A 72,089-nucleotide genomic window follows, 5' to 3' on the forward strand; every position below is an offset into this window, starting at 1 on the left:
TATAATGCCAAATTGTGGAGATCTATAACAAAGGATATATCTATCAAATGCATCCTATAGCTAAAGCTTTGGGAATCACTGCAAAAAATGGATGGATAAATTGTTAGAGACAGAGGATCAGGGATTTTGTTTTGAGACTGTTTCTTATAGGGATATGAAGAATATCCATGAAGTCTCAAATTCATATCTGCTTAATAATGAACTGAATAAAAACAGCTGCAATAGACATGTTACCATGAAAGAGGAGTCAATAAAAAAACACAAAAATTACAGGCAACTGTGAGATGCTAAGTATTGCAGAGATGGTCTTCTCCAGGGAACTGTAAACCATTTTGTAATCTCATACTATTCAGACCTAAAAATATGCATAGAAAGATCTTCATACTGTGTTAATATGTTTAGAATATAAATGCATAAGCATACATACATAAAGGTGTACAATAGTTAAGGAAAAAGCAGTCAATCAATTGAGTTGTGTGTAAGAAGATGTAAAGAGAAAAAGAGAAAAGGTAAACAATGTAATTGTACCCAAAAAGCTAAGAGATAATTTAAAATGGTTTTTAAAATTTTAAGTTTGAAAACTGTATATCTATAAACTAGGTCATAGAGAATTACATCCACAAAAGAGAAAAATCCATATTTTCTGTGAATAATTGTTTATTATGGAAATGTGATTAGGTGTTGGCAGTTAAGAACTACTGGCATAATTTCAAAATTATTTCAACAATTAAAATGCACATCCTCCTTTATTTTTCCTTCTGCCTTTATATATGTTGCATAATGAGATACATGACAACATTTACGGCAATCAAATATCCAAGAAGGCATTTATGCTTCAATGTTTGGCTCCCAATACATTTTATATATCATTTGTAAGATAACACTATATTCTTGGTAGGAAAAAGTGGGGGAATCTATTTATGTTCACTCTCAAATTCTTTACAGATATTGTCTGGTACAATTTAAGAAATTGGATAGCTGTGTATATAAAGAATGTCCAATAAGCTTCTATCTCTATCAGTATATCAGATATGTTAATTTTTATGAATACGTACAAACACACAGAAAAACAATTTTTAAAGAAAGGCAATTTTTAAATGACAAAATGAAATTAAAATTTATATTTTAGCAAATTTTTTGAAGTACCTGGATAAAAAAGCATGACTATATTTTTTAATGTACTAGTTGGTTCTGTTCAATTTGGAAAATGATGTACAATACCTTTCATCTTTTAAAATGAGTTTATTAATTCTACAGCAAACCCAAATGATGTATATACAAATATAGATATAGATAGATAGATATAGATATAGGTATAGATATGTAGATATGTAGATATAGATATATAGATAGATAGATAGAGATAGAGATAAGCAGATAGAAAACTGAATCAAATATGGTGCTGAAAGCATCCATCAAAAATTGACTGTTGAAGTCCCATATGGCAGTAGTGTATAATGATGTTTCCCATAGATAAGAAATATAAAGGAAAAAATGACTCTTTGAGTGAGGGTCCCAAACATACCATAATATAACAACATATAATAAATAGTAACAGATGTCATAATCAAATTGGGTGGTAATTTTATTATCAGAAGCCAATTTGAGAAAATCAATATTCAGCCATAGTTCACAAGTGAGTTTTCTCTTATACATGTGCTTCCTTTGGATGCCTCCAACTATAGCCATTTTTATACCATGATGTAAAAACTGCAACATGTATTGTAAATAATATATCTCATGATCACAATACCTTTACTGTTGAATTAATTTTTTTTTACTTTTTAAATTTTCTATCACAGAACAAGTGGAAATAAGCCACTCAACAAACAAGAGACATTGAGGACACTTTAAGACAAAAATAATTGGTGAGATAGTCCTATTCATCAGCAAAATTTATCAACCAAAATTAGGCAAAAGTTTACACTATTTAATACGTTTCTTATTAGACTGAAGAAATTGTCAGTGTTCAGTTGAAAGTTACAGATATCTAACAATCACTGAGAGTTTCTAATGGTGAAAATTTCATAAACAAATGCACTGCATGTAATGAGTAGACTTACTGTAAAATAAAGAGTGCTTATCAATAAGTATTGAAATCAGTGATCCTCAGCCTATTCCTGTCTAACGCTTCAAACATTCAACTAATTCTCTTCATACAGTTAGTACTTTTAATCTATCCTCTAGATATAGTACTTATTTATTCCATGCCTTTCTAAATGGCCAGTCTTACATTCTTCTGAAAATTGAGCAGAGAATATTTATTAAATTAGAATTGTCACTGCAATCTATGAATTTGTCTAACAGCAATATGGTCACACATTTTTACTTGTAAGGAGTGCATATTCTTTTACTTTCCCAAAAGTTCTTCATTTATGTCAACGATCACAGAGCTGAACCTAAGATATCCAACCGATGAATTTCCCAAATGATTTTCTCATGTCTCTATTCCTTAGACTATAGATAAAGGGGTTTAGCATCTGAGGGACTACAGTGTACATCACTGATGCCACTGCTGAATATCTCGTAAACTCAGTTACTGAGGAGCTGAAATACACACCAAGACCTGTCCCATAGAACAAGAATACAACAGATATATGAGATGTGCAGGTGGAAAAGGCTTTTTTCTTTCCTGTTTGTGATGTCATTCTCAAGACTGACAAAATAATGTAAATATATGAAAAGATGACTCCACAGAACGCACCACCTGCAAATACGAATACAGCAACCAATATAAGCAAGTTATTAACAAAGGCATCAGAACAGGCAAGTTTTAGAACCTGAGCAAGTTCACAGAAGAAGTTTTGGATTTCCAGGTTTGTGCAGAAAGACAGTTGCAGAACCATCAGACTGTGGAGTAGTGCATCCATAATGCTAAATAAAAGACAGAGCAGAACAAGGAGGACACAACAGCCAGGGTTCATGGTGATTGTATACCTCAGGGGTTTACAAATGGCCACATAACGGTCATAGGCCATTACTGCAAGGAGAAAATTTTCCATACCACTAAAAATTGAGACAAAGCAGAGTTGAGAGATGCATTGTATATAATTGATAGTGTTATTCTGTGCTTGAATGTTCACCAACATTTTGGGAATAGTGCTTGTGCTTAAACACATGTCATTAATAGACAAAATGGATAAAAAGAAATACATGGGAGTGTGGAGGCGAGAATCTGAGCAAATTGCCAGGAAGATAATTATGTTTCCCAGAATTGTTATAAGATATATGCACAGAAATATACCATAAATAAGCATTTCTAGCTCAGGATCATTTGTCAATCCAAGGAGATGAAATTCTAAAATGGTTGTTTGGTTTATCAGTTCCATGGTGCCAGTAAGAGCACTGAAAAGACAAAGTGAAATACAGTTAAAATCAGATTGTGTAAACTTATCACATGAAAGTGTAGTTAAAACATACATATAGACACCAAAATAATTCATTGGTACTCTCCTGAATTTTAAGAAAAAAAAACTTACTTTTAATCCACTCACTACGCAGTGCTTAGTGAGAATACTTTTAGCCCATAATGGACTCTCAAAACTGCTTTTAAATATATGTAAGAAACATACAGACAGACAGACAGACAGACAGGCACACACACACACACACACACACACACGTGTGTACATGTGCATGTGTTTGTGTGTAATTATTGAGGCAAGAAACAGCATAGTGTGTCAGAAAAACAACATACAGGTATGACAGAGCACAAGAAACCCGATATTCAACAACTTTTTTGTTTTACTTTTCATAAATGTCTCATTTTTATGATAAAAGCAAGCAAAATATATTTCATTAATCTTAACTCTCACTTAAACAATGAGTGAAAATACAATGCATACTGAGCAAATAATTGATATATTGAAAAATCATTTCTGAAAACTTATGTGTAGATGACACCTCCTCAGTAGAACACTGTATTTAGGTGAGTACTAGGTGAGGACCTTTTGGGGCTGAAGAAAAAAACTCATTGTTCCAGTTAGTTCCTTCACTATTATTCAGGTATCAGATGTATGTTCATTTAATGAACCGTGGATGTAAAAAGTCCAAATTCAGAATGATTAATTTAATGACCCTGAACCAGGTATACAATATCAAATCCCCATTATTTAATCTACCATTTAAAAGACTTGTTTTTTAATGAATTAGAATACTTTTGAATTTAAAATCAATGTTTCAAAACAATTTCTAGTATTCTTAAATATGATATCCATATAGTTCTTATGTGTAGAGTGAGTAGTAAGAATATGGAAGAAAATAAAGACAATTCAATGTACAAAACTTAGAGTATATCTTTTATGTATCATTTTCATGAACTTAAGTTTTATATTATACTTTTTATAGACTTTTATAAGTTATGTTTGTTATCAATTGTGCCAACCTAGATAAAATTAGGAACATAGTGTCCGGTTAGTGTTGTTATTTTTTTTAATTATTATCACAAAATAATGAATATTTTCATTCAGATATTATGGAAATATTGGTTCATAACATTTTTAAAATTTCTGACTCAAATAGTACAATGCTGTTAAAATATCCCCAGTCAATACTTCTAACCTCTCCCCTTAGCCAGACTCTATACATCCTTCTTCAGATTTATTTGAGGCACATCTGCCCTCTCTAATTCATCACACAGACACTCTCTCTAATATATCAATCTAATATAGTTCACACATACATTGCTCCATCCTATTGTGCCACCTTATGCCAGCTATGCAACCAATTCTAGGCTATTGTCAGGAAGCTCTCTGCCTATGTCCTAAAAGAGAAACCCCTTCTATATCATACAAAATCTTTACACCCAGCTACATCTCTCCCAATGCCTCAGGCATAGCCAAAAATATAAATTTTGTACATTAGCTGTTTCCTATCTACTCATCTGAATTCCTTCATCCTCTAAACCAAAACTGCCTAATATTCTCTCTGCGAAAAAGCTTGCATGTTAAAATTTTATTGAAAAATTACATAGAATATCAAGCCAGTGATTTCTTTCTAAAATGTACCAGGATTTTAGAAATATTTGCAAGTGATAATTATATATAAAGCCCAGGAAATCGAATTTAAAAGGATAATCTTACAATTCAAAAAGTTTTAAAACAATAAAAAGAAGTAGCTCAATGAAATTATGATGAAAGAAATGAAATAAATATATACATTTTCTATGACCAAGAATAGACAAACATAACGCTAATAGATTCAATCGGCAGTCCAGTAGTTGAGAACAGAATTAAACAGATTGAAAAACTTACGAAGATTTAAACTGAAGATAATATTGAAAAACACAATTATATACCAAGAAAACCCTTACAAATAGAGTAGGTCAGAAGTACATACAATCAAAATAGGTCATTGGGGACCCTAGTCCTACACTTGTAAAATTTTAACCATGAGGCTGAGGGAACCTTGAGAAAGAAGATATGGAAAGGTTGTTAGACATAGAAAACTGGGGTATTTCGTAAAAGATTATATCTCTTAGTGTGTCAAATCTTCAACACAGTCTCACTACTGTGACAACCTAAATACAAGCAGAAAGCAGCCAATAGGCATGTTAAAGTGGATTGTGAAAATCCCAAAGGACCTCAACACTAACAAAGGAGTTATAGACAACTAAGAGTGTGCAGAGAACAAGAGAAACAGCCTTGTATATGGTGTAACACATAATTAGCTATCCTATCCAAAATTGTCAGCTCTAAAAAAACACAATCTGATATTAGCTTACAGAATGGGTATATTGAATTTATATTTTTAGGAATATATAGGTGTATATATGTATTTACACACATATGTATGTGGATGTAAAAATCATGATAAATAGGAGGCCATTTTTTTTAAAAAAAAATTGGTGTACATTAGAAGTTTTCAAATACATTAAGAGTAAGAGAATTTTTTTAATTATATTGTAGATGCAGAGAAATGTTTGTTTCAAAAGAAATAAATAGAAAATAGATTCTTTTGATCAATATGTGTTTCCATGACTAAATGAATAAAAATGTGTTGATCATTGCAATACAGGATAAGAACGCTATCAGACAAACTGAATATCTATTAAATATAACATTACTGAAAAAAAGTAGAATCAAATGATCAACAGCAAAGGTAAAAAAAAAAGTATCTATGACAGAATTGTGATCAACATGTTTTTTTTCCCCATCTCTATTAAACTGAGTATTTCATATTTACATTTCAAATGTTATTCCCTTTCCTGGCTTCCAGGCCAACATTCCCCTAACCCCTTCCCTCCCCTTCTATATGCGTGTTCCACTCCCCATTCTTCCCACATTATTGCCCTCCCTCCAAGAATCCAGTTCACTGGGGGTCCAGCTTTGTCAGAACCAAGGGCTTCCCCTTCCACTGGTGCCCTTACTAGGCTATTAAATGAGAGAAAAATGAACTCATTGTCTTCAAACTAAGAAATAATATTACTGAAGGCATTGTTACCATTAACAGTAAAATCATTGAGCTGTTATCAAGAGAAATAAGAAAAAGTAAAGTAATGGGTATCTATAGCAAAACTGAAATTATATTAGTAATTTAGATAAGTGTTATGATTACATTTATATGGTTCAATTGTGTGTGTGTGTGATCTTGTGTGTTCGTGTGTTTATGTTCACACATTGGGAATCTCAAAATCTCATTTTGAATAAAAATGAAAGTGTGATGGGAACAGGTATTGGAAGGGACAGGAGAGAACTACAGGGGATCAGGAAATAAACTAAGAAGAGCATACACTAGCAGCTTCAAAGCACACCTGAAAGCTCTAGAAAAAGCAGAAGCATTTGAAAATTCTTTGTTTGGTTCTATACCCCATTTTAATGGGGGTAATTTGGTTCTCTGGAGTCTATCTTTTTAAATTCTTCATATATATTAGATATTAGGCCTCTATTGCATATAGCATTGGTAAAGATCTTTTTTCTATTGGTTGCCATTTTGTCCTATTGACAGTGTCCTTTGCTGGACAGGAGTTTTACAGGTTCATGAGCTCACATTTTTTGATTCTTTATCTTAGATCATAAGGCATTAGTGTAATTTTCAGGATACATTCCCCTGTGCCTAAGTATTTGAGGCTCTTTCCCACTTTCTCTTAATTTAATTTCAGTGTATCCGGTTTAATGTGGAGGTCGTTGATCCACTTGAACTTCAACTTTGTACAAGCTGTTAAGAATGGGTTGATTTTCATTCTTCTACTTACTGACCAGCAGTTGAACAAGCATCATTTGTTGAAAAAACTGCCTTTTTCCCATTGGATTGTTTTAGTTACTTTGTCAGAGGTTAAGTGAACATAGGTGTATGGGTCCATTTCTGGGTCTTTCTTTGTATTCGACTGATCTACCTACCTGTCTGTACACAAATACCATGCAGGGTTTATCATGATAGCTCTGTAATACAGATAACATCAGGGATATTGCTTCCCACTGAATTTCTTTTATTGTTGAGAATAGCTTTTGCTATCCTGGGTTTTTGTCATTCTAAATGAATTTGCAAATTGCTTTTTCTAACTCTATGAAGAATTGAGTTGGAATTTTGATGGGTATTACATCGAATCTGTAGATTGCTTTTGGCAAAATGGCCATTTTTAATATATTAAACTTCCAGTCTATGAGCATGAAAGATCTTTCCATTTTCTGAGATCTTCTTTGATTTCTTTCTTCAGGGGCGTGAAGTTCCTGTCATATAAATCTTTTGATTGTTTGGTTAAATTCACACACCAAAATGCTTTATATTATTTGGGACTATTGTGAAGGGTGCTGTTTCCCTAATTTCTTTCATAGTCATTTTATCCTTTGAGTATAGGAAGGCTACTGTTTTGCTTAATTTTATATCCAGACACTTTGATGAAGTTTCTTATCAGATTTAAGACTTCTTTGGTAGAATTTTTTTGGTCACTTAAGTATACTATCTTATCATGTGCAAATAGTGATTTTTGATTTCTTCCTTTACACTTTGTATTCTTTGACCTCCTTTTGCTGTCTGACTGCTCTGTTTAGGACTTTGAGTACCATATTGAATAAATAAGGAGAGAGTGGGGAGCCTTGTTTAGTCCCTGATTTTAGTGGGATTGCTTCAAGTTTCTCTCTGTTTAGTTTGATGTTGACTACTGGTTTGCTGTATGTTGTTTTAACTATGTTTAGGCATGAGCCTTAAATTCCTGATCTTTCCAAGGCTTTTATCAGGAAGGGGAGTTGAATTTTGCCAAATGCATTCTCAGCATCTAATGAGATGATCATGTGTTTTTTTTCTTTGAGTTTCTGTACTGGATAATATTGATGTATTTTCATCTACTGAACAGTCTTTGCATCTCTGGGATGAAGCAAACTCCAAAAGAACAACAATTCCAGCCAACAGGGGAAAAATTCCAACTGACAAGAACTCCCAGGATCTAAAACACCCTCCAAAGGGTACACAAAGACAGACCCATGGTTCCTGCTGCAAATGTGGCAGAGGATGACCTTGTTGGAGATCAATGGTTAGAAGAACCCTTTGTCCTGCCAAAACTTAATGTCCCAGAGCAGGGGAATGTACAGGTGTGGAGGGAAAATGGGGTGGGTGGGTGGTTGTGGAAACACCCTATAGAAGCAAGGAGGTGGGATAGGTAGTTTATATAAGGGAACCCGGGAAAGCAGATAAAAGTAAATAATTAAAATCCAATTAAAAAACAAAAAATGAAATTAGACCAATCTTTATGACTTCTCCAAACACTAATTCCAAACAGTTTAAAAATCCTACCATTAATCCTGAAACTTTTTCTGGCAAACATCCACTACCATAAATGTTATAACTGTAGGACTTTCATAAAATGGATTCATAAATAGTAATACTTTTGCCCATGCATAAATGTGATTACTTGCTAATGGCACTTCATAAAACTGAAAGCATCTGAATAGCTATGGAAAAAGTAGAATGATTGAAGAGGAAACCCACAGAATGAAAGATAATGTTTGTCAGCTGTATACACAACATAGTATTGGTATTCAGAGTTCAAAATATAAAACAAACACAAAGAGTTGAAGAATAAAACAAAACAAATGATCTCTTTGACAAATGGGTTCACCAAAATCTCAACATTCTACAGCTACTTCCTCAGCCATGTTCATTGATGACTGATTAAAATTGCTATTGTTTTAGTTACTGTTCTATTTCCGAGAAAATACCCCATTAATATTTCATTGCCCAAATAGGAGTTTAGTTGAACACAAAGAGTAGTTGGATAACATTACAAGTAAAATTTTCAGGGAAATGTGAAGGCAGGGTTTTGTGTTAATTATACTGAGAAGAATTGAGAGGAACCTGAAGAAGAATAAGAGCGTATAATTCATCCTATAGGGGAAATTAGAAGAGGGGTGGTCTTTGGTTATGGGAAAGACAGGTATATAAAGGAGAAATATGGTGATGAGTAAAATAATAATAACAGTATCTGAAAAGGCTGTAATGGAATATTTATAATATATATATATATATATGTGTGTGTGTGTGTGTGTGTGTGTGTGTGTGTGTGTGTGTGTGTGTGTACATTGTGTGTATAATACAATTTGTAAAAGGAACATAGCCAAGCAGGACCATCTGCAATATGGGTGTGTGTACTGTTGATATTTCCTCACCTACACAACATAGAATCTGCTGATCACTGACAAAGGATCAGGCAATGGAGTAAACCAATGACAAGGAGACAGTGATACCTCTGGCTACCCGAGAGACAATGAGATCCTGGGAGGAATTACAAATATTTGCCCAATTCCTATGAAAAGAAGTCTGTGTTTGTCACTTAACTGCTCCTGTGAGTCTGTATCATTGACTCTTCACCTTCTTGTCTCAATCCCTAAGGGTCTTGATTGGAATCATCAGCAACAACAACAACAACAACAATATATATATAATATTTTTAATATATATATAATATAAAATGTATGTAACATATAAATATAAATTATTTATAGAGTATATGTAATATAATATATTGAATATATAATAATATAATATATAATATCTTTATAAAAATAATATGCAATATATTAAGATATAATACAAATACACATATTTATATACAGATAAAATATTTATACACATGAAAAGAACAGTTTTACAAATTAACTTTGTTCTATAATATACATAGAATTTTTATGTACTTTTCAGACATAGCTTTACAATGTTCCCTCTAAAGGAAAAAGACCACTTAACCAAATTCTAAAACACAGACATGAAAAGATCTCTTCTGAGGTATTGGCTAGGTCTGTCCAAAGGAATCTCTAAATATATAGATTTTTGTTGATGCAATTCTTTTCCTCAAAAAGAAAAGGTAAATGTCTGAGGCTAAAGAAACCATGTACTTTGGAAACAGGGCACAGAGGTGTCTGAGCTGGAAGTGACTTGAATGCCTTTTTCTAAGGACTATCTTTCATTGTTAGCTTACTGAGAAGGAAGGCAACTAACAAACTACCCTGTTATGATGCCTGTAAAGTAATCCAGGTTCAGTGTGGTATGACAGCATTTCTTATACATGTTTCATTAGTGCCTTTTACATCTTGGCACAAATAAACAACTCTATAATTAATTTGGGACCTGCTCAACCAGAAGAATAACATGCCTGCTACTGGAAATCTATCAAAACATTCAGTGTAGTGATGCCATGGACATTGATGGACTTTACTAAATCCAAATAATCCCTACGAATATTCTAAAGATTTCTGTTCCTACCCTCCAATAAGTGTACTCCCCAACCCTTATTGATAAAACTATACTTTGTAACAAAGACTGCTACAGAATATACCAACCAATCAAAAGGAAGTTGTAGACCCTATATATTTTTAATATGTTTACAAACCATTTTCACATCTAAGACTTAAAAATATTGTGGATGATGTGACAGAAATAATTTTGTTAGAGGATCTTAGAGATTTCTGTAATATCAAATGCTTTGCATTTAAAACCTCACAAACATGACCGGTGAAGTCCACTAGGACAAAACAAACAGACATGCCAAGACCAATGGGGAAAATTCCACAAGGCATCGAATATTTATAGTCTATTGAAAAATACAGGGAGTAGGAGAAGTAGTCTTCTCCAGGAAAGACAATACTACTTGATTGTTTAAAAACAAATTTTGAGCCTTGAAAATACACAAAATTAACATATAGACTCAGTAGTATATAATTAGAAATAAGTTTGTACATTCATATATATCTATATGTATACATTCATATATATATATATATATATATATACACAAGCAAGAAATAAAAAAGGCTTTAAATATATGGGAGAAAATGGGCTATGTATGAGATATATAATATCAAAAAATTAAAAAGAACATGAAAAAGTCAATCAATAGAGAAGTGAAGTTTTAAAAATTTTTGGGCTTTTCTTGTATGCACCTGAAAATGTGTACAGCAAGACTAGAGTATGGAGAAAGGCCTTCCCAGTGAAAACGAACAGAGCTTATATGAAAAACATGTGGGAAATTTTGATTATCTCACCTAAAGCAGGTAACAAATAATAACAAAATAACCATAAATCATGGGGATTAGAAAGCTATCTCATTTGATAAAATATTTAAGAAAAAAGCAGGGCTCCCAGGGAGTAAACCACCAACCAAAGAGTACACATGGAGGGCCCAATGGCTCCAGCTGCATGTGTAGCAGAGAATGTCACTGTCCAGCACCAACAGTAGGAAAGGCCTTGGTCCTGTGAAGGCTTGTCTCCCCAATGTAGGGGAATGACAGGGTGTTGAAGTTGGAGTGAGTGGATGGGAATGTGAGTATCCTCATAGAAGTAGGGTGGAGGAGGAGGTATCAAAGAGGGAGAAAGGGGAATAACATTTGAAATTCCAATAAATAAAATGGAATGCAGATCGATCCATTCTTACCACCCTGTAAAAAGCTTAAGTCCAAGTGGATCAAGGACCTCCACATCAAATCATAAGAAAAAGTGGAGAAGAATCTCGAACACATGGGCACTGGGGAAAATTTACTAAACAGAACATGAATGGCTTATGCTCTAAGATCAAGAATCAGCAAATGGGATCACATAAAGCTGCAAAGCTTCTGTAAGGCAAAGGACACTGTTGTTTGGACAAAACGACAACCAACAGATTGGGAAAAGATCTTTACCTATCCTACAACTGATACAGGGCTTATATCCAAAATATACAAAGAGCTCAAAAAGTTAGAGTTCAGGGAGACAAATAACCTTATTAAAAAATGGGGTTCAGAGCTAAACAATTAATTCACAGCTGAGGAATAACGAATGGCTGAGAAACACCTAAAGAAATGTTCAACACCTTAAACTATACATGGACTGACCCTGGGCTCCAAACAGCATAGGCAGCAGTAAATAGCCTAGTAAGAACACCAGTGGAAGGGAAAGACCTGGTCCTCTTAGACCGAATTCCCAGTGAATGTGATTTTGGGGGGAGTGCGATAATGGGGGGAGGATTGGGATGGGAACACCCATATAATAGGGGAGGGGGAGGGATTAGGGGCATGTTGGCCCGGAAAGGGAATAACAATTGAAATGTAAATAAGAAATACCCAAGTTCATAAAGATGGAGGAAAAAAATATCCAACAAAAACAAAATTAAAAAAAGAAGCATGTAACCTAAATGTCATTACTAGGATCAATCAGAAGTCAAACAATATCATTTATTATGCCTAGTTAAATATATATGTATATTAATATTAAACATATTAAACTCATGAATTACAAAAGTTCTTGCAAGTTTAAATTGGCAGATTTTTTATTTCATGATTTATTGGAGACAGAAGCTAATTTAAATCCTGGAGCTATATCCTTCAAATCTTAATGTATTATAATTACTAAAATACAGGTTCATTGATGACTTTTAGAGAATTTTTATATTTATTGTTCTAAATTATTTGATCCACATGGTCTATTAGTTTCAGTCTATGCAGAAAAGAGTATATCTTTGAAATTATATATCATTATGTATATTTAAACAACTTTCCAATAGTTGCAATAATTTTTTTGTCACAAATGTTGGCATTTTGTTAAAATTTTACTATATCATTTTACTTGATATGTCATACTCTATATTAAAATAAGTAGTATATATGTCATAAAACATTTTGTGTAGTAACATAATATATAAGCAAAGTGAGAAATCAAGCCACACGATGTTGTAATATGAATGGGTTTTGACAAACTCAGGGCATTTGGTCAGATTCCAGTCATTATTTCGCGGGTAGAAATGTGATCCCATTTGTTTCTATTTAAAATAAATCCCATATTTAAGAACTTTAGTTTTCTTGTGTATTGGTAAATGCAGATGTCATTTTAATATTTTCTTCAACATTAGTTATTAAGTTTAAGTAAAGGCTGTTTAAATTTTTCCAATATCATTAACTGAATTTTTTCGAAAAAGGAATATAAATTATATATAGAAAATAGCACAAATGTAAACATCCATTATTCTTCTTAAAATTACCAAATATACAAATTTTAATATACTATAAAATTACCTATAATGATGGTTGGACTAAATCAGTGGTTCTCATCATTAAAACCAAGAGTTTGAGTCATATAGAAAGATTAATCTAATCTTGCAGTCATTATTTTGCAAGCAGATGAATATTCTTTTATTCTTAATATAACAATCATGTATAAATTTAGTTATATTGGTTCATAATTATTCATCCTCAGTTATAATTCATCCTCAATTATACACTCTGATCACAACCACTGTCTTTGTTTCTCTATTTAATTTGCCGCTGCACTACTTTACGTCTATCCTGATACAGAGTCTTTCTACAAGAACGTAAATTCTCATTAAAAATCATAATATCTCCATTCTTGTTGTGGAATAAATCTTATATTCCTTTCTGTATATCACAATTTCTGTATAGGAGTACATGGAATTACATTTAAAGATCACACGTATAGTCTAGCTTATCTTAAATGTATCTTAGATTTTAGATGCCATTTGTTTTGTACCCAAGTGTAGCACATACTCTCTCTATGGAAATTTCATTCACAATTGATGCTCATTCCAATGGGAGCTATTATTTTCATGGTAAGCATTAACTCAAATAGTTTGACCTTAATGAGAGGTCTCTGGTAAAGAACAAACTAGACAAATTGTTTACACACCTCAGTTTGGGTGTACCATGTCTATATAAAATACCTAGAACCTATATAAAAATTAAGAACAAACAGACAAATCCCCCCAAAACATGAATTGATGTTGAAATTAAAAAAGCCCTAATTCCTGGAACTACGCATTCAAAAACTAAGAAATATTAACAATGATTAAACAGCTTTATATCCTCAATATATGTGATAATATTTCTTTCTCTTTGAGGAATAATAGCAGCTTTAAAAACAAAGAATATAGCACAAAATAATTTGAAGCCACACATATAATATAAAAATGTTAAATTGTAAAATAATAAATATAAAGTATTTGGTAGCATGGCTTCATAAAGATTGCTTTACCTAAAAGTTGTTCATCATTATTTGCAAAATATAAAATTTCTGTCAGCGTGGGTCAAATTTCCCTATGGGTTGCAGGGTTATAATGAAAGTAAACCTAAGTATGGATTCCAGTTTTTACATATATATATGATTTACAAAAGCCTTTTATGTACACATATGCTATTAACTGTTACATTAATCAAATTAATTATGGAACTTCAAAGTAAAAAAAATCACTGTCGAATTTTAGTACCACATAGAAATATATTTAGACAATTTAAAGGACTTAATAATAAAGAAGTTAGTTACTTCAGTTCCCCATGGTTTCTGTCATTCTTACTACTTCTGTAAATTCAACTTATGGAGGTGACAACAGAAAAGAGAAGGTGCCTCATGGCTTGCTTCATTTCTCTGTTCCTCAAACTGTATATGAAAGGGTTCAGCATTTGAGGGACCACAATATACATAATAGAAAAAACTATATTCTTAACAGAAGAGTCAGAAACTGCAGAACTCATATATACTCCAAAAGCTGTTCCGTAGAATAAAGATACTACTGAAAGATGAGATCCACAAGTGGAAAAGGCTTTATTTCGTCCCTGGATAGATGAAATCTTAAGAATGGAGGACACAATTTGAATATAGGAGAAAATAATCCCAGCAAGAGGAACACCAGCAAATACACTAGTCACTGTGTAAATAAGAAGGTTATTGATGAAAGTATCTGAGCAGGCATGTTTAATGACTTGTACAAGTTCACAGAAGAAGTGAAGGATATTCTGATCTGTGCAGAAAGACAGTTTTAATAACATCAGACTATGCAGTAGTGCATTCATGGTACTGATGATCAGAGAGAGTAAAGCCAGCAGTACACAGTGACAAGGATTCATAATAACTGTGTACCTCAGAGGATGAACTATGGCCAAGTAACGATCATAGGCCATCACAGCAAGTAGACAACTTTCTAAGCCACCAAAAATCAATACAAAACACACCTGGGACAGGCAGCCTGTGTAGGTAATGCTCTGATTCTGTGTTTTGATGTTCAACAGCATTTTTGGGATTATTGTTGTGCATATACAGATGTCAGTAAAGGACAGATTGGCAATAAAAAAAGTACATGGGTGTATGGAGGTGATAGTCCAAGATTACAGCCAAGATAATGAGAATGTTTCCAAAAATGGTAACAAAATATATACACAGGAACAAGCCGAAGATAAATGACTGGATGTCAGGAGCATATGTCAGTCCAATAAGGAAAAATTCAGAAATACCTGATTGGTTTGAAAATTCCATGTTCCCACTGAATATTTCCAAAATGAATAGGTTACAAGTACGTAAATTTTGTTGGGTAATGATAAAGTTTCATTAATTCATGTTGAATTTGAAAATTTCTCTAACATCTTGTTCTTAGTTTTCACAAATTCTTTGAAATGACATTATTAATGCATTTTGCAAGTAATGTCACAACGTGATATATTTGAAGCTTGAAAGCTAGTCCTTTAATTTTCCAGGATGCCTTAGTCATAGTGTAAATGACATTAGTAATTAACATTTTTACACATTTATCCTCCAGTCTTCTTTCCCTTATACTTTAAATTTCAGTTCTCTTCAATGAATAATGAACATTTCAAAATATAGTGGCAAATGATACTATTCCAAAGAATGAGGCATGTCATTGATTTGAGAAGTCATCCATATCTAAGAAATATAAAGAGAACAAGAAAACAAAAATAAATCATAAAGAGCATAGTAAATCTGTTTATCTAAAGCAATGGGCACCAGTATTGGCATGCCTACGGATTTTCTGAACTACTCACCAAATTGCAGAACCAGTTCCTGCTATCAATTCTGTTTACTCATTCATTAATTTGATAAACAGAACTTTTGCAGGTTGAAAAATATAATGATTCTAAGTCTCCTTCATTCTGTTTTAAATCTATAACTAGTTTTTACTCCTGCCTTACCCTGGCTCCAAAATTGTAACAAAGGACAAGAAGCTCACATGATTTATTTTTCTCTGGTTATAATAAAACACCCAAACCAAAATGACTTATGAAAGAAAATATTTACTTTGAGCTTAAGGTTACAGAGAAATAAAATTCCATCATAGTTAGAGATGAAGAGACACATGACAGTAAACATCAGGAACGGAGCAGGGATATTTAGGGGTTAGATCACATTTGCAACCACAACCATAAAGCAGACAGAATTAACTGGAAGCAGGAAATAAAAAGAAGTTATTTTTTAGGCATGACCTACAATAATTCCACTACACTATCTCTGAGAATCTTCTTTATGTAGGTAGCAAAATATGCACTATCTACTCACTCCAATATTTAGTTAGTCTGCATATGTGACAGGATGTATAAATATAAAAGTTATTTAAATATTTTATTAAACATATTTTAAGTATAGATCATAAATTTTTCACCCAGGAATTATATTCTATAAAAAACCTACATGATAAGAAATTTTAAAGAATTTTTAAACATGTAAAAGCTAATATTTTTCATATTTGAATATTACTTATAATAAAAATTACAAAATTGTCTACATGAAAATTAATATCAAAAATTCCATATTTTCAATTTTCTTTTATAAGATAGCTTATCTCAAAAAATAATATAGTCAAGTTTGAAGTACCACTTGTCATCAACTTGTAGTAACCTTAATTTTCCTCCTTACTCAGGAAATCCCCTACTGCCATTTTATAAACCTTTTATACAAACTTCATCCTTTTCTAAAAAAAGTAAAGGTCCATTTTTTAAAGAATTATTTATTCATATTCAAGTACATTGTAACTGTCCTCACACACCCCAGTTGATGGAATTTGAACTCATGACCTCTGAAAGAGCAGTCGGTGCTCTTAACCACTGAGCCATCTCTCCAGCTCAAACTTCTCATGCTTAATTGTATTTCTTTTAAATAATTGTAAAATCTGTTGCATTAAGCATTTTATATCACCAGAAACTTACTCTGTATACCAGAATTACAATATTTAATACTTTTATCTCCTTGATAATGATATATTTAGATAGCTTTCATTAAGGTTAAGTAATATCATATTCTCCTACAAAGGCAGAATATAATTACATTTCCTAAATTGTGATGACTACTAACAATACCTACTAACAATTCAAGCAAAGTATTATAGAAGCTATCATATCAAGTTGGTAGGATTTTTGGATGGTGGGACAAAAAATAAACGTGAAGCCTAGTGAGAAAATAAATAAATGTTTGGTATTTTATCCCTTCGTTTAATAATACATGACACATACTAGTGTCAACATTGATAAATGTAAAAATAAATAAGTTTCCATTTATTTGTTACCAGAATTTTTCATTTTTCTTTTTTCAGCTTTTCATTTCAGCTAAATTAGTTCCTATGTGTAAAATAAGAATTTATAACAAAAATGTATAAGGAATTCTCAAGGGATAAGAGTTGAAAATAATGATTTACCATGATGTCAATCTATTTTTGTAGGATTCATAATATTTTACTTTGATTGTTTTCTGCACTCACAACTTTGCAGTGCCATTTCTTGTACAGGTAGTCCAATTGGATTGCCTCTTAAGGGAGAAGAAGATTTGAATTTATTGTTTCAGGAAAAGCCTCCAACAAATGTAATTCTAATTATCTTTCAGTGATTAAAAAAAATATCCTACACAGGGCTAGAGATATAGCACTAAACCTATTTTTTTTTCAACGGGATCCTTTAGGTTTGGATTATAGCTTTCCAAGTGGCTTGTTATCATACAACAGTCTATCCTAGTATCCTAGTTAAATTCAAGACTGCTAAGGAGATACCCAACATACTGCCACTGTTATTTTGAGTTACACTATCAATGATACTCCTGGTCAAAGAGTGATACTTTTAGTAATGAAAAAGGAAGGCTTAATCAGAAATGTAAGACCTTCTGAAAGCCTCCATTTTCCCACAGGATATTCGAAGTATTTCCAATTGGTATTATAAACATTTTATGGAAAGTTTTGTTTAAAACAAGAAAGGACAACAGAAGTTACTCACTGTCATGAACTGCTGTTCTTTTTAGAATCCATATGGTCAATCGATAGCCTTCTAATCCTCAAAATGTCACCGCACTTGAAAGAGTTTCTGGGAAAAGGAATTAATTAAGAATGTGCATTTATATGAAGTTTTGGACTAATTTCCTTGTGATCAGAAAATCATTAGTCATACAGATGTACAGACACATACACACACACACACACACACACACAGAGAGAGAGAGAGAGAGAGAGAGAGAGAGAGAGAGAGAGAGAGGAGAGAGAGTCATGCTAGAACACATCTCTAAATAAAAAAGAAACTACAACATTTGATCTTCTACCTACTTGTAACTATAACAGTAAGGGTTGAAATATTCAATTCTTTAGCCACATAAGCTATAGAAATACTTTTGTGGAAAACCTATTAAACAAATGTGCACCTCAAAAATCTCTTTACTAACAATTATTTATTTTGGAAAAAAACACTTCAGAATAATTTTAAAGTATTAAAAAATCGAAGAAAGGTAGATTTCTTCCCAGCACAAATGGTGTCCTACTCTGGTGAAAATTATAAGCCTATATTAATGAAAGTTAAGTATGTGTCATAACAAACTTATTTTGAGAATTTTTAAGAGATTGTCAGTTAAACAGAGAAGTAATTTTATATGTGCTCTTTCTTCACTTTTTTCATAATATAACTGTATGAAAACACCCATTATCATCACCGAATAATTGACTGAGAAAGTGATGTCCCTGGCTATCTTCACTAACCGCAAAATTGATAGTCATACTTGGGTGTTTCTCAGAGTTTGCTCCCAGCACATAGACCTATCACTTGATTCAACAACCTCCTGAGGAAATGAGGCACTTTTATACACTATGTTCCTGTGCATTCTTATAACGACAAAATTAATGAGGTGGTCATAGTCTAACTCTTATAATTCATGTATCCTATGGGATCAATATCCAAAGCATGTCATTATCCTCATTTTTTTCACTATTACTCTAACCTCAAAAGGGCAATGATACATTAAATGTGTACTCAGAAGTAAGACTATGCCATCATTGATTATCAGACCTCTGATGGTAAAATTACCATACTCACGTTTCTTTATTATATCTTCACATTATAATTATTTATATTTTCAAGATCTGCACTACTAGATTTCACTGAATATCCATTTGTGAATATTAAATTTTAGAAAGAAAGCCTACATATTTTATATTCAGTTTTAAACACAGACAAGACCATAATTAAAATATCTATTATCTAATTTTCACTATTGTCTCAATTTTTTAATCTTTCTTAAATCTTAAAGACAATAATACTTTTTAATGAATGACATAATAATTAATTTTAACCCAATTCATTTTCAAGAAATGTTGAAAGAGATGTAAAAAAGAAATCTTTGTCTCTGTTTCTTCCTCTCTCTCTCTATTATATATATATATATATATATACATATATACATATATATATGTATATAAAATAAAATTTAGTTGCATCTATATTTTTATATGTAGAGATGATGTTTCATACTGTACTTAACTGTGAAACTTTTAGTGTTTATGTATTTTGGTATTTTTATGTTTTTACCAAAATACAAGGATTGAGGAATATATTAACATTTTTCTTTTTATTTTAATGAAAAATATGCATAATTAAGCATTTTAAAAGAAGATATAAATTAATGTTGATGTGTGATGATATGCCCTAGGAAACAGAAAAAGTTTAAGAAGTATCTATTATTAAGATAAATTACATGTATAAATAAAAATTTGAAAGCATAAATACAAATGAAACAATTCTGCATAGTGATCAATTATGATTTCTTCCAGAGACTTGGTGTTTATGCATCATGTACTAATCAGCAAATGTAACACACCATATGAATAAGGAAATAAAACATATCATCAAAATTGAAACAGAGGTGACATTTGAAAAGTTCAAATGTCTTCAAGATAAAATATCTGAATTTATTAGAAATAGAACATTTCTCAAAATGACAAAGATGTACACAATGGAATGGCAGACCAAAGTTTAATAAATAGATTTCCTCGCTATTAAGAAATGATACAAAGATACCTACCCTTAAATTCCTTATTTAATATACAGATTAAAGTCTCACTTTTCTTCACCTTCAATTTAATTTTGCTTCTGTGATGCTGGTTATTGTCGTGGTGGTGGTAGTAGTGGTAATAATGGTGTTGGTGGTGCTTCTTTCTCTTTGCTTCTTTTGTACCCTTCTGAATTTTTTAGTCCTTTAAAAATGAGATCTGCATGCCAACAATCAAGGACATTCAGTCTTTTCTAAAAATAGAGCTCCTATTAAGCCAAGAGTTTCAGTTCAATCTACCTTACCACTATACATTGTAATGAATCTGAATCAACTCCTAAATATTTTGTGAAATTACTATCTATTCTAATGAACTGTACATCAATCGCTACTTCTTTCATATCCAATTTCTCATATGTTGTAACCTAGGCATACTAGAATTCTTATCTTAAATTTGATTTTACTAAATGTAAGGTTTGACATGAAGACAAAACACCCTTAAATACAAAATGAAATAAAATAAATTTTCCTCCATCCTGAGCATCAACTTATACTACAGCTACAAGTCTATATCCTTGTCAGAAAAAGTGACATATCCATGTTTATTGCTTTTCTATCAACAATAGGAGGAAATATAACCATCCTAGATATAAGCAGGATATTATATAATAAAATGACACTAAACATTTGTAAAATATATTGTAAAACATTTGTAAAAATATATACATATAACTATAGTCAGTTTAAAAAATATATTACTACTAATTTTTTAAACTCAAGACCCAGTCATGATCCAATGGTTCCTCATCGCATTCCTCCTCAGCCATTTCCAGCAGGATATCCTCACCTCCTCCCACAACCCACCAGATCTCCCCATTCCCTGGGGCCTCAATTCTCTCCAGGGTGATGTCTTTCTCTCACTAAGCAAGAAGAGTCAGTCCTCTGCAATATATATGATGAGAACCTCATATCAGCTAGTGTTTTCTGCCTGGTTTGTGGTGCATGTTTTTCTTCCATTTTTATTAAATTTGGTATTTCTTATTTACATTTCAAATGCTAGTCCCTTCCCTGGTTTCCAGGCCATCATTCTTCTCCCCTTCTATATGGGTGTTTCCCCTCCCAATCCACCCACCATTACCAACCCCCCAACAATCCCGTACACTGGGGGTCCAGCATTGGCAGGACCAAGGGCTTCCCCTTCCACTGGTGCCCCTAAGAGGCAATTCATTGCTACCTATGAATTTGGAGCCCAGGGTCAGTCCATGCATTGTCTTTGGGTAGTAGCTTAGTCCCTGGAAGCTCTGGTTGATTGGCATTGTTGTTCGTATGGGGTCTCAAGACCGTTCAGCTCTTTCAGTCGTTTCTCTGATTCATTCAACAGTGGTCCCGTTCTGAGTTCAGCGTTTTAATGTCGCCATTTGCCTCTGTATTTGATATATTCTGGCTGTGTCTCTCAGGAGAGATCTACATCCAGTTCCTGTCAGCTTGCACTTCTTAGCTTCATCCATCTTATCTAGTTTGGTGGCGCTGTGTGTGTGTGTGTGTGTGTGTGTTTGTGTGTGTGTGCATATATAATGTAGGCACTATGTGGGACAGGCTCTGAATGACCGTTCATTCAGTCTCTGTTCTAAACTTTGCCTCCCTATCCCCTCCTATGGGTATTTTTATTCCCCTTTTAAAGAAGACGTGAAGCATCTGCATTTTGGTCATCCTTCTTGAGTTTCATGTGGTCTGTTCATCTTGGGTAATTCAAGCATTTGGGCTAATATCCACTTATCAATCAGTGCATACCATATGTGCTTTTCTGTGATTGGGTTTCGCCACTCAGGAGGATATTTTCTAGTTCCATCCATTTGCCTATGAATATTGTGAAGTCATTGTTTTTGATCGCTAAATAGTACACCATTGTGTAAATGTACCACATTTGCTGTATCCACTCCTCTGTTGAAAATTACCTGGGTTCTTTCCAACTTCTGTCTATTATAAATAAGGCTGCTATGAATATAGTGGAGCATGTGTCTTCGGTGTATATTGAAGCATCTTTTGGGTATATTCCCAAGAGAGGTTCAGCTCGGTCCTCAGGTAGCACAATGTCCACTTTTCTGAGGAACGTCCAGACTGATTTCCAGAATGGTTGTACCAGTCTTCAATCCTACCAAAAATGGAGGAGTATTTCTATTTATCCACATCCTCACCAGAATCTGGTATTGCTTGAGTTTTTTACCTAATACATTCTGACTGGTGTGTCGTGGAATCTCAGATTGGTTTTGATTTGCATTTCCCTTATGACTAAAGATGTTGAACATTTCTTTAGGGGCTTCTCAGCCATTTGATATTCCTCAGCTCTGAATTCAAATGTTATTCCCTTTCATGGTTTCCAGGCCATCATCCTCCTAACTCCTTCACCTCCTCTTCTATATGGGTGTTCCACTCCCCATCTACCCCAACTACTACTCCCCCACAACAATCCTATACACTGGGGTTCCAGTCTTTGCCGGACCAAGGGTTACCCCTTCCACTGGTGCCCCCATTTTTAATAGGGTTATTTGTCTCTCTGCAGTCTAACTTTGTGAGTTCTTTGTATATTTTGGATATTAGCCCTCTATCATTTGTAGGTTTGGTAGAGATCTTTTCCCAATCTGTTGGTTGCCATTTTGTAATAACAACAGTGTCCTTTGCCTTACAGAAGCTTTGCAGTTCTATGAGATACCATTTGTCAATTCTTGATCTTAGAGCATAAGCCATTGGTGTTTTGTTCAGGAAATTTTCCCCACTCTTTCTTCTATTCATTTGAATGTATCTGGTTTGATGTGGAGGTCTTTGATCCACTGTACTTAAACTTTGTATAGGGCGATAAGAATGGATCGATTTGCATTCTACATGTTGACCTCCAGTTGAACTGGCACCATTTGCTGAAAATGCTATCTTTTTTCCATTGGATGGTTTTGGCTCCTTTGTTAAAAGTCAAGTGATTGTAGGTGTATGGGTTCATTTCTGGGTCTTCAACTCTATTCCACTGGTCTATCTGCCAGTCTCTGTACTAAACCCATACAGTTTTTATCTATATTGCTCTGTAATATGCTTGAAGTCTGGAATGGTGATTACCCCTGGAAGTCCTTTTATTGTTGAGAATAGTTTTAGCTATCCTAGGTTTTTTTATTCCAAATGAATTTGCAAGTTGTTCTGTCTAAATCTATGAAGAATTGAATTGGAATTATGATGGGGATTGCATTGAATCTGTAGAACTCTTTTGATAAAATGGCTATTTTTACTATATTAATCCTGCCAGTCCATGAGCATGGGAAATCTTTCCATCTTCTAAGATCTTCACTTTCTTTCTTCAGAGACTTGAAGTTCTCATACAGATCTTTTACTTGCTTGGTTAAAATCTGACCGACGTATCTTATATTATTAGGAACTACTATGAAGGGTGTCATTTCCCTAATTTCTCAGTCTATTTATCTTTTGTGTAGAGGAAGACTACTGACTTGTTTGAATTAATTTTACAGCAAGCCACTTTGCTGAAGTTGTTTATCAGTCTTAGTAGTTCTCTGGTGGAACTTTTGGGGTCACTTAAGTATACTCTCATTTGCAAATAGTGATATTTTTAACTTCTTCCTTTCCAATTTGTATCCCCTTGACCTCATTTTGTTGTCTGATTGCTCTGATTAGGACTTTGAGAACTATATTGAAAAAGTAGGGAGAGAGTGGACAGCCTTGTCTAGTCCCTAATTTTAGTGGGATTGCTTCATGTTTCTTTCCATTTATTTTAATGTTAGCTACTCGTTTGCTGTATATGGCTTATGTTTACTATGTTTATTTATGGGCCTTGAATTACTGTTCTTTCCAGGACTTTTATCGTGAAGGGGTTGAATTTTGTCAAATGCTTTCCCAGCATATAATGAAATGATCATGTGGTTTTTATCTTTGAGTTTGTTTATATAGTGGATTACATTGATGGATTTCCATATATTAAACCATCTCTTCATGCATTTTCTGAGAGATCTTGGGAGTTCAAGTTATTGGATACTGCTAGTCTTCTGAAAGGATTGCTCTACTTCTCAGCTTCTTCCAACATTTCCTTAAGTCAACTTCAGAGGTTCCTGTCTTCTGTCCATTGGTTGGGTGTAAAAGCTCCTTCAGCTGCATTTTGGGCCTCTTGGAAGGCACCAAGCTAGGCTTTATCACACAATAGGATCAATAATAGTGTCAGGCCTTAGAGACTGATGGTGGTTACCAGTTTGGGACTGTTACTAGACATGCTTTCATTTATCCTTTTCTTATTTTTTGTTCCTGCATTTCTTTTACACAGGAGCAATTCTGGAACAGAGTTTTTGACAATCAGATGCCAACACCATTTCTCAACTGGATGCCCTGTCTTTCTCCTAGAGGTGTACAAGTTCTGTCTCCCCACTATTGGACATTTCATCTATGGTCACTCACTCTGAGTCCTGGTAGTCTCAGATCTCCCAGGTCTCTGGTACATTCTAGAGGGTTCCCACACCTCCTACCTCCCAAGTTTACCTGTTTCCATTCTTTAGACTGGCCCTCAGGGCTTCATTTTTTATTTTACCTCCCAATTACTGACCATGCTCTTAATAGATGAATAGTATTCCATTGTGTAGATGAGCTACATTTTCTGTATCCATTCTTCAACATCTGGGTTCTTTCCAGTTTCTTGTTATCAAAATAAGACATGGTGTGGAATCTTCTGATTTTATAGCCTAGAGTAGTATAGCTTGGTCTTCAGGTAGATTTATTTCCAATTTTCTGAAAAAAGTCCAGATAGATTTGCAGAGTGGTTTTACTAGTTTACGATCATACCAACAATGGAGGAGTATTGCTCCTCCTCCACATTCTCGACAACACTTGTGATCGCCTGATTTTTTTTTTTTTATCTTAGCCATTATCATTGGTATAAAGTGAAATCTCAGGGTCATTTTGATTTGCATTTCCGTGATTACTAGGATTTTAAACATTTCTTTAAGTACTTCTCAGCCGTTAGAGATTAGTCTGTTGTGAATTCTCCACTTATTTCTCTCCCCAATTTCTGATTGTGTTGTTTTGTTTCTTGGTGTTTAGCTTCATGGGTTCTTTATTTATTTTAGATATTATCCCTCTATAGGAGCTGGGGTTAGTGAAGCCTTTTTTCCTAATCTATAGGTTGCCAATTTGTCCTATTTACTATGTTATTTGGATTATAGAATCTTTATAATTTAATGAGGTCCCATTTATCAATTCTTGATTTTATAGCATAAGCAATTGGAATTCTGTTTAGGAAATAACACACACACACACAAACACACACACACACACACACACACACACACACACACACACACACCTGTACTACCATGCCAATGAGTTCAAGGCTCTTTGCTATATTCTCTTCTATTATACTCAGTGTATCTGATTTTATGTTGAGGTCCTTGATCCACATGGACTTAAGCTTTGTGCAAGGTAACAAATATAGATCTATTTTTTTTTGTCTACATACAGAGTGCCAGTTAGATGAGCACCATTTATTGAAGATGCTTTTTTTCCATAGTATAATTTGACTTCTCTCAATTATCAAATTGTTCATAATTCTGTGATTTTACTTCTGGATCTTCAATTCTATTTCTGTACCAATATTATGGAGTTTTAATCACTATTGCTCTACAGTGTACTTTGAGGTGAGGGATGGTGATTCTCCTAGATGTATCTTTTAATTCCCCCTCCCAGTCTTTTTTTTTTTTTTTTGGATAATTTTTATTTACATTTCAAACGTTATTCCCTTTAACAGATTCACATACATAAGCCCTCTAAACCACCCCCTCACCTTTTTCAATAAGGGTGTTCCCACTCCCTAACACACCCTTCGAGCTTCTACACCCGACGTTCCTCTATACTGGGGAGTCACCTTTGGCAGGACCAGGGGCTTCTCCTCCCACTGTTGCCCAACAAGGCAGTCCTGTGCTACATATGCAGCCAGAGCCATGGGTGTTTCCATGTGTACAGTTTGGGTAGTGGTTTAGTCCCTGTGAGCTTAGGTTGGTTGATATGTTTGTTCTTCTGGGGTTGCAAGCTCTTTCAGCTCCTTCAATCCTTCCTCTAACTCTTCCAAAGAGGAACCTGTTCTCAGTTAAATGGTTTGCTGCTAGCATTCTATTCTGAATTTGTCACACTCTAGTAGAGCCTCTCAGGAGACAGCTATATCAGGCTCCTGTCAGCATGTACTTCCTGACTTCATCAATATTGTTTATTTTTGGTGGTGAATATATATATTACCACCAAATGACTATTCCTTCAGTCTCTTCTCTTGGAACCCTTTGCTTCCATTGTTTTTTCTTCTCTAACTTGAATGTAATATTTATTAACATATATGTTATATCTATGTATACTTCTAAGTCTATGACTATGTATACATACTTACATTTACATTTGCACATACACATACACAAACATACACACACACACAGACACACACACACACGGGTAAAAGATAAATAAAGAACTTTCACTTACACATTTTTGTAGAGCAAAAGTTTGCTTTCTTTCATAGAGTGATATCAGGTATATCAATCATACCAGGATATTCTATGTGCAGCAATAGTTCACCATGTGTTTTAACTCTAAGAACATAAGGTAGTACATGTTTTTCACTTTTCTTTTTCTTTTTCAATTTCAATTATATATATATACATATATATAACTTTATTCATGAGTTCTATATTTAAGTATCTATCCCTACAACTCCTTTCATATAATAAAACTCTGAAATTCACAGATTCATTTTATTTTGTCACATGTATACATTCTTTTATATATGCATCTTTATACAACTATACAAACATATATCTATGAATTATATATGTGTGTGTATATGTGTGTGTATGAGTATGTTTGTGTGTAACTGTTTAAGCTTTTCTAGGACTCACCCACTTCCCAAATAATGCAATAGAGGATTACATTTATTAACTAGCGTCTAGACCTTAAGGTAGATTTGTTCTCAAGTAGGAAGTGAATCACATATCCTGTTTACATGACTCTAAGTCCTGCCATATGATGTTACCTCCCTCAATTTTATGTCTACTTTCGCGGTATCAGTCCAAGGAAGAGAATGCTCTTTAAAAGAGCAATAGAAGACATAGCTTCTAGTCTAGGACATATGTTACCTCCATAATATTTGAAATAAAGTGAACCTTTGCTTGTTAATATATTATTTTTATAATATTGTTATCATACAATAGAAGATACATCCATATATTGTTTTGAAAACAATGAGTCTCTTTAAAATTTACTAATATTATCTAAATATATCAATTTTAAAGGTTGTTACCTAATAAGGACATTATTTATTAGTAATATTTCTGGGAATTTACAAATTTTGGCATTTCTTAACCTAACAGTAGAACAATCAATATAATTCCATTAAGACAAATCATGTGTGAAGAAAGAAGTGAGTTTTCAATGGTGACTATAGCTTTGTTTACCTGTATTGTTACACAATACCAACACTTAATTTCCTCATAGCTTCTTTCATATCTTTGTTCCTTAGACTATACACAAAGGGGTTCAGCATCTGAGGAACCACAGTATACAGTACTGAAGCCACTGCAGTCTTTCTAGTTGAGTCAGTCACTGCAAAGCTGATATAGACCCCAATCACTGAACCATAAAACAGAGAAACAACTGACAAGTGAGACCCACAGGTGGAAAGGGCCTTGTAACTGTGTCTTTTTGAAGGCTGTTTCAAAACTGAAGAGACAATTTTAACATAAGATAAAATAATGCCCCAAAATGGAAGTCCACCAAATATGAAAGTTGCCATGTATATGACTATGTTATTGATAAGTGTGTCAGAACATGACAGCTTGATTACATGAGCAAGTTCACAGAAGAAGTGGGGAATTTCAAAATATGTGCAGAAGGATAGTCGCAACACCAACAGACTATGTAGCAGGGCATCTATCATGCTACTGAGTATGGAGAGCAAAGTTAGTACAATACAGATGCTAGGATTCATCATGACTGTGTATCTAAGTGGATGGCAGATTGCCACATAGCGATCATAAGCCATTGCCGCGAGAAGAAAGTTTTCCATTCCACCAAGAAAAACAACAAAGTACATCTGTGTAAGGCAATCTGTGTAACTGATGGCATTGTTCTGTCTCTGGATGTTCACTAGCATCTTTGGGACAGTACTGGTGATGAAGCAGATGTCAGTAAAGGATAAGTTAGAGAGAAAGAAGTACATTGGAGTATGGAGGTGGGAGTCAAGGATTACAGCCAAGATAATGATGAGGTTTCCTAGCACTGTGACCAGGTACATGAAGAGGAAGATTCCAAAAAGAATGAGCTGCAGTTCTGGATCATCTGTCAGTCCCAGAAGAATAAATCCTGATGCAAATGTTTGATTTCTATATTCTGTGTTCCTGAAGAATATGAGTAGAGGTGGTGAAATCAATGGCCACATTACCTAATACTTTGTTGTATACACTATAAAAACCTATAATGATGAGGGTTCATAATGCACCTACTTCCACAAGGATTCTAAAATGTTGTTTCTATAGATACTACTTCACAAATATTTATTTTAGGATATTTTGAACCCTAGTTTATAATAAAGCCATATCTATAATTATCCATTATTATGCTTTCTATTTTACATAAACAATTAATTATACTCATTTCCTCAATCATCTCACATTTTTCACTCTGATGTACTACTAACATTATTACCATTCCTTCATACAATGCTCAGCAATGTATTTTAATACCAATTTTCCTATAAATTTTTCAGAATTCTAAGAATAAAATTCAAAAGAAATACTAGATAATTTGAAAAAGAGCATAAGAAAATGAGTTTTGTAGGATGGTGAGGAAAGAGAGACAAGAAATTGTGATAGTTAAAGTGAAGTGGTAAGTTATCAAAATGTATGTAGCATTAACAAATAAGGAAAGTAATCTAAAAATCAGAAACATAAATAGAAACCATGAAATCGGAATCATTTATATTAACATTCTTTTCAAATTTTTTTATTTTTATTTGCCTGTTACTCAATAGAAAAATCAATGGGAAGTAAGCTTAAACATCATAAAAATAAACAAGAGAGTATTATGAATTGTTGATACACAAAGCATATAAAAGCATGACATCAAAGAACTATTAGATATCCTACATTGGATTCCCTTTGTAATGGAAAGAATAAACTTACCACTCTTCAAGCATCATTTCTAACTCAAAAAGTATTTTCTCAATCTGAATCAAAATCACAATGCATGCTTTATTTGAAATTGTTAATAGAATGAAAGCTTGAAGGTTATTAGATTTGAATCAAGGAAGATTAACACATAGAAACCATATTAGAAAAAAATAGAATATTATTCAACATAAGGAAAATTCAGTCATATTTTTATTGGTTATTTTTCCTGCCATCCTAAAACAGCTTTGTATTTCTAGTGTCCAGGTGAAAGGTGCAAAAATATAGAATGTCTACAGCTCTGAGTTGTAGGGGAAGTGAACATTGTGAATTTATATTTAGAATGAGATCACTGGTCATATGCCAACAGTGAAAGCCTAAAGTTAAAATTCTTGGATTTTCTGAAATGGAATTAACTACTTCTCAAATGTGCATAATAATTTAGAGTTTATTATAGGAATATTAGGTGTGGCAATGACTTTATTTCCAATTTACTGTACATTTTGATTAAAATGAAATGTACAAATATATTTTATTAATTTTAACTATGCAAAGAGCACAATTTTTTGATCATACAAATTTTCCAATTTGTTTTATATTGATATGGAAGTTCCTGTTTTTCATCTGTAAGTATATTGTTTACATAAGTGACCATATGTGCACTGTAAAACCATAATTAAGGGAAAATTTAATTGTAAAGCATTTGTAAAGACAAGAAATATATTTTGTTACAAGGTGGGAGAGCAGCAGCAGCTTGGTAAATTCTTCAAGCTGGCTTTGATATAGTCAGAAATTTTTCTAAAAATGCATGGTAATTCTGGAGAGTTGCGATTGATGACAATTTTTAACATTTATGTGTGTATTACAATTTAATTTATTTTGAAATTTTGTGAGGAAGAACTAAGATCGGATCCATAGTTTTCTTGGTATGTGTCTGCATCCAAGTTCCCAGTTTTCTCACATTTCCTTGGTGCAAATGGCAATTTTTTTTCTGTCTACAAATATATCTCGATTTGAGCAAAAAAGAATACAAAGCTGAAAATGATCTTTCTCCTTATACTCCCAAAATGTGCAAAATAAGTACAGATAATTTTATAACAATCTTCCCTAAAATTTGTACTACTAATTCTTAAGTTGTTTTAGTAAGAGGGAAGTATTGTGTAATAAAATTAAGGTAGCAAAGGACCTTAGACAGTTGTTATAGTTAGTAAAATTCCTATGTGCAACTTCATATTACTCACCTTCTTCTGCATGCACTTTTTTGACATAGATTCAGATATAAGTATTGGAAATCACCTGTATATTGAATTACCTTGCTATGTTCATTGTGAAGTGGAGAATAGTCAAATCAGTATTTGGTGGACACAGAACACCTATTGTTAGGAAGGAAAGCACTTACACATGAGACCTTGAGTTTGTTGCCAAACACATAAACACTGAGAGCATATTCAAAATATATTTTATGAGTAAGGCAAGCCTCTTGAGTCAGGTTGTAAGATCAAAGAATTTACAGCTCTTATGTCCCTTGTGGCTGAATATACCAGCCATCTCATTAGACATACTTTGGTATTATGTTGTTAATGATAGAAATGCATAAATGCCTGGAGACCTAGACTCTACAATGTGTAACAATCCCAGCTACTCTCTTTTTCTGGATGTTGAGGTTAATCATCCCATTTATGTGTCCTGCTGATCCTTAACCTTCATCCTACCAGGCTGTGGACACACATATGCCACTATTCAGGGACTGAATCCCACACATTTAACTTGGTTTTGAATAATGACATCCTATCATCCAGGTCTTGTTGTCGATTTAGGGGTATAGGCATATTTTAACTTTGATTTGTTTAATTTTTTACTTATAGGAATTATATGTAGGAGAATTTTACATAAAATATCCCTCACCTCCAAATTCTAATATGGAAACCCCTTTACTCTTAAATTTATGACCTCCTTTAATTTTTAAATGTGTAGTTTAATTGAAATATATTTTGAATTGAAATAATATATACCTTAATTTAACTAGGAAACTTTTTTGTTAATAATCATAATTACAACCTTAAAAGATATTGAAAATTTTAGCCTCCTTCAATCCATGTATTTTATTAATTATAATATAAACAGTTCTGTACAGTGAACTTTGAACATTACTGATCCATATGCTGCAAAATAAAAGTATAAAGAATGTTTGTAAAATTAATTAGTTTGTAAATTAATATATACACAGTGTTTCAGTACGATTTTGAGTTTCCTAATTACTTTTTAATCACTTTTTAATGTTTTTGTCCTAGAATTTCAATAATACATTTTCTTGCCCCTTGTCCATCATATGATGAATAGTTACTCTTGATATTTTGATAACTTTTCAGAAATTACAATGGCACATAGTAAGAATTAAATGGAGATCCTTCCATCAGAAAGGAATTCTTTTTTCCTGTGATTTCAGAAGTGTTTCAGTCTATGGGCAACAGATTTAATTGCATTTTGACAGTAGAAATTAGAACAACATGGTAGAGAACAAAATTCCATATCAAGTAGAAGCACTTAAACAGACACAGTACCTATACAATGGAAACAGGTAAGGCAGGTAAGGATTTATAGGTATGTCCTGATTTTGCAGAAGAGTCCGCAGTTATTTTAATTATTACAACACATGTCTTGAGCCTTAGAACAACCCAAATCCATACAACACATGGCCTCTTAATTTAATATTCATATGTACTCATAAATAGATACCTGAAGACTCAATCATTCATAATTAAATCTAATGATTATTTTCTTAATAAAAATCTTCACAAGTGAAACTCCGAGTTATTTGATCTACTTTGTATTAAAATTGTTGATTAATTTTATGTTACTGTGATAGAATTGTGACCAAATGGACATATAAAAATCTTTTAAAGTTGAGGTAACAGTTTGAGAATTATAATATATGATGATACACAAAGGCCTTATGGAAAGAACAGACTAGATCATTCATCTTGATTAACAACTGAATGTCCCACCTTCAATTTCCTGCACCACCTTAGAAGCCACCAGTGTAATAATGATAGATGATCATTCCACACAGTGAATAAATATTCTGTGTTTATTGTTCCCTATTAGTAAAATAACAGGCTACTTCACTATTATCAATAAAACTTAGAAAATAAGAACAGTTATGAAAATAATCAGGTAAGAATTCCATACACAATATGCTGACCATATGCATTTGGAAGGTTGGAAAATGTACTCTACTATCTACCCTTTGTAGTGAGTTAGAGTTTTCTTACATAAAATACTTTTTATGTTAACTTGCATTGCCAGCCTAAAACATATATTCTTAGGCTTTAAAATGTTGTCTTAAATCATAAACAACTCAAGGTTAATCGTAAAACTATAACTATCTATTCTTCAACACCATCAGAGATGAATATTACCACAATATTCAGGAAGTGACATGACAGAGATAGTTAGCTTACTGGACAGCCCTAAATTGTTCGAATATAACCTTCAGCCTTCTTGGCTAGTGGCTAGTTTGCTGCTTTTGAAACAAACTCCATAAAGAGATTCTTTGATACTTAGAATCTTCTACGAAGTAGAATGGGTGTACTGCCAGTAGAAGACCTGTCTCATCATCACAAAAGACATTTAATTAATAAAAAATCTTTAAATGCCATTTTTTAGCTCTCTGAGACTTTGAAGAACATTTACTTATCTGTATAATATATGAATAGCTTATTTCTATGCATTTTCTATCTGTTCAACTTGGAAGCATTTACCTGTAATTACATAAAGTAGAATATAACGTGATCATAAGTTTGATTGTTGCTACCAACTTCCTTTTCTAAATTGTAGGAAACATTTTATACAGCAGCTTTCAAAAGGAACTTTTTAATTTTTGAACATTACTTAGAAAAATACATTAAACAAAAGTTAAAACAAATAGACTAAACTTTAAATGATGATGAACATCCTTCACACACACACACACACACACACACACACACACACACACACACACACACACACAAACCTAAAGGAACTACATCATTTCTTGGGAATGTAGCATCATTCTTTAAAATTATTACCCTCTGCTTGGGGACAACATCTTTTGGAGTCCTAAGAAAAATGAAATATTGCCAACTCTTTTCTGGAGATGTTTTATCTTAATTGCTGAATACAAATATACAAACTTTCACAAATAACATCTATTTCTGCATTAACATATATATGGAATGTACCATGTACACAATCAGTTAAATGTGGTTCTCTGCCATCTGTTCAAGCAGGTAAGGGGTTTTTTTTCCTCTAGTTTTTTAAAGTTAGTTTGGATTGTACAGATAAACTGTAATCTATTTTTAACTATACCATATGTATATATATTGGTCATTAGTTTGATTGCTGAGAAATGCAACAATGGAAAACATATATTCCTGATCCTTCTACAAGAAAAAAATCTGTGTTGAAAATGAGACAGAGTTTCTAGCTAAGACTTGAGATATACATACCCAATAAAATTTAGTGACTACCAAATTCTCAGGGCAAGATATATATATATATTCAAGTATAATCAGATCTTTCTATAACTGTTTGCATTCCCTGTAGAATTATGTGGGATAGAATGATTTTATATCTTAATATGTAAAAATTGCTTCATTTTATCAGAGAAATTTCTGGTGTAGTATAAGTGTTAATTTTTACTGGTATTCTCAAAATTGTCCTAACTTCTAATAAATATGTAATTACAGAATAAGCCTTTTCAAACTTAAAGGTGTTTCCCATTAAAGTCATGATTATTTGACTATAGTATTATACATGTGTATTAGTTTTCCAAACTCTGAAGAAAACACATCTATTTACCAAATTTCACTTCTTTTGGGATACTTTGAATTACTGGATGCAGACAGTGAAATGTGGTTTTACAAAGTATAATAATGACTTTTTAAAAAGAATATGACTTCTTTGACTTATTGCTAAGCTATAGAAGAATCTCTTCTTAAATCTTTGCTGTTAACATGGTGACTTTTAAAATATTTTACTTCTAAAACTTCAAGCAAATTTCCTACTAAGATCTCATCAGTTTCATTAGGGTCTTGTGCTAGAGTGCCTTGTAGACTTGGATGAGATCTGATACATGTTATATACAAATAGATGGTTTCTATTTATGATCACTTTTTTATTTGGGTGAACAGTGAAGTTATTAAAATCATATTGAATAAATCCAGCAGTTTCTGTATGCAAAACTATTCATTCTGTGTATTGAGTCAGTATCTATATTACATTTCAGCAAAACCATATCGAACCTTAAAAATTGAAGACAAATCTGATTTCTGAACATAATTATATAATTTGAATAAGATGACTTATAATTTTGAATTAAAAATGGCCTTACCTAATTTATTGGAATCTATATAGGATGTTGGGACTCCTGAGATCAGTGCTTTCACTATATAATGAAGAAGAAAATTATTTCATTTAATAATATGAAGTTGCTTAATTTGGATGTATTGGCTGTTCATCTCTTCCAAAATTATTGCAAACTCTTTGCCAGTATTAATATTCTCCTCACAATAACTCAATTTCAACATTAGTAAAAGGTACCCAAATTTTTTGCTGGAACTATTTCTGCTAATTAACAGAGTCTCATTTTATCTTTCAGAATCAATTCAGAAATCTTTTCTACATATGTCTTAAATTTTTACTTCGTTTTTATACTAAAAAAAATCCATTCTAAGATACAATGTTCTCTCTACATCAAAGTTACTGTTTGATAATGAGAAAAGGAAAAATAACTAAAATTCCAGCCATCTGTGGACCTAAATGATACACATGTGTGCTTTGTAATATCTTTTTTAGCTGAGCCAATTATATCTCAGCCTCAGATGATAATTTTCCTGGAATAATTAATCCTTTATTGCCTTGTAATGTTTGAAATAAGTTAGTTTTGAGTACTTAAGGCTTTAGCCAACTAATATCACCCCAAAAAAATTGAAGGTCATGTAGATTTCTTAATTTGTCTCACCTGATTTGTACCATCTGTGTTGAATTGTCTGAAGACATATCTTATATCCTAGATAATTGATTGAATATCACCTTGGTATGTTTTCAGGAGTGATTTGTAACACCCTAAAAGTCAAGATTCTCTTTATTTCATCAAACAGTTTTTCCTAAAATTTCTTTATTTGTAACAGTCAGCAAAATATCAGCCACAAAATACAGAATATGAATTGAGGACATTGTACATGAATTATTTCTAATGGCTGCTGTATAAAATATTACCACAAGATAGGACTATTCAAGATCCCCTGTGTAAATAATTATCAATGATACCTTTTCATTTGACAATTATTATTAAGAGTAGACAGTGGGAAAGCATACCTTCCTATATGTTGTTCTTGTACAGGGATGGTGAAGAAGCAATCTTTTAAAACAATCACTGTAGTAGGACATGCCTTAGGTAACAGTAAAGCCAATGGGATTCCAGGCTATAAAGGATCCATTGGCTGAATGATTTTAATAATTTATTTCAAATATGTCAATATCCTTTGTGTTCCAGATTTCTTTCTAATGAAAAACAGAGGAGGTTAGCCCTCTATCAGATATAGGATTGGTAAACAGCTTTTCTCAATCTATAGGTCATCATTTTGTACTGATAACATTGTCCTTTACCTCACAGAAGCTTTTCAATTTTATGATGTCCCATTTGTTGATTTTTGATCTTAGAGCTTAAATGATTGGTGTTGTGTTCAGGAAAATTTTCCTGTGACGATGTTTTCAAGGATCTTTCATGTTTTCTCTTCTGTTAGATTCAGTGTATCTGGTTTTATGTGGACATCCTTAATACCCTTGGAACTGAACTTTGTACAAGGAGATATGAGTGGATCAATTTGCATTCTTCTACATGCTCACTGTCACTTGAGGCAGTACCATTTTTATAAGCTGTCTTTTTTTCCACTGGATGGTTTTGGCTTCTTTGTCAAAGATCTGGTGACCATAGGTGTGCAGGCTTAATTCTGGCTCTCCAATTCTATTAAGTTGCTCTACCTGCCTCTCTCTGTATCAATGTCATGCAGTTTTTATCATGGTTCCTTTGAAGTAGAGCTTGAGGTAAGGGATGGCGATTCCCCCAGAAGTTCTCTTAGTGTTGAGAGTAGTTTTCGCTCTCCCGGGATTTTTTGTTGTTCTAAATGAATTTGATAATTTTTCTTCCAATGTCTTTGAAGAATTGTGTTGGGATTTTGATGGGGATTGCATTGAATCTATAGACTGCTTTGGTAAGATTACCATTTTTTTCTATATTAATCTTGCCAGTCCATGAGCATCGGGAGATCTATCTTCTGAGGTTTTCAATTTCTTTCTTCAGAGACTTGAAGTTTTTGTCATAAGAGTCGCACCAATTTATTTTACATTATTCGTGAGTATTGTGAAGGATGTCGTTACCCTAATTTTTTTCTCAGTCAGTTTATCCTTTGAGTAGAGGAAAGGCACTGTTTTGTTTGAGTTATGTTTTTATGCAGTCCCTTTGCTGAAAGCGTTTTTCAGCTTTGAAAGTTCTCTGGTGGAATTTTTCGTGTCAGTTAATTATAGTACAATATCATCTGTAAATAGTTATATTTTGACTTCTTCCTTTCAAGTTTGTATCCACTGCACTATTTTTCTTATTTAATTGTTTTGGCTAAAACTTTGAGTACTATAGATAAATAGATAGATACATACATAAATAGATAGTTGATAGGTAGAGATGATAGATAGATCAATGATAAATAGATACATAGAGAGAGATATGATAAATTGATGAAAGATGATAGAATGATAGATAGATAGATAGATGATAGAATGATAGATAGATAGATAGATAGATAGATAGATAGATAGATAGATGGATAGGTGGATGGACAGACAGATGATGGACAGACAGACTTACAGGCAAGCAGACAGACAGACAGACAGGTAGACAGACAGGTAGGTAGACAGACAGACAGTTAAGGCAGCCTTACTTCATCCCTGATTTAGTGGGATTGTTTCAAGTTTCTCTCCATTTAGTGGGATGAGATTCCACTTGTTGATTTTTGTTCATAGAGCACAAATCATTGGTGTTGTGTTCAGGAAATTTTCCCCTGTGCCTATATGTTCGAGGTTCTTCCTTCTTTTCTCTTCTAATAGTTTCAGTGTCTCTGGTTTAATGTGGAGGTCCTTGATCCACTTGGACTTGAGCTTTATGCAAGAAAATAAGAATGGATCAATTTGCATTCTTCTACATGCTGACCTCCAGTTGAACCAGCAACATTTATTGAAAATGCTGTCTTTTTCCACTGGATGATTTTAGCTCCTTTGTCAAAGATCAAGTGAATATAGGTGTGTGAGTTCACATTTATGAAACTTCAATTCTGTATCATTGACCTACATGCCTCTCTCTGTACCAATATCATGCAGTTTTTATCACTATTTCTCTGTGATAAACTTAAGATCAGGAATGGTGATTGCCCCAGTATTTCTTTTATTGATTCTCAAAAAATCAGCTCCTTGTTTAGTTAATTCTTTGTATAATTCTTTTTGTTAATTTGTATAATTACTTGTTTAATTTCAGGCCTGAGTTGGATTATTTTTGCCATTTACTCCTCTTGGGTGTATTTGCCTTTGTCCTTCTAGAGTTTTCAGGTGTTCTGTCAAGCTGTTAGTGTATGCTCTCTAAAGTTCCTGTTTGAAGGCACTCAGAAATAAGTTTTCCTCTTTGCTAACTTTTCATTATGTCTCATAAGTTTTGGTATATTGTGCCTTCATTTTCATTACATTCATAAAAGTCTTAAATTTCTTTAGTTATTTCATCCTTGACCAAATTAATATTGAGTAGAATGTTGTTTGACTTCCATGTGTATGTGGGCTTTCTGTTGCTTTTGTTGTTATTGAAGACCAGAGTTAGTCCCTGATAATCTAATAGGATGTATGGAATTATTTCAATATTCTTTATTGTTAAGGCCTGTTTTTGTGACCATTTATATGGTCAGTTTGCAGAAGGTACTGAGTAAAAGATATATATATATATATATATATATATATATATATATATATATATATAGGATGAAATGTTCTACAGCTATCTCTTAAAACAATTTGGTTTATAATTTCTGTTAGATTCACTGTGTCTCTATCTGGTTTCTGTTTCTAGGATTTATTCCCAGGTGATAGTGGAATGTTGAAGTTGCCTTCTATTAATGTGTGAGCTACAATGTTTGCTTTGAGCTGTAGTAAAACTTCTTTTATGAAAGTGAGTCCCCTTACATTTTGAACATAGATGTCCAGAATTAAGGCTTCATCTTGGTATTTTTTCCTTTGACAAGTATGAAGTGTCCATTATAACTCTTTTGATAAATTTTGGTTCAAAGTCGTTTTTGTTTGATATTAGAATGACTACTCCAGTTTTTTTCTTGGGACTATTTGCTTGGAAAAATTTCCAGCCTTTTAATCTGAGGCTGTGTGCTTTGTCACTGAGGTATGTTTTCTGTATGCAGCAAAATGCTGGTTTCTTTTTATGTACCAAGTCTGATAGACTATATCTTTTTATTAGTTAATTGAGTCCATTGACCTTAAAAGATATTAAGGAAAGGTGATTATTGCTTTCTGTTATCTTTGTTGTTAGAGATAGAATTATGTTTGTGTGTCTCTCTTTTCTGCTGTTTGTTGCAAGCAGATTACTTCCCTGCTTTTTTCTGAGGTTAGTTTCCATCCTTTTGTTGGATTTTTCCATCTACTATTTTTTGTAGGGCTCAGTTTGTGGAAAGATATTGTGTAAATTTGGTTTTGTCGTGGAATATCTTGATTTCTCCCTCTATGTTAACTGAGAGTTTTGGTGGTATAGTATTTGGTGGCCTGTGCTGGTACTTTTGTTCTCTTAGGGTCTGTTTGAGATTTGCCCAGGATCTTCTGTTTTTCACAGTCTCTAGACTGGTATAATTTGATAGGTCTGCCTTTGTATGTTATAGACCTTTATCCCTTACTGATTTTAATATTCTTTCTTTGTTTTGTGCTTATTGTGTTTTGATTATTATGTGACAGAAGGGGTTTGTTTTCTAGCCTGGTCTATTTGGAATGCCTTGTATATTTATGGGGCATCTCTTTCTTTGGGTTAAGGAAGTTTTTTTCTATTATTATGTTGACATTTTTACTGACCCTTTAAGTTGAGAATCTTTGCTTTTTTTCTATACCTATTATCCTCAGATTTAGTCTGAATTTCCTGGATGTTTTTGTTTAGGAGCTTTTTGCATTTTACATTTTCTTTGACTGTTGTGTCAATGTTTTCTATGCTATCTTCTGACCCTGAGAATCTCTCTTCTATCTCTTGTATTCTGTTGGTGATGCTTGCGTCGATGACTCCTGATCGCTTTCCTAGGTTTTTATCTCCAGGGTTGTCTTTCTTTGTAATTTCTTTATTGTTTCTATTTCCATTTTTAATACCTGGATGGTTTTGTTCAATTCCTTCACCTGATTGGTAGTGTTTGCCTGTAATTCTTTAGGGATTGTGTTTCCTTTTTAAGGGCTTCTATTTGTTTCCCTGTGTTCTCCTGTTTTTCTTTAAGCAATTCATTCATGTCCTTCTCAAAGTACTCTATCATTGTCATGAGTTGTAATTTTAAATTACAGTCTTGCTTTTCTGGTGTGATGGAGTTTTCCAGGACTTGCTGTAGTGGGGAAATTGCGTTCTGATGTTCCCATGTAGCTTTGGTTTCTTTTGCTTGTTTCCTTGTGATTGCCTTTCGATATTTGACTATCTTGACTGCTACCTGTCCTTGCTGTCTCTGCCTGGAGCCTCTCCTTATTGTGATGCTGGTTGTGTCAAATCATCTCAGGGTGGAACTGTCTCTGTGATCCTGTGATTTTCTGATGCTGTGATCATGAGATCCTGGGTGTGGCAGAGTTGCTAGGAGTCAAGCTGCATCTGGGATCCTGAAATTATTGAGTGACCAAGCTCCTGAGACCCTGTTGTGTCAGAGCTCCTGGAAGTCAAGCTTCATTAGGGTATTGCAGGAGTATGTTGGGAGCTAGAACTCTGAGTTTGCTGCAGGCACAGTTGTGAGCTGGAAGGAACCCATGCTTCTGTATGGGCAGATTTTCTGTTTGCCAGAATCCTGTCATGGTTCCACTTAAGCTGTGTGTTAGGAAAGATGCTGTAGCTTCAACTGTGACCTTGAATTTTTCAGAGCTCCAGTGCTCCTGGTTGTGTCTGATCTCCTGGGAGTTGACCTTCCTCTGCGAATCTGTGATAATGTGATCCTGGGTATTTGAGAGAACTTTAGAGTTGAGCTTCCTGTGGGTATTGTGGGACTGGGTATGGAGCAAATGTCCAAAGTCTGCTCAGGACACTGGTTCACACCAGAAGAAACCAGTGCCAATACCTGGGTGGGTATTCCTACATCTTTAGATCCTGTGGGATTTAGTTACTTTGGGTTTGGGAGCAGATATTATGGCCTCTCCAGTGATCTTGGATATTTCAGAGCACCTGGGAGTTGGGCTCTCTCTCTCTGTGTTGTAGGAATGGATACAGAGTCAGGACTCCAAATCTGCACTGGGTGCAGTTTCAAACTGGAAAGAACCCATGCCACTGGCAATGCGGTGTTCTTGTGTCCCTGGATCATGGACTCCCAGTTACTCTGGATGTTGGGGAAGTTGTTTTTTGGCTTCCTCACCTGTGTTCCTAGCCATGTTAGAGCACTTGGGAGTCTGGCTTCTCTTGTGTATTGTGGGTCTGGGTGTGTAGCTAGTGCCCAAGTCTGCTCAGGACCTCCACTATGTTTTCAATGAAGAGAAATGAAGTTTTAAAAATAATAGCTAAAAGTAGTGGAGGGTAAATGAAAAGAGAGCTCTCAAAATTTAATGTACTAGTTTTCAATCTTCAAATATGTCAATTTCAGTGACAATACTCATTAAAAATGAATTAATGAGGACATCCCAAAAAATATGAAAAGTGGGTATAAGATGTTACTACAATGTTCACACCCACTCGACATTAATGGAGCAATATCATTTTCCATCAAAATTCAGATAATTTTCACCTTTTACTTTTGATAATATTCAGCAGTAACATGTGGCTTCTAAACAATTCAGGTATTTTTGTGTTCTTTTTTATTTACTGAAATATGCTCCAGACACTGATTCTTTTATCTTTAGCTTGTTCCTGTGTATGTGCTTTGTTACCATCTTCAGAAACATTTTCATTATCAAGCTCTGATTCTCACCTCCATACACCCAAGTACTTTTTTTATTGCTACTCTTTCCTTTAATGACATCTGTGAAAGCACAACAACAATCCCAACAATTTTAGTAAACCTTCAAACACAGGATTAGAGTGTTTGAAGAGTGTATAAGATATACAGTGGTTGCCTTTTGTAGGTTTGTTTTCTCTTGATTTTTTTGTTAGCTTTGAAAGTTGTCTCCTGGCTGCGATGACCTATGAAGACTACTTGGCATATCTTGAGGTACATAGTTATTGCATGTCCTTGTCTCTCTGTGTTGCTGTTTATCTTCAGTGTTCATCCATACCATGAATGGACTACTATATATTCTGATGTTGCTGAAACTGTATTTCTGTACAGAATATCCTCCATTTCTTTAGCGAACTTGCTGAAATCATCAAAATGCCTGCTCTGATACTTTATTAATCCTCGTCCTTCATATACAGTTACTATGCATTTCTGATGTTTTTCTTGTTGTGATTATTTTCTCTTATATTCAAATTCCATCCACTATTCTTAAGATCAAATCAGTCTAAAGATTAAATAAAGCCTCTTTCACTTGTGGCTTTCACCTTTCAGTAGTTTCCTTATTCTATCATACAGTGTGGGGACTGTATATAAGTTCTGCAGTTTCTTACTCTTCTGTTAAGAATGCAATCTTGCTATTCTGGTCCCCCAAATGTTTAATTCAGTCATATCCTGTTTGAGGAGCAGAGAAATGAAGCAACTCATGAGAAACCTTATCTAGTCTGTGGTCTTACATCTCCATAAGTTGAGCTGACAGAATCTGTTTGATTGACAGAAACATTGGGGAACTAGAGTAAATAACCCCTGTATCATTATGTCCTTCAAAAACAATTAGATCAAAAATAGCCACTACCCAAAGACTATACATGGACTGACCCTGGACTCCAACCTCATAGGTAGCAATGAATAGCCTAGTAAAAGCACCAGTGGAAGGGGAAGCCCTTGGCCTGCCATGTCTGAACCCCCAGTGATGAACGTGATTATTGGGGAGGGTTGTAATGGGGGAGGATGGGAGGGGAACCCATATAATTGGAGGGGGATGTTGGCCCGAAACTGGGAAGGGAATAACAATCGAAATGTAAATGAAATACTCAAGTTAATAAAGATAAAAAACAAAAACAAAAAACAAAACAAAACAAAAAAATTGCCTAAGCATGTTTCTATGTTGCCCTTAATTCTGATGGTGGGTTTCAATTTTCTAGCATTGTAATGTTCTGAATATAATTTTAGTTATGATTCATATAATTTATCTGGTGTTTCTGAGGCAGATGAAGATCTTGTTTTTCTAGTAAAATTTCTGAAAAATAAAAGTTAATATCATATGTGTAAAGACTTATGCATGAAGATTATATGCAAAAAGTGTATGCAGTCAGAATCAATTATTAATTACTCTCTGCTTTTACCCCAAAGCAGAATAGTATCCTCACTAAGAGGAAATTTATACTTTCTATATGATGACTGAATATGTCTTACGATAGGAGTCTTCATCAAGCCATGTTACCACTCACACTAGTTTTTTTTTTTTCAAAATTCAAATTTTTATAGTATATATTTAGCTTCAAATTATTTTGTGCTAAATGAGTTCATTGTTAAAGATTCTGTTATTTATAAAGATAAATAACTATTATCTAGTATATTGAGGACAAAAAATACTTTTATTTATTATGAGTATTTGGAATTTTTTAAATGCATGGTTGCAAGGATTAGGGATTCTTTGATATATAAATGAAGACTTCTCATTTAAGAGGCATTTCATTTAGAGGATTCGTGTGTTTCAATAGATATGTCACAGGCAATCTTAAACGTATAAGCCATTTGCCTAGTTATTCCTTAGAGGGTCACTCAATATTATTGCAGACCATGAAAATAATAGCTTGTATTGTAATGCTCCTCATTGTAAATAATATTTTCAATAAATAGGGCATATATTATATTTGGAGATGATAAAAATACATATAAGACCTTAGATACATTTAAGATATACTAAATTAGACGTGAGCTCTCCAAATATAATTCGATGTACTCTTATACAGAAGTAAAGATGTATAGACATGAATAAAGGATTTACTCCCAGAAGAAGAAATGATATTATAATATTTAAATCATTTTGAAATTTTTAATATAGGAAGTGCCACTATTATGAAGATTAGGAATAGGGACATTGAGGTAGAGAAAAGAAGAGAGTGGTTGCGTTCAGGGAATACATGACAGAATAACTAAAGGAGAAAAATAACATTCTAAGTATGAAAGATATTGAAATATCTACATCTATATGGTTTCAAAAATAAAAGTGTAGGCAGTAATCATGTACCCCTCCTTTCAAAATAATGACTGCCAGGGTATTTAAGTACTTCTGAATAACTCAAAAATATTTTCAAGTATTCTCAACTGGGTAATATTGAATAACCACAAAGCGCCTAAAGAAATTTTTATAGTATATATTTAGCTTGAAATTATTTTATGCTAAATGACTTCATTGTTAAAGATTCATCATCCTTAGTCATGAGGGAAATGCAAGTCAAAAAACAAAAACAAAAAACAAAAATCCTGAGATTACATATCACATACAAGTCACAATTTCTAAGATCAGAAACTTATGTGACTGCAGATGAGAGTGAGGATATCAAGAAATAGGAATATTCCTCCATTGTTTGTGCAATTGCAAGCTGGTACAACCATTTTTGAAGTCAGTGTAGTGGTTCCTCAGAAAATTGGACATAGTACTACCTGAGGACCCAGCTATAACACTGTTGCACATATAACAAAATATGTTCCAACATGTAAGAAGGATACATGCTCCAATATGCTCATAGCAGCATTCTTCATAATAGCCAAAAGCTGGAAAGAACAAACATGTCCTTCAACAAATAAGATGAATACAGAAAATACGGTACATTCACACAATAAAGTACTATTAAACTGTTAAAAACAATGATTACATAAAATCTTTAGGCAAATTGATGGAACTAGAAAATACCGTGCTGAGTGACATAACACAACCACAAAAGAACACACATGGCATTCATTCACTGATGAATGGATACTAGCCCAAAAGCTAGGAATACCCAAGATACCATTTACTGACAAATGAAGCTCAAGAAGAAGAAGGAAGACCAAACTGTGATGATGCTTCATTCCTCCTCAGAATGGGGAACAAAGTACTCACAGGAGGAAATACAGAGACAAAATATGGAGCAGATTTCAGCTCTGAGTTTGATTATTTTCAGCCTTCTACTCCTCCTGGGTGGGAAGCATTCACATTTTGATCATCCGTCTTGAGTTCCATGTGTTCTATGCATCTAGAGTAATTCAAGCATTTGGGCTAATAGCCACTTATCAATGAGTGCATATCATGTGTGTTTTTCTGTAATTGGGTTACCTCACTCAGGATGATATTTTCCAGTTCCAACCTTAACACATGTTTAGGCCCATTAGAATTTCATTCTGTTGATGATTCTACTGTTATGCTCAAATATGTTATTGGTAATTATCTTTGCTAGGTAAATCTTATGAAATTGATATATTTCGATAATGTTAATACATATAATGGGATTCATTGTGAAAAATGTCATGATGGAACTTTGTGGTTGACTAGTGTGAATTAAAATATACCTGTATCTTTTTTTCCAATAGCATGAGGCTTTCCTGCAAGAAAAATGAAGAAAAAAAAACTACCTACCAGATTAACTGAGTATGATGATGGTTTTTTCTTATGTAGGCAGGCATGGGATTGATTTTGAGAAATTGAGACACAGAGGCATTAATATTCAATCTGGACAAATGAAATCATTGGTAGATTCTCAATATTTTATCATGTTGTCCCATAGATCTTAATTTTAGGACTAATATATTTATTATTAGGCTAAGATTTGTATTCCATAAATATACAATTGCCTGGAAAACTCAAACTCAGTAAAACAATTTCACAGTCTGTAACATTATCTTTGCTTAAGAAAGTGATCACATCTTAGTACTTTTCTGTATGATCAGCTGGATTTAGTGATCTGTAATATAATGGTACATGCTGGATATATATATATATATATATATATATATATATATATATATCATTGAAGTAAAATTAGATATATTTTTCTGATTCGTAACAAATGGTGTTTTAATAGTTTAATCTTCACTTCAGAATTAAAAATAAATCTATACTTGTGGCATCTTGACTTTAGAAAATTCTCATATTATAATGTTCTATTTCCAATCATTTTTAAGAGATAATATTGACCAGCTTACCTTTGCCTTATAATTCCCAAGTGTTACTCCACACCCATCCATCTTGTCTAATCATAGGTCTACTCTTTTCTGTTAGGAAGTTTACAGTTCAATTATGTGGTTGAGAGTCACATTACATACTATTTAATGATTAATTATGTTTCTTGTGATATGTTTGTGATATTGTAGTAAAACTATACTTTATCATACTTTTGTTTGTGTGTATCTAAAAGCAAGCAAGTGACTTTACATACTGAATCATCCCCCACTGATATTTTTATCCTTGTTTGAAACTGTTTCTTCAAAGGAGAGAGAGAGAGAGAGAGAGAGAGAGAGAGAGAGAGAGAGAGAGCCACTGGCTTAGCACTATGTCTATGTCTATATCTATGTATAATATATAGTACATATATATGTGTGTTTACACACACACACACACACACACACACATATATATATATATATATATATAGTTTACTAATAAACAGTGCTTGATGTGCACTGATCATGCCACAATAAATATTTCTTGCTTTTGTTTTTTTTGTTCTTGCCTATTTCACTATGTTCTGAAAGTATTTGAATTTTATCAGTGCCTTTGTTCTAGAATAAGGAAAATAATTTTCATTACTTATTATGAATTATTACCCAATCCATTCAGTAAGGGTGATCCCACATTATATTGAACACATTTTTTATTTCACTGCAATATGTTACAGAATTGTTCTCTGAGCAATGGAATCTTTCCATATTTCTCTGATCTAATTCAGACCTAATGTGAATAAATAACACTTTTTAAAAATGTCATTCATTTTTGTTAAAGTTTTAAATCATATGTGTGTTAGTTATACACTATTTTATCATAAAGTATTTATATTTGTGATTATATAAGCAATGTTTGATTACCTATCAAGAGTAGCATATTTATAGAGAATTATTATATTCCTCATATTTCAGCATAGCTTGATCACTTTATAGCGTTTATCTAGTAGTTGAGCGTTGCAAAATTTTCTATCTATGTATACTATTAGCTAGTATTTTCTTTATACATGTCTTGTCTGGGTGAATTGGTGGGTCCAAAATAAATATTAATGTGACTACCAATAAAGAAATCAACAGGGTGTGATTTGGACTCTATGTATATGACATTCTCTCCCCCCCCCTCTCTCTCTCTCTCTCTCTTTCTCTCTCTGTGTATGTCTCTCTGTCCCCTCTCATATAAAGAATGTGTGTTTCTGTACATGCATAAATAACCACATGTAAAACAATATATACATATGACAAAAAATTAAAGAAGAATTTGAGTTTGAGGAAACTTCCTTTTCTGGTCTAGTATATTTGATATTCTTTACCTATATAGGCATTACCTACTTTAAGTTTTTCTTTTATGATTTTGTTGAAAATATTTCCTGGCTTCCGATTTTTGCCTGTGCCTGGAGCTAACCCAGTCCCACAGCTTTCTGTACCCAAATCCTATGGGGGAGAGTGCTGGACTCAGAAGTGTGGACAATTCTGAGATATCAGGGCAGACCATCACTTCCATTCACATTGCTGGCACAAGAGAAACCTGTGTAGAGTGTCTGGTCACAGGACCTAGGAGCAGTCAGAGACAGGATTCTTCCCATCTTTACCTATGCCTAGAGCTGAAAGCCAGTCTCCAGGAGCTCTGAAACACCTAAAAGCAGAGGGAAGATCACCATATCTACTCTGAGGGAAATACCTGGAGTCCTCAGGGCATAGAAACACAGGAGAAGTCTGGGACAATATCCTTATGGTTTCTGCCTGTTCTTGGAGCTGACCCTGTGACACAGCCATCTGTACCCAGAACCCACATGGAGAAAGGGGATCTCCAGGACTACAGACATACAGGCTTACAGGAGGATCAAGCCACTGTCAGACACAAGACCAGTTAACACCAGAGACAACCAGATGGTAAGAGGTAAGTGTAAGAACCTAAGCAGTAGAAAGCAAGACTGCTTTGCATCATCAGAACCCATCTCCCAATCCACCACAGCACACTGGACAAGCAAGATTTGGATTTAAAATTACATCTCATGATAAGGATAGAGGACTTTAAGGTGGGCATAAATAACTCCCTTAAAGAAATACAGAGCAACACAGGTAAACAAGTAGAAGACGTTAAAGAAGAAACACAAAATCCCTTAAGGAATTACAGAGAAACACAGTGAAACAAGTGAAGGAACTGAACAATTCATCCAGGATATAAAATGGAAATAAAAACAATAAAAAAAATCACAACAGAAGACAATCCTGAAGATAGAACACATAGGAAAGAGATCAGGAGTCATAGAAGAAAGCATCACCAACAGAATACAAAAATAGAAAAGAGACTATCAGGGGCAGAAGATACCATAGAAAACATTGGCACAACAGTCAAAGAAAATGTAAAAAGCAAAAAGCTCCTAACCCGAAACATTTAAGAAATGCAGAACACAATGAGAAGGTCAAACCTAAGAATAGAAGGTATAGAAGAGGGTTTAGATTCCCAACTTAAAGGGCCAGTAAATATCTTCGACACAATTATAGAAGAAAACTTTCCTAACCTAAAGAAAGAGATGCCTATAAACATATAAGAAGAATACAGAATTCCAAATAGATTGGACCATAAAAGAAATTCCTCTTGTCACGTAATAGTCAAAATAACAAATTCACACACAAAAAAATAATGTTAAAAGTAGTAAGAGAAAAAGGTCAAGTGACATGTCAAGACAGACCTATAAGAATTTCACCAGACTTCTCAAAAGAAACTATGAAAGCTAGAAAATAATGGATAGATGACATCCATACCTAAGAGAACACAAATGCCAGCCCAGGCTACTATATTAAGCAAAACTCTCAATTAACATAGATTGAGAAACAAAGATATCCAATGACAAAACCAAATTTACACAACGTCTTTCTACAAATTCAGCCCTACAAAAAATAATAGATGGAAAACTCCAGCACAAGGAGGGAAACTATACCCTAGAAAAAGCAAGAGAGACAAACAAATATAATGCCACATCTAACAACAAAAGTAAGAGGAAACAACAATCACTACTCCTTAATATCTCTTAGCATCAATGGAATCAATTCCCCAATAAAAAAAACATAGACTAACAGAGTTGATACTTAAAGAGGACCCAGCATTTTGCTGAATACAGGAAACACACATTAGTGACAAAGACAAATACTACCTCGAGTAAAAGGTTACAAAAGATTTTCCAAGCAAATGGTCCCAAAAAACTAGCTGGAGCAGCCATTCTCATATCAAATAAAACTGATATTCAGGACAAAGTTACCGTAAAGGAGAAGGAAGGTCACTTCATATTCATCAATCCTGAATATCTCACCTCCAAGTGCCTTGTCACCTACATTCATAAACGAAACCTTATTAAAGCTCAAAGCACACATTACACCTCACACAATAATAATGGAAGACTTCAACACCCCACTCTCAGCAATGGAGAAACCATAGAAACAGAAACTATACAGAGACTCAGAGAAACTACAATAAAGTTGTATCAAGTTACGAACCGAATGGATTTAACAGGCATTTATAGACTACTACATCCTAAAACAAAAATATATACCTTCTTCTCAAAAACTCCTTGTACTTTCTCCAAAATTGACCATTTAATTGGTGACAAAATGGGCCTCAACAGGTATAAGAAGATTGAAATGTTCCTATGAGTCCTATCAAATCATAACTAACAATAACAATAACAACAAAACATCAGAAGCCCACATACATATGGAAGTTGAACAAAATTCTACACAATCATAAGTTAGGCAAGGAAGAAATAAAGAAATAAATTAAAGACATTTTAGAATTTAAGAAAAAAGTAGCTAAAAATACACAAACTTTTGGAACACAATGAAAAAAGTGTTAAGAGGAAAGCTCATAGATCCGAGCGCCTCCAAAAAGAAATTGGGGAAAGCATACACTAGCAGCTTGACAGCACCCTCTAAAACTCTCAAAAAGAAAAGAAAAGAAGCAGATATACCCAAGAGGACTAGAAGGCAGGAAATAATCAAACTCCAGACTGAAATCAACCAAGTAGAAATTAAAAAAAAAATAAATAAAAAGAATCAACAAAACCAGGAGCTGGTTGTTTGAGAAAATCAACAAGATAGATAAAGCCTTAGTCAGACTAACCAGAAGGCATAGAGAGAGAATGCAAGTTAACAAAATCACAAACAAAAAGCGAGACTTAACAACAGAATCTGAGGTAATTCACAAAAATTATTGGATCCTACTACAAAAGCCTATACTCAACAAAACTAGAAAATCTGGATGAAATGGAAATTTTTCTAGAGAGATACCAGTTAACAAAGTTAAATCAGGATCATACAAGCAATCAAGCTTTCAAAAACTCCAAAAGAAATAGAAATAGTTATTTAAAGTCTCCCACCAAAAAAGCCCAAGAACAGATGCATTTAGGGTAGAATCTTATCATACCTTTAAAGAAGACCTAATACTAATACGTTTCAAGCATTTCCACAAAAAGAAACAGAAGGAACACTACCCAGTTCATTCTTTGAGCCACAATTATATTTATACCTAACCACACTAACACCCAACAAAGAAAGAGAACTTCAGACCAATTCCCCTTATGAATATCGATCCAAAAATACTCAATAAATTTCTTGCCAACCAAATATAAGAACCATCAAAGTGATTGTCCATATTATCAAGTAGGCTTCATCCCAGGTATGCAGGGATGGATCAATATACAGTAGATCAATGTAATCCACTATATAAAAATTTTCAAAGGAAAAAACCACATGATCATCTCATTAAATGCAGATAAAATATTTGACAAGATTCAACAATCTTTCTTGATAAAAGTCTTGAACAGATCAATAACTCAAGGCCCATACCTAAACATAGTAAAAACAGTATACAATAACCAATAGCCAAGATCAAAATACATGGACAGAAACATGAAGCAATTCCGGTGACAAGGAGTAGACATGGCTGACCACTTTCTCCGTACTCAAAGTTCTAGCTAGAGCATTCAGACAACAAAACGAGGTCAAAGGGATAAAAAATATCAGGGAAGAAGTCAAAATATTCCTATTTGCAGATGATATGTAGTATACTAAAGTGATCCAAATATTCCACCAGATAACACCTAAACCTGATAAACAACTTCAACAAAGTGGCTGGATATAAAATGAACTCAAGCAAATAGGTAGCCTTCTTCTACTCAAAGGATAAATATGCTCAGAAAGAAATTAGGACTGACCCTGGGCTCCAACTGCATAGGTAGCAATGAATAGCCTAGTAAGAGCACCAGTGGAAGGGGAAGCCCGTGGTCCTGCCAAGACTGAACCCCAGTGAACTTGATTGGTGGGAGGAGGGCTGTAATGGGGGGAGGATGGGGAGGGGAACACCCATAGAGAAGGGAAGGGGGAGGGGTTAGGGGGATGTTGGCCCGGGAATAAAAATCGAAATGTAAATAAGAAATACTCAAGTTAATAAAGATGGAACAAAAGAAAAGAAAGAAATTAGGGAAATGACACCCTTCACAATAGACACAAATAATATAAAATACCTCACAAAATGTGACTCTTCCCAAGCAACAGAAAGATTTGTATGACAAGAACCTCAAGAATGTCTCAAAAGATGGAAAGATCTAGATTGTTCAGGATTGGCAGCATTAATACTGTAAAAATGGTCATTTTGCGAGAATCAATGTGCAGATTCAATGCAATCCCCATTAAAATTCCAACTCAATTTTTTATAGAATTAGAAAAAGCAATTTACAAATTCATTATGAATAACAAAAACCCAGGATAGCAAAAAATATATTTAACAATAAAAGAACTTCTAGGGGAATCACCATCCCTGACCTCAAACTGTATTACAGAGCAATAATGGTAAAAACTATAAGGTATTGGTACAGAGACATGGTGGTAGATCAATGAAATAGAATTGAAGACCGACAAATGAACTCAAAAACCACTAGTCACTTGATGTTTGATAAAGGTGCTAAAACCAATTGGAAAAAAAGGCAGCATTTTCTTTTTCTTTCTTTTTTTAGTGGATATTTTTTATTTACAGTTCAAATGTTATTCCCTTTCCCAGTTTCCTGACCATAGGCATCTATCCCACCCTCTCCACTTCTTCTATAAGGGTCTCCCCCCTCCCCCACCAACCCCCTTTCTGATCCCCCATTATTATCATACACTTGGAGGATCAGACCTGGCAGGACCAAGGGTTTTTCATGCCATTTGTGCCCAACAAGGTCATCCTCTGTTACAAATGCAGCTGGAACCGTGGGTCTGTCCATGTATAGTCTTTGGGTAGTGGTTAAACCCTAGGTGCTCTGGTTGGTTGGTATTGTTGTTCTCATGGGGTTACAAGCCCCTTCAGTTCTGTCAATCCTTTTTGTAATTCCTCCAACTGGGACCCTGTTCTCTGTTTAATGGTTTGCTCCTAGTAGTCGCTTCTGTATTTGTCACGCTGTGGCTGTATCTATCAGGATACAGTTACATCAGGCTCCTGTCACCATGAACTTCATTGCTTCATCAGTATTAGCTAGTTTTGGTGGCTGTGTATATATTGTCTCGATATCCCTTCTTATGGATTCTTTAATTTCCCCTTTTAAGAAAGACTGAAGCATCCATACTTTGTTTGTCCTTCTTTTTGAACTTCATGTCATCTGTGAATTTTATCTTTGTTAATTCAAGCTTTTGGACTAATATCTACTTATCACTGACTGCATACCATGTCTGTTTTTCTGTAATTGGGCTACCTTACTCAGAAAGATATTTTCTAGCTCCATCAATTTGCCTGTGAATTTCATGAAGTCATTGTTTTTGATAGCTGAGTAGTGTTTCATTGTTTAGATGTTCCATATTTTCTGTATCTATTCCTTTGTTGAAGGGCATCTGGGTACTTTCCAGTTTCTGACTATTATAAATTAGGCTCTTATGAACATAGTGGAGCATATGTCTTTGTTGTATGTTGGAGCATCTTTGGGTATATGCCCAGGAGAGGTTAGCTGTGTCCTCAGGTAGTGCAATGTCCAATTTTCTGATGCACCTCCAGACTCATTTTCAGAGTGGTTGTATTGGCTTGCAATCCCACCAAAAATTGAAGAGTTTTCCTCTTTCTCTACATCCTTGCCAATGTCTGTTGTCATCTGTGTTTTTTGATCTTAGCCATTCTGACAGGTGTGAGGCATAATCTCAGGGTTGTTTTGATTTTCTTTTCCCTGATGGCTAAGGATGTTGAACATTTCTTTAGGTACTTCTCAGGCATTTGATATTCCTCAGCTGAGAATTATTTGCTTAGCTCTGTAATCAACTCTTTAATATTGTTATTTGGCTCTCTGGAGTCTAACTTCTTGAGTTCTTTGTATACTTTGGGTATTAGCCCTCTATCAGATGTTTCATTGGTAAAGATCCTTTCTCAATATGTTGCTTGCCATGTCCTAATTACAGTGTCTTTTGCCTTAAACTTTGCAGTTTTACAAGGTCCCATGTGTTGACTCTGTATCCTAGACCATAAGCCAGTGGTGTTTTGTTCAGGAAATTTTCCCCAGTGCCCATGTGTCCGAGGCTCTTCCCCATTTTTTCTTCTACTTGTTTAAGTATATCTGGTTTAATGTGGAGGTCCTTGATCAATTTGGGCTTAAGCTTTGTACAGGGCAATAAATATGGGTCAATCTGTTTTCTTCTAACTGCTGACCTCCAGTTGAGCCAGCACCGTTTGTTGAAAATCCTATCTCTTTTCCACTAAAAGGTTTTAGCTCCTTTGTCAAAGATCGAATCCTGCCAATCCATCAGCATGGGAAGTCTTACCATTTTCCCAGATCTTAAATTTCTTTTTTGAGCAACTTGAAGCTCTTGTCATACAGATCTTTCACTTTCTTGGTTAAAGTCACACCAAAGATTTTTTTTTGTTATTTGTAACTATTGTGAAAGGTGTCATTTCTTTAATTTCTTTTTCAACCTGCTTATCCTTTGAGTAGAGGAAGGCTATTGATTTGTTTGAGTTAATTTTATACCCAGCCACTTTCCTGAAGTTGTTTATTAGGCTTAGTAGTTCTCTAGTGGAACTTTTGGGGTCCTTTAAGTATACTATTGATTCATCTGCAAATAGTGATATTTTGACTTCCTTCTTTCCAATTTGTGTACCATTTGATCTCAGACCAACTTCCTTTATGAATATCGATGCAAGAATACTCAATAAAATTTTGCAAACCAAATCCAAGGGCACATCAAAATGATCATCCATCATGATCAAGTAGGCTTCATCCAAGGGATGCAGTGATTGTTCAATATATGGAAATCCATCACTATAATCCACTATGTAAACAAACTCAAAGGAAAAAAAAAGCACATGATTATTTCATTAGATGTTGAGAAGCATTTGACAAAATTCAGCACCCCTTCATGATAAAAGTCCTGGAAAGATCAGAACTTCAAGGCCCATACCTAAACATATTAAAAGCAATATACAGCAAGCCAGTAGCCAACATTAAATTCAATGAAGAGAAACTTGAAGCAATCCTACTGAAATCAGGGACTAGACAAAGCTGTGCACTTTCTCCCTACTTACTCAATACAGTACTCAAAATCCTATCCAGAGTAATAAGGCAGCATTTTGAACAAATGGTGCTGGTTCAACTGGAGGTCAGCATGGAGAAGAATGCAAATTGACACATTCTTGTCTCCTTGTACAAAGATCAAGTGCAAGTAGATGGAAAACCTCCACATAAAACAAAACACTGATACTAATAGGAGAAAAAGTGTCAAAGTTCCTTGATACATGGGCAATATGGAAATTTTCCTGAACAGAAAACAAGTGGCTTTTGCTCTAAGAACTAGAATGTACCAATGGAGCCTCATAAAATTGCAAACTTCTGTCTGATAAAGGATACTGTCCATAGGACAAAATGGCAGCCAGCAAACTGGGAAAAGATCTTTACCAATGTTGCATCTAATAGAGGGATAATATATAATATATTCAAAGAACTCAAGAAGTTAGACTCCAGAGAATGAAATAACCCTATTAGACAAATGGAGTGCAGTGCTAAACAAAGAATTATTACCTGAGGAATGCCAAATGGCCAAGAAGCACCTAAAGAAATGTTAAACAACTTTAGTCATAAGGAAATGCAAATCCAAACAAACCTGAAATTCCAACTCACACCAGTCAAAATGCCTTAGATTAAAAATTCAGATGAGAGGAGATGCCATAGTGGGTGTGGGAAAGAAGAAAACTCTTCCATTGTTGGTGGAATTGAATGCTGGTATAACCGCTCTGGAAATCTGTCTGAAGATTCCTCCGAACATTTGACATAGTACTACATGAGGACCCTGGTATGCCTCTCTTGGGCATATACTCAAAAGAAGTTCCAACATATAAGAAGGATGAATGTTCCACTATGTTCATACCAGCCTTATTAATAATAGCCAGATATTGAAAACAACTCAGATTCCATAATGGATACAGAAAATGTGGTACATACATACTAATCAGCTATTAAAACAATGACTTCATGAAGTTAATAGGCATATGCATGGAACTAGAAGATATCATCCTAAGTGAGGTAACCCAGTCAGAGAAAAACACACAAGGCATGCCCTCACTGATAAGTATATATTAGCCCAAAAGCTTGGAATACCCAAGATATAATCCACAGTCCACACCAAGCTCAAAAAGGAAGGTCAAAATGTGGATGCTTCAGTTTTTAGATGAGGGAACAAAAATACTCACAGAAGGAAACATGGAGACAAAGTAAGGTGCAGACACCGAAGGAAAAGCCTTCCAGAGACTGACACACCTGGATATTCATCACATATACAGTCACCAAACCCAGATAATATTGTGGATGCCAAGAAGTCCATGCTGATAGGAGCCTGATATAGCTGCCTCCTGAAAGTTTCTGCTAGAGACTGTCAAATACATAATTGGATGCTGGCAGCCAACCTTTGGACTGAGAGTTGGGTCCCTATTGGAGGAGTTAGAGAAAGGACTGAAGGAGCTGAAGGGGTTTGCAACCCCATAGGAAAAACAACAATATCAACCAACCAGACCTCCCAGAGGGTCCAGGGACTAAACCATGATCCACAGAGTTCACAGGGATGGACATATGACTCCTGCTGCATATGTAGCTGAGAATGGCCTTGTCCGACATCAATGTAAGGAGAGGCCCTTGTTCCTGTCAAGACTGGATGCCAGCAGTGTAGAGGGATTCAGGGTGGGGAGGTGGAAGGGAGTGTCTGGGGTAGGGGAGTTGGGATAGTTGTTTTCTGGAGGAGAAAATGGAAAAGCTGATAGCATTGAAATGTAAATAAAAATATCCATTAAAAGAAAAAAAAGAAAGGTTCAACATCCTTAGTCATCAGGGAAATGCAAATCAAAACAAACCTCACACCAGTCCAAATGGCTAAAATAAAAAACTCAGGTGACAGAAGAAGCTGCACTGGATGTATTGAGAGAGAAAAACTCCTTCATTGTTGTTGTTGGTGGGATCACAACCTGGTACAACTACTCTGGAAATCAGTCTGACAGTTCCTTACAAAATTGGAAATATTTCGACCTGAGGAAACAGCTCTACCATTCTTGGGAATACACCCAAAAGATGCTCCAACATTTAACAGGGACACATGCTCTACTTTATTCATAGCAGCCTTATTAATAATAGTCAGAAACTGGAAAGAACCCAGATGGTCTTTAACAGAGGAATGGATACAGAAAACATGTTACATTTAGGCAGTAGAGTACTACTCAGCTATTAAAAACAATAACTTCACAAAAATCTTAGATAAATGGATCAAATTAGAAAATATCATCCTGGGGGAGCTAACCCAGTCACAAGAGAACACAATTGGATGCACACACTGATAAATGTATATTAGCCCAAAAGCTCAGAATACTCAAGTATCAATTTATAGAATGTATGAACCTCAAGGAAAAGGAAGACCAAAATCTGGATGCTTCAGTTCTTCTTAGAAGGGGAATCAAAATTATCATGGGAGGAATTACAGGGACAAAGAATGGAGCAGAGATTGAAGGCAAAGCCATCCAGACACTTCCTCACCTGTGGATCCATCCTATATGCAGCCACCAAACCCAGTCACTATTGCTGATGCCAAGAGGTGCTTGCTGAGTGGAGCCTGATATGATACCTCCTGAGAGGCTCTGCCAGAACCTTTACTGATACAGATGGTAATGTTTGCAGCTTCCTCAGACTGAAGACAGGGCCTTCAATGGAGGAGTTGGAGAAAGGACTGAAGGAATGGAAAAGGTTTGTAACCCATAGGTTGAACTATATTATCAACCAACCAGACTCCCCAGAGCTCCTTGGGACTAAACCACAATCCCAAAAGTACACATGGATGGATGCATGTCTTCAGCCACATATGTAGCAGAGGATGGCATTGTCTGGCATCAATAGGAGAAGAAGCCCTTGGTTCTGTGAAAGCTAGTTTCACTAGTGTAGGGCCATGCCAGGATGCTAAGGTGGGAGTGGGTAGACAGGAGTGGGAGCATCTTCATAGAATCAGGGGGAGAAGAGATGAATAGATAGGGGGAGCAGATATGATTTAAAATATAAACACTTAAAATATCCAATAAAAAAAGAAGCTGCCCACAAAAAAACCCAAACATCCCAATCAAAAAAAATGGGGTTTAAAACTAAACAGAGAATTCATAATACAGGAATTTTGAAGGGCTGAGAAACACTTAAAGACATGTCCCTAGTGATGAGGGAAATGAAAATTAAAAGGACCCTGAGATTCCACTTACACCAGTTAGAACGGCTAAGATCAGAAACTCAGTGGCAAGCATGTGAAAAAACAGGAACACTCATCCATTGCTGGTGGTATTGCAAATCTATACAACTACTCTGGAAATACATCAGGAGGTTCCTCATAAAACTAGAAAAAATCAGCCTGAAGACCCAGTTATACCACTCTTGGGTATATAACCAAAAGATGCCCTGCCATGCCACAGGGCACATGTTCCACTGTGCTCATAGAAGGATTTTTTTTCTTTGATAGCCAGAAGCTGGAAACAACCCAGGTGTCCCACAAGAAAAGAATGGATACAGAAAATTTGGTTCCTACTCACATGGAATAGAAAGTAATACTACTGGGCTATTAAGAATGAGGCAGAAAGAAACACTTGTATGTGTCCAGATGCTGATGCTCACGCTACGTTAGATACAGCTTCTGGAAGCCATGCTGTGGAGGTATGCTCTGGTGAGTTCATGGACCTGTCTTCTCGTCTTTATAGTGCTAAAATTTATACAGTTCTGGGTCTGACCCATTGTCTTCATAGCCTGCAGCTCTTGCCATTGACTCCGTTTGGTTTTTCTTCACCCACTAGCTTCATTCCAGGCAGTGAAGGTGAAAGGTTTGCAGCATTAGCCATGAAAGCCAGCCCTGTCTTCCACTCCTGAGTTTTTTAAACTATTCACTCCTGTAGCCTGTGCTTTATTGGAATGGGAGTCAAATAAGGTTTATTTGGAGAGAACAAACAGGTGAATGTCTGGAGAAGGAAACACTGTCCACAAGACATCTCTCAAGGCTGGAGAGATGGCTCAGAGGTTAAGAGCACTACTTTCCAAAGGTCCCAAGTTCAATTCTCAGGAACCACATGGTGGCTTAAAACCATCTGTATTGAGATCTGGTGCCCTCTTCTCGTGTGTCTGAAGACAGTGTCAGTGTATTTACATACATTTAAAAAAATAAATCTTAAAAAAGAAGATTGAGCTTCTCTACATGCGTTATCACAGTCTGTGGCATTCATGTATCTGAGTGGTTTGGGGTCATGGCAGTTTCTGGGGTAGCTTTGGTGTTTGGGGGCCACAACCACTTACATCTTAGGTAGAAGCAGATTTTTGATGGGCTGGTGGAAAGGATTAATCTTTCTTTTTAACTTGAGCAGGAGAAAAGCAAGTAAACTCCAAGCCCCAGAGTGTGAAAGAAGCTGAGTTCTCACTTTGGCCCCATTATAAATGATGTGTTTTCTAGAGGAAGCCACCATATTGCCAGATTTTTTGAGCCTAACATTCAACCAACAGGATCCCTGTTAGGATCTGGAAATTGTCTTATCATGTATACACCACTCAGGACAGGGGGCCTGAGCCAGGCTGTATAATAGGAAGAGGTAGTACTTGTCTGCTGCATTTGCTGTGTGCTGCCTTGGGCCTGCTCTGCCCTACACCTGCCTCCTGCAGGCACCTTTGTGTTTCCATAGGCAGGAGATGTAGATCTGAGTGCGCTGGTGGCAACGTGGAGAACAAACATGACAGCCATACAGCCAGTGTGCTGCCCACCGATGTTGACTGTCTAGACCTCTTTGCACTACCACTCCTGCTTGAGGTACATGGAGCAGAAGGGAGAACGTTGCTTCGGGCCAGGAGCTCAAATCACTGTCTCCCACTTGACTTTGTCAAATAGAAATACTGGGGGTGAAGAAGAACAACCGTTAGGGTTTCTTTGTTTGTGTGTTTTGTTTTGTTTTGTTTTTTTAAATATGGTAAATAATTAAGAGAGAGGGGGGGGACATCATGAGTTTTGCAGGCAAATGGATGGAACCAAAATATTATCTTGAGTGAGGTAACATAGACTGAAAAGAACATGCATTGTATGTTCACACTAATAAATGGTTATTAGCCAAAAAGTACAGAATGCCCAGAGCACAAGACTCAAGAAGATTAAAAAGCTGAAAGACGCAAGTGTAGATAATTCTATCTCAATTGGGAAGAAGAAAGCAGTCATGGGTGAGAGTGGACAGGGAGGTAAGGGAGGAACGTGGTCAGGTTAGTGGGTGCAGGGGACAGGACCGAAGCGCTGAAGGTCAGCAGAAAATGGAAAAGACAACTTTGTGAGCTAGGAGATGGGGGGACAGTTTAGGATGTACCAGAGACCTGGGAGATGAGAGACTCTTATGACTCAAAGGAAGGGACCTTGATTGAAGTGCCCTACCATGGGAATGGGGAAACTAGTAGAGTCCACCTCCATTGAGGGAACTGGACGTCAATTGGAGGGATGGGTTTGTCATCTTATAGTCAAGAGCTCTGACCCAGAATTGTTCCTTTCTGAAGGAACTGAAGGATCAAAAATGAAGAAGAGTATTTGAGAAAGGTGGTTCAGTGACAGGCCCAAATTGGGTTCCAGATCAAGGGGAGGCCTCTGTGCCTGACTATTTTCCTCATGCTGTGGTTTGCTTGCAGACAGGAGCCTACTATGGCTGCCCTCTGAGAGGCCCGAGAAGCAGCTAAAAGAGTCAATTCAGATACTAGCACCCAACCAATGGACAGAAACATGGGTTCCCATGGCTGAATTGGAAATAAGCTGGAATAACCAGAGGAGGAGAGCAGCCCTAGGGGGAAACCAGCAATCTCAACTAACCTGGACCCCTAAGATCTCTCAGATAGGCAGCCACCAACCAGGAAGCATACAACAACTGATGTGAGGCCCCTGACACATATACAGAAGATGACTTCCTGTTCTGTTCTCAGAGAAAGAAGATGCACCTAACCCTCTACGTATTCAAGATTCCAGGGTGTGTGGTGACTTGGCGGTATGGGGGTGCTGAAATAGGTACATTCTCTTGGTATGGTGTTGGGGTGTAAATGGTTGAAGGAGGTATGGGATCGGAAAAGTTCAGTGGGACAGAAAGGGAGGAGGGATGAAATCAGGATTGTAAAAAAGGATTAAAGAATAAAAGTACATAAATTTAAAAAAAGTAAATCTAAGCTTAATTTGGTTTTTTTTTGGTTTTTTTTTTTTTTTTTTTTTTTTTTTTTTTTTGTTCTAAGCTTAATCTGTAAAAGTCACTTTCCCAAATAAGTTTCCAGGAAATTTTATATTTTGAATATAGAATATAATTATATTATATCCACTTCTTTTTACTCACTCCAACTACTTCAAGGAATCAATACTTTTTTTTCACTCAAGTCCATTAAATCTTTTTGATTCATGTATGTACTAATTTGTACATCTATTTGGGACTGTGAAAGGCACACTGTTTCCCAGTGGAGCAAAGGATTAAATCCCTAGTGACCCTGAAAGGAACAATAGATATTTTACCTGACTCCCTGGAAACCAGGCCCCTGTCACTAGCCATACCCCTCCATAGATTTGTTTTAATAAGTAATGTAAGAACAATGTCCCAACCCCCTCCATGGGTAGAGGACTTGAACACATGTCATGTAGGCTCAAGACAAATCTCCATTATGATGAGTTACTTAAAGGCCTAGAGGCTTAGCCAATGAACTTTCCTTCCCAGACACTCTTCCCTGAAAAAAAAAAATCTCAGGCCCACCCTGAGAAGTGTGGTACAGTTTTACTCATCCAGTTTCCACACGACAATAAATGTCTTAAAACCACGGACTGACTCTTTTCATCGGGTTCTGCTTTGAGGAGCCATACAGAAGCCCTTTGCCTACAGAGTCTCTGTCTAATCTTCAGAAGAAGGTTTCTCTGTGATCCCAGCGTTGGCTACTACCAAGTCTACAGACAATCACAGTCAAGCCAAAGACTACACCTACAGGACCAACTGGCACCCCGATTTTCCCCTTCTGCCTAGGGCTTCATCTAGCCCTGCAGCTTCCTACTCCATTCTCAGGCCTTTGGTGGCTTCCAGAGGTGACTAGATGCCCAAGAGTCTGAGAACTTGTTGGTCCAGAAATCACTGAGCCAGCTCTGGATATGTCCCATGTTCCAGACTTTGCTTCCCGATCATTGGAGTGGTCTCCTGGGGTTCCTTACAACTGATACCCACCTGGCAATGGCTGTGGGCTAAATATGGTCAGCTTCCCATGTCCTGTCTCTCTGAGCAGCAAGCCCTGTGACAGAGTGAATGCAGAACTCCCAAATAACCCTTTAATATATATGAATGTACATGTGTGATTTATATCTGTTAATGTATTTACTTTTCTCAATTTGCATACATATTGAAATTAATAAATTAGCAATATTTACTTGTTTCTGATTGTATAGCATATGCAAAATATATGATATAATATAATGAAAACTCTTGGTGAAATCATTATCATTGCAGAAAAATAAATAATTGATAAATCACAGGATATATTTAAAGATTTCGTGTTAATATAATATATAAAAGACAAGAACAAAACAGACATTCTTACTCTCTGAAACACATGAGTAGTTCAAATCTGTACATATATATATTAAATACATATACATATATATATATATATATGTATATCAGAGAAGACTTGATACCTTAGCAATGAGTTTTTGCAAGGCTTCTTTCATATCTTTATTCCTTAAACTATAGATAAAAGGGTTGAACATTTGAGGGAGCACTGTGTACATCATATATGACACTGTGGTTGTCTGAGGAGAAACAGTAATTGAAGAGCTGATATAAACTCCAACTCCTGCACCATAAAATAAAGAGACAACTGCCAAGTGAGATCCACAAGTAGAAAAGGCTTTGTATTTTCCTCTTAGGGAAGATATTTTCAAAATAGAAGAGGCAATTCGAGTATAGGAGAAAATGATTCCAAAGATTGGGATTCCACCAAATATAAATGTTGCAAGATATATCAGGATATAATTGATGAGAGTGTCAGAACAGGCAAGTTTGATGACTTGAGCAAGTTCACAGAAGAATAGAGGAAGGTCATTATTTGTGCAAAATGACAACCGTAGTATCATCAAACACTGTAATAAGCTGTTCACAATGCTAATAATCAAGGACAATAGAATCAGTAGACCACAGAAGTATGGATTCATAATTACTGTGTAATTCAGAGGATGACAAATAGCTGCATAACGGTCATAGGCCATTGCAGCAAGGATACAGCTTTCTAATACAGCAAAACTCAAAACAAAACAGGCCTGAGTGAGGCAGCCTGTGTAACTTATGCTCTGGTCCTGCGTGTGGATGTTCTTCAACATATTTGGGACAGTGGTTGTACTTAGGCAGATGTCAGTAAATGAAAGTTTGGAAAGAAAGTGATACATTGGTGTTTGTAGATGAGAGTCAGAGATGACAGCAATGATGATGAGCAAATTTCCCAGGATTGTTACCAAGTATATAAACAGGAAGAGGCCAAAGATGAAGGGTGCCATTGTAGGATCATTGGTTAGCTCAATCAGAAAAAAGTAATGTGCACCTGTTTGGTTTCCAGGTTCCATGTTGCTGCCAACCTATTAGAAACACCAAGTAAATTCAATGTAGGACACCATGCTTCAGCATTGCTTGGGAACATCTTAGTGATAAAAGTTTAGCTCTTAATTCATATATGTAATCAGCCTCATTTAAGATATAGACATGTAGACAGTACTTAATTCCATTGGGTTGGTTGTGATACCCATTGTTTTATTCATTATATATATTATCATATTTGGGTGTGGAATGTTTTGTACAATTACACATATGTGGATTTCAGAAAAGGACTTTTAAGTGTTAGTTATCTCTTTTTGCAACTTGAATCCTAAGGCAAGAATTCCAGTTGTCAGCATCAGTAGCAAGAACCTTTACTTGTTAAGCAATCTTGCAGGCACAATGCATTTATTTTGTTGTTGTTGTTTGTTTGTTTGTTTTTGTTTTTTGTAAAAATGTATACTTAATGAAAATTTTTCTCTGTATAATAAAATGATGTAAAGATCAAATATTTTCACGTTTAAATTTCTCAATCACATCATCACTCTTTCATTATCCTTTGATAAATCACAATGGTAAGTAATGTTATACACATTTTCGTTCAGAAAAAGAACTTTTTATTGTCAATAATCAAAAGTTTATATTCTTTCAAAGTGTTAATCCTCCTCATTCTATTAGGGACAGCACGGGTCTGATAGTGATATTATTGAAATACTATTATTATCCAACCAAAATATCTACCAGTTTATCCTATAGTAAACAGAGGTTGTAAACAATTAAATAAAATATAATGATCCAAAAATGCCTCATTTATTCCTGTTAGTCAATTTAGTGTGATGAACTGATGATAGTGTGATGATAATTTCTATTTTTCTATTGCAAAACAATTTCTAATTTAAAAAGAAAATAACAGCAAAATGGCAAGATTGTTTGAAATGTATCTTTTACTCTTTAAAATCATCAATAATAATAATAGATTTATTTACTATATGATCAAATAATCCATCTTAGTTGGTTTACTCCCTTACTCTGTACTATCTCCCTACCCTTGAGACTTCTTATATATTCCTACCACTCTGTGTATAGAAGAGAAAACTTACATGTGTATGAGTATAAACACAGTATGTTAATGCTCTGGATACAAAAGCCCATTTTTTATGTAACATCTGTAAATTACTCAGAATCTTACCACTTATGTTCCCGTAGTGAAGTAATATATTCATTCTTGTAATCTAGAATTATCTAAGCAATTTGATATTAATTGGTGCAATTGTGAAGTGGTGAAGCTGACCACAGCATACAACTTTTCAAACAATCAGATGTAGGTCCTGCTTGTAGACTAACAAATATCTTATTGAATGTACTAATCATTTTCTCATTCATTCACATAAAACTATTCACATTGAATATAAACAAGCATTTGTCTATTAGGCTTCATCATACCTTGATAAATACCATGAGATTATTCCATTACTAGAAGTAAATAGGATGAAAGTACTCAGCAGGGGTTGGGGATTTAGCTCAGCGGTAGAGTGCTTGCCTAGCAAGCACAAGGCCCTGGGTTCGATCCCCAGCTCCGAAAAAAAGAAAAAAAAAAAAAAGAAAGTACTCAGCAGCACTCAACATATAAAGCCACCATTCTGCATTTTTAATCTGGATTTCTGATATATTGCAATTAATTCTTACACAAAAATTCATAACCTCAGAAATGTGTAATAGAAATTGAGAAACTTTAAACAGATAACATATTTAGATTGAGAATTATGAACAATTAAAGGAATGACTGCTTGTTAAAATACCTTATGCAGGGCTCTTCATTTGAATACTTAGATTGAAAAATCAAATAAGTATTGTTTAGGTCTGTTTATATTAAACCTTATAGGGAATGAAATGAATTGAATCATCAGTGATTTATATATTTATATCGTACCTAAACAGAACATTACTAAAGACTTAATTTGATTAGAATTGACTGCAAAATCTTACGTTTATGTTGAAGATAGAAGGTATGCCAGTGTGGAAAACATAGGAAAGTGACTGGTGTTCTTTCCTGAATTGACCAGTCCTTTTGCATGACATATTAATTCTACTCTCTATTTCCCTAAGGGCTTAATATCCAAAGGTCTTCATTAGAGTAGCTATTACATTACCATTCTGATCTCTGGAGTGCCTATTCTTAAAGAGAGAGTGTGTGCGTAGAAATGATTTCATCATCACTAGTGTGATGATTCCACTGGGGGCTTCTAATCGTTGAGTTGTTTTTATCCATTTTTTTCTGGGTATAATATGATTATATCATTTTTGCCAACACTATTCATCCCTTTAATCTTTCATATACCTCCAAATATCTATTTCAAATTGACCTTGCTTTTTGTTATTGATACATGCAAACACATGCATATTTCTAAATATAACATAGTCTGTACAGCACTATATTGTATATATATTGTGTATCTACCAATTGATTTGCTCTTCCCAGAGGGATACTATTTCTACCATTTTCAGCATTTTTTTAGTTTCCTGAAGTTTTTTGTGTAGAATTAAGAATTTCAGGGATTTCACAAAACTGCATTAGCCCTATTGCTGTTATCCTTAATTAGCTCATGTTTAGGCAGTGATTTTGATAAGACATTATTATTTTGGCTTCAGATATTTCCAGAAGACACCTGTATTTTATTGTTCTTACACATGTATATCATATTATTTATCTAAAGTGGTACATTTTCTTTTTCAGATGAACAAAATATCTATCTAATTAATGATAGTACAAATATTATTTGGTCACTGATTGTGTCTGCAGAGATGAGAAGGACTCTGATCTGGCTCTTGTTCACTGTGGAAAAGACTGAGCTGATTCAGACAGCCAAGCTGATTGAGCAGACTGAGGATTATGAAAACATTACCACATGCATGAAAGCATAATGGAGCAGAATTCTTAGGTGTCCAATGAATTCAACCTACTATCATTAGCTTGTGAGAATGTGATTGGGGCTACAAGTTTAGTTCAAGAATCATGTTGAACATTGACTGGAAGACCAATATCTCCAAGAAGAAATTGCAGCTGATCAAGGACTATCAGGGGAAAGTGAATTTGGAGCATCTGTACCACAGTCCTGAAATATTGGATAAGTATTTAATAGCCAGTGCAATTAATCCAGCATGTAAAGTCTGTCTTTAAATGAAGGAAGATTATTTTCAGTATTGTGTTGATAAACAAATGATAGAAAAGTACCAAGGAATCTACCAAGATGCATTTAACATAAAAAAGAAAGAGATGCAACCTACACATCCAATCCACCAGAGATTGGCTCTTAACTTTTCTACATATTACTATGAGATTGTTAATAATTCAGTGCTTGGCAGCACACTGGATAAAATGGCTTTTGATGATGAGGCAGAAGACAATACACTGAACAGAGACTCAAACAAAGACAGCATCCTAATCATACAGTGAACTAGATACAACTCTATGTGCATCAGATGTGCTTGTAATCATCTCTGGAAGTTTTTCTTAATTACTGTTTGGAGTAAGAGGACCAAACTCACTGTGTAGAATCCCATCCATAGACACATGGACATCAGGTGTATAAGTAGATTAGATAATAAATCAGAGAAGAAAGTCCATATTCAACTACCCTTCAAAGTCTCTGCTTCCATTTTCATAATAAGATTTCTGCCCTGGCTTCAGTCAGTGATAGAAAGTAACATTTAAACCATATCCTGTTCTTCATTGGGTTGTTTTCAAAGGGTGCTTCACAGCAACTGAAATCAAACTAGGACATCCTCTACTCTTCCCATTTGTTTCAGGAGTAACACATCTTTTGTGTCAAAATTTTTATATACATACATTAAGATTCGCTATTAAATATGTACTTATGTACATGTAGGATATATGTGAAGCAGAAAAGGATATACCTTACTAACTAGTTGAAGCAAATTTTAGAATTGGGTTTGTTGTTACTCATAAGAGAAAAGAGTCTAATTTAGTGAAAATAAGTTCAAACAATGAAAATATTCATGTTAACCAAAACATCTGTAAATGTGTCAATTTTGCAGCAATATGGAGGACATGATGCTTTTTATATAGCTTTTTAAGAATAATGTAATTAGGTTTAAGATAGAAATCTTTAATATTTGGAAATTTGCATAATTCTAGTTGATTCATATGTAGACAGACAAACAAACAAACAAACACACAGAGAGAGAGAGAGAAAGAGAGAGAGAAAGAGAGAGAGAGAATTTTAATGATTACTGATAACTCTGAAGATTAAAATTGAAAATTTCAAGATTCTAAGGCTATTTAAATGTATATCTTCAGTTGTATATGTATTATACTATTTCTAGTGTTACGGTTCTCTTGCATAATACCTCCAAAAAGTTAGTAATGAAGGACTGGCCATTAGATGGTGGTGATAGTCAAAGATAATGTGTTTGGAAGAGCTCATTTTCACCAAGCTTAAATTCATTGATGCATTTAAAATTATAAAAAGTATTCTCATTAGAGATTAGAGGGAGAAATTAAGTCATTGTGTGGTTTTATAGAAAAGAATAGTTTATATTCACACTTTTCCCAGTTGTTTTTCTGGTATCTTCTTTCTGCCTTTCACAGTATGAACAACATCCATCTACCATGGTTTTCCTCCTTTGTCTCTGGAATCAATCCGTTGAAGTTTGTAGAAACTTTACCTGAAAATTTGAAAATCATGAGCCAAAAATAAAAAAAAAAACCAAAAAGCAAACAAACAAGCAAACAAATAAAAAACCTCTTTTTCTTAACACTCAACATGGCATTATTTCCTTTTTCACCAGAAGGAATAATTATCATTGCCATGATAACGTCTTATGTGAGTATGCTGAACTCCCTGAATTTAAGAATTTTTAGTTTCAGTTTTCCAATCATTTTGAATGCCTCAGTTTTTTGATGCAGTAATGTGTAAGACACACATGCACATGTGCACACATACACACCACACACACACACACACACACACATACATACGCTCACTAAACATAATTAATAATATATGACTATTTCATGTAAAGTTCCTTTAATTGAGAAAAAAATAATTTTTGAAGACTTCTAATGATTTTACTGACTCCTATATCTAATAAAAATTATAATTTAACTCATTTTAGGTGATATCTATCTATGGTAAGTCAATATAGAGAGCATGGATATTAAGATCATTTATCTAATAGAATGATCCTTAGCACATAAAAGATGAACATTTAAAATTAAGTGCTTTTTAGGTTTACCATAATGCTCCTATTACTATGTATTGGTTAGTTTTGAATGTCAAGTCATCACAAACTTGATCATTGTGAGAAGGGTGCAAGAGACATTCTGTTGAAGAATCGCCTAGAACAAGTGGCCATATGACCATGTCTATGAAGCATTGTCTTGATTGCTGATAGATGTGTCAACACAGAACACATTGTGGGTAGCAATATTCACCCTAAAAGAGTTTTTGTGCTCCGTGTAAGGAAAGCAAGCTGAAGATAGACAACTTGGAAAAGAGACAGAAAAAGCTTTCATTTTATTCTGTTCTTGTCTGTGGATTTGGTTAGACTAGCTCCTTTCAATATTCATTTTAAATATGGACTATAACCTGGAATTATAAGTGAGTTCAACTTGTCTCCTTGTAAATAGTTTTTGGGAGGTACATTTTATCACAACAAAGGTAAATAACAGAACAGGCAATTTTCTTCTCTCTCTCTCTCTCTCTCTCTCTCTCTCTCTCTCTCTCTCTCTCTCTCTCTCTCTAGTACCTCTCATATTTACTACCAATGCTAGTAAATAAACACTCCAAACATATTTGTCATGTTAGAAATTTTTTTTCAGAAAGGCTCCTTAGATGTTAGCATATTCCTGCAACCTTCTACTGCTTTATTTTTCATATTTAGTTTTCTGCCAGTACAGATGCATTGCAGCTCCAATTATTGATAGGTCTTCAGAATGAACTTTAGATTATGTCCTTAGATGACTTCTGAGGTGTTCTTTAGTCTTCTCCTATTAATATTTATTACATTTTTCTTCTATTTTTACTACTCAGGATTGCTGCACTCTACCTTTCCAGGCTATATGACCAAGAGCTCAGACGAGTGCTGAAAAACAAACCAAGATTTTCTTAAAGAGTAGCTAGTGTTGTCAACCTCTGAGCCATCTCTCGAGCCCAGAAGAAAAATCTTCTAAAACAAGCATATATACAAATACATGTGTGCAGACAAAAACAATTACTGTAAAACAGTAATTGTAAAACAAGGCCATGAAATTGAATGAGAGAGAGAGAAGGAATTAAAAAAAAGGGATTGACAAAAGGGAAGGGAGAGATGTTATAATTAAAGCACAAATTATTTTATGATTTTTTTTATGTCCAAAATTTTCTGTAAATTAAAACTAGAATAAAATAAAATACAAGCATGTTTTAAAAATCTCAACTAGTTTTATCAGTTAATCAAAATATACTTTATTATACACATGTGTCACTGAAGAGTATGTTTCTAAGATAATATCAAATAAATATATTTCTGAACAGAAATGCATATAGAAGTTTAATTTTTAATAAATATATGCTATAATTGTTAGAAAAATCAAAACAATGGAGCATTCTCAAATCAAAAATAATATCAAACTACTGATACAGTCAAAAGGATGAGTATGAGAATTCATTTGTGGAATAAAATTAAATAAGCAAAATACTTTTGACAATTCAACACAGGAAGCATTTTATAGATTGTAAATAATTCATTAATTTTAATTTTTATTAGATATAGATAGACAAACAGATAAATGGCTCTGTTTATACATGAATGTCAAACTGGATAATGTTGTAAGTTTAAATGATTTAGCTTATTATGGGAAAATGGCCAAGTGTAGTGTGCTTTAGTAGGGATAGGAATAGAATGTCGCTTTTCCTGGGGTAGGACCAGTAGGAGTGGGCTTCCAGGGATGTGGATGACTGCCATAGGATTAAGGCTTGTTTGTATAATAATGTACATACTTTATGTTCCTCCTTAAAGGAATGTTTCCCCTGTTAATATTAATGACTCATGAACATTAAAGACAGCACAAGTCCTTGAGGCATGGGTATGATTAAAGTCTCAGCAAAATGGTAAACATTGGGAGTTTCAGGACAGTCCTTAAGGTTGTGGAAATGAACTATAAAACATGGGTTCAAAAATATATAATTTCTAAAAAATATAAGGATTCAATATGAATTATATGAGGGTCTTTACATATCTAAGGGAACAAAATCAGCTGTGCTGTGAGCCAACTCCTTAGAATGATACTAAGGAAGGAGATAAAGAGATTTAGGGAGTGGTGATCATTAAAAAAAAAAAAGATCTCATTTAGCTAACTCTTTTTGTTTATAATTACAAAGGCAGATAGACTCCTGAGACCAGGGTCAGTCTGTGACAGAACAAGGTATGGTAGAAATAGTAATTTCACAAAAGGATTCCACATAGCTAGCTTATGATCTATGATTTTTATTTTTTCATTTAATTGTTTTTTTCTACAGTCCAGATTTTATCCCCTCCAAGTCCATCCTCTGCCTGTTCCATATCCCAAACCTTTTCCCATCTCCACAAGGATGTTCGCAAACCCCCACCCCACCCTACCAGACTTCCCGACTCCTTGGAACTTCCAGTCTTTTTTAGGTTATATGCATTATTTCTAAGTCCAAACCTGGCAGTCCTCTGCTACATATATGTTTGAGCCTGATATCATCTGGTATATGCTACCTGATTGGTGGCCTAGTAACTGAGACATCTCAGGAGACTGCTGGTTTTCCTACAGGGTCACTCTCCTCCACAGCTTCTTTTAGTTTTTTTCCTAATTCAACCAGAGAGGTCAGCATCTTCTGTCCATTGGTTGGGTGTAAATATCTACATATGACTCCTTCAGCTGCTTGATGGGTCTTTTGGAGGACAGTAATGACAGGCTCCTTTTTTGAGCATACCATAGCTTCAGTAATAGTATCAGGCCTTGAAGCCTTCCCTTGAGTTGGATCCCAATTTGGGCCAGTCGCTAGACCTCCTTTTCCTCAGGCTTTTCTCCATTTATGTCCCTGCAATTATTTTAGACAGGAAAAATTATGGGTTAGTGTTTTTGACTGTGGGATGGTAATGCCATCCCTAACTTGTATTTCTACTGAAGGTAGGCTCTACAAGTTCCTTATCCTCCCTCTAGGGCATTTCATCTAAGACCTGAAAGTCTCTCACCTTCCTGGTCTCTGGTACATTTTAGAGGGTCCCTCCACCTACTAGGTCCTGAGGCTACCTGTTTCTATTTTTTCTGCTGGCCTTAAGAATTTCATTCTTGTTCCCCCTATCCAACACCTGACCATGTTTCTCTCCTTGTCCAATTTCCCCCATAGGTCCTTCCCTCCCTCTATCCCTCCTCTTCCTGTGATTGCTTTCTTCTCCTACCCAATTGGGATTGAGCCATCCAACTTGGGTTCTTTGGCTTATTAACCTTTTTGAATTCTGTGAATTGCATATGGAGAATTCTATATATTGTTTTGGCTAATTTCCACTTATTAGTGACTACATACCATGCAAGTCCTTTTCAGTCTAAGTTACTTCACTCAGGATGATATTTTCTAGTTCCATCCATTTGCCTGCAAAACTCAGGATGTCTTTTTCTTAATAGCTAAGTAGCATTCCATTGTGTAAATGAACCACAATTTCTGTATCCATTCTTCTATTGTGTGGCAGCTCCTGGTCTATGCTTAGTAGAGGCAGGCAAATCTCTGAATCATTTTGAAATGTTAAAAGAAAATATTTTATTTCTGTCTCCAAAGAATTAAGGGGCTGGAGTCACAGGCTGCTGATTTACAGGATAAT

At 34.6% G+C, this 72,089-nt stretch overlaps 3 protein-coding genes and 3 pseudogenes across 3 annotated transcripts; 2 read left to right on the top strand and 4 right to left on the bottom strand.

Moving 5' to 3' along the window:
- Nucleotides 1-2,399: 2,399 nt before the first annotated feature.
- LOC116907941 (olfactory receptor 7G2-like) lies at nt 2,400-3,329 on the bottom strand. Its single transcript, XM_032911162.1, has one exon. The coding sequence runs from the start codon at nt 3,327-3,329 to the stop codon at nt 2,400-2,402; it is 930 nt and encodes a 309-aa protein (XP_032767053.1).
- An 11,448-nt stretch (nt 3,330-14,777) lies between these two features.
- On the bottom strand, nt 14,778-15,720 carry LOC116907281 (annotated as a pseudogene).
- A 12,253-nt stretch (nt 15,721-27,973) lies between these two features.
- On the bottom strand, nt 27,974-28,948 carry LOC116907115 (olfactory receptor 7G2-like). The gene has a single exon (XM_032910089.1). It carries the CDS (start codon nt 28,946-28,948, stop codon nt 27,974-27,976), a length of 975 nt encoding a protein of 324 aa, XP_032765980.1.
- A 12,786-nt stretch (nt 28,949-41,734) lies between these two features.
- Nucleotides 41,735-42,665, top strand: LOC116908221 (annotated as a pseudogene).
- Nucleotides 42,666-62,335: 19,670 nt separating this feature from the next.
- LOC116907307 (olfactory receptor 7G2-like) lies at nt 62,336-63,274 on the bottom strand. The gene has a single exon (XM_032910252.1). It carries the CDS (start codon nt 63,272-63,274, stop codon nt 62,336-62,338), a length of 939 nt encoding a protein of 312 aa, XP_032766143.1.
- Nucleotides 63,275-66,044: 2,770 nt separating this feature from the next.
- On the top strand, nt 66,045-66,696 carry LOC116908222 (annotated as a pseudogene).
- The last annotated feature ends 5,393 nt before the right edge of the window (nt 66,697-72,089 follow it).

The sequence above is a fragment of the Rattus rattus genome, chromosome 8 (genome assembly GCF_011064425.1).
Source record: "Rattus rattus isolate New Zealand chromosome 8, Rrattus_CSIRO_v1, whole genome shotgun sequence".
Classification (NCBI taxonomy): Eukaryota; Metazoa; Chordata; class Mammalia; order Rodentia; family Muridae; genus Rattus; species Rattus rattus.

Bases quoted from the DNA above. Each gene is read 5' to 3' on its own strand.
- LOC116907307 (XM_032910252.1), bottom strand. From the start codon at position 63,274: ATGGAACCTGGAAACCAAACAGGTGCACATTACTTTTTTCTGATTGAG.
- LOC116907115 (XM_032910089.1), bottom strand. From the start codon at position 28,948: ATGTGGCCATTGATTTCACCACCTCTACTCATATTCTTCAGGAACACA.
- LOC116907941 (XM_032911162.1), bottom strand. From the start codon at position 3,329: ATGGAACTGATAAACCAAACAACCATTTTAGAATTTCATCTCCTTGGA.